This window comes from Cryptomeria japonica, chromosome 5, assembly GCF_030272615.1.
Source record: "Cryptomeria japonica chromosome 5, Sugi_1.0, whole genome shotgun sequence".
Classification (NCBI taxonomy): Eukaryota; Viridiplantae; Streptophyta; class Pinopsida; order Cupressales; family Cupressaceae; genus Cryptomeria; species Cryptomeria japonica.
In genome coordinates this window covers 783,709,127-783,781,215 of record NC_081409.1, presented here as the reverse complement: position 1 = coordinate 783,781,215, position 72,089 = coordinate 783,709,127, and the positions used below count along the sequence as shown (strand labels likewise).

The window sequence follows — 72,089 nt, the reverse complement described above, 5'->3', positions numbered from 1 at the left end:
TATGTAGTAGAGAGATAAGTGGCTCGGTTTAGCTATTCTTGAATGGATGAAAAATGAGGAAGGAATAATGTTTGAAGTGTCATTATGTCCATCCTGATATTGTGTTCTTCATTCCTCAGTTCCAATTGTTGAGCCATGAGCTGTTGTAGCTTAGTATAAAAATTCTTAAATGAATTGGGCTCAGGGGTCAACTTATTTGAGAGATCGGTGATCTCTTTCTCAATTGCTTCTGTTTTATTCTTAATGTCCTTAAGAAATAAAGAAAATGTGCAGAGTTTCTAAAATAATGAAAGAATGTGCTTGAGTTGAGGGGACAACTCAGCAATAAATTTGACAAGTTTTACCTTGCCAACAACAATGGATCTCTGTACTTCCTCTATCATTTTAGCAGTTAGCTCCTTGTCTTTTAGTTTGCTCATGTATTCGGATGCATCTACTCCAGATGTCTCAATCTGATTTAGGAGTTCATCCAATTGAATATGGATGGCTGCATCGGTTGATACTGTAGTTGAAGGTAGCATATCTGATAGTAAGGTCTTGACCTTCTGAAGTACTTTATTCTTCTTTTGTATTGCCAGTTGCTTCTCTTGTTCGGCCTTTGCTTTGCACAGTTCACCGAATTCATTGAGTGCTTGCCCTTTCAATGTGGAGATGTCTACATTTGGCAATACTATCGGTTTTGATAAATCAATTTTGAAACTATGCTTCTTCAACTTATTTTCTTTACCTTTCACCGGGTGAACCACTACAATATCTTGAGAGGCTTGAGGACCCTCAGTAGGTTGCTCGGTAGAGACAACACTTTTGTCGGTTTCTTTAGCCTTGGTAGTGTCCTTCGGTGTCTTGGTGCTTGGTGTCTCAGCTGTAACAGTTTCCATGCTAGAAGGTGCTTGAGAGGTTTGTTCTTGTGAAGTACCTTCTACTGTAGACTTTTGACCTTTGGTGCCTTCACCTGTAGCCTAAGGAGCTTCGGTTGTAGCAGGTTGATTGATCGGTAGGTAAGGCTGAACTTGTTCCAAAATAGATTCACTAGAGACAAGTTTTGCATAAGCATTGCCTTCTATCATTTCTTGTTCAGGTGCCTCTACATCCATGATATCTTCATCTATTTGAATGGTGACAGCAGGGTCTTGCTCGGTGACATCAGGCTCTTGGTCGGTGACATCGACTATTTCCACTGTAGATTGTTCACCAACATTCTTTCTTCAAAAGATAGTCTTCCATTGCTCATTTGTTTCCTTCTCCACTTCTATATACAGGCCATTCATCAATTTCAAGGCCTTTTGTTTTACTGTAAATTGAGTTTGGTTGTTTGTCATATGTTCTTTTATTTCATCAACCGACATATCAGGAAAGAGATGCACCAAACTTCTTTCTTTGATTTGTTTCTCCGAGTCTAGGGCATATTGCCATCTGGTTTCAATATGTGCATATAATTCCGTAGGAATAGAATTACATATTTCTAATGGGACAACTCGGAATTTGAGAAGTGTGCAAATGACAGCTTCTTCAATTTGCCTCTTTTCATTAGCAGATCTAGATTCATATTTGACAAATTTGAATCCACCATATTCCTTTAGATTATTACAAAAAATTTCTACACTATGTACATCTACCTTCTTGCTTTTCACAATCTGAAATTTATTTGCATCTTCAGATTCGGTATCACTCGACTCTTTTGGCAAAATGAGTCTCCGAGTAGATTTCTTGTAAGTTCTAGTTACCTTAGGAATGGCAACAGTCTTTTGTTTCTTACTCGGTAATGCAGCAGATGCCCTTGTGTTAGGTCTCTTTGATGGAGGGGTCGGTAGGGCCATTGAAGTGTCCTTTTTCTTTCTCTTCAACACTTTTCCCTTAGGCAATTCGGTGCTAAGTGTTATGGCTGCTTCTTGGGCTTCTGTCTCCTCTTCGGTGATGGCTAGAACTCCTTTGATAGGTGTGGAGGAAGACTCTTCTCCAAATTTCTCAGTTAATACCTTAATCATTTTTGTAGCTTTTCTTGTAGCCTTAGGTACTACAATGCTCATTTTTACTTTTTCCTTCATCTCTTCATAGGTTCCATACCTCAGCTCGGTAGTATGCCTTGGCAATGATAGATAGGCATCGATTTGTTGTTGTGTGATATCAAAATCAATCTCGTAACCCATAGGTGACAAAGATTGAGTCCTCGGTTCCACAACATTCACATAACAGTAATCGGTGTCGACCTCAAAACATATTTCATCTTTGTATTTTTCTACCAGCTATGGTGGAATCCGATACCTGTTATGCATTTTCTCTTGGAACTTGCTGAAGTAATCATCCATTATATCATTAAAGTTATCACCTAACTTCTTGATGAAGTCATTGATCTGATGGGTGATTGGTTGGTGTAGTTCCCAAACAACTTTACCGACTGTTGGAAAAAACTTCTCAAAATAGAAAAATATACATACAAGTAGTGATCCAAATTTTAGAGTATTTGTCGAGTTGTTCTTCTTCGGCTTCCTGATTTTGTGCAGATTTTCAAACAAGTTCTTCAACAATACTTCACACAAGTCAATTTTCATGCCTTTCTTAACAATTTTTTATGCTAAGTCCACTATTGCACAGGGTACACTGTTTTCCCTTGCCGATTGGAAGAAATAGTAACCAATTACTCTAATGGCAAATTTGAGTTCAGGATCAGTGACATTATTCAACTTTAGACCTTTGTAATCCGATTCAACTCCAGTCAAACTAATCAATTCCTTCTGTGATATCATTTTCTGTGCTCGGGCATGATCATAGATAGGATATCTGGTGATCAAATGAATGATTTCTTTAGTGATCTTAAACGGTTGCTCTTGTAGCCACATGAAATCATCATGCACTCAGCTTAGTACAAACTTGACCCACTGGGGTTTGAACACACGAGGATAAGTTAGGGCTTCAGTCAATCCCTTGATTTTGATATGCTCATACTTGCTATCCATTTTACCATCTGTGCACAATTCATCATATGCATCTTTGATCTCAACATGACCGAGTTCTTCAACCTGACATTTTGTGAAGAATCTCACATCCTCGACTAACAAGACTCGATCCAGGATGAGTGAAAAAGTAGTTTTGTCATCCAATGCAGATGCAATTTTGGGAGTCAAAGAGTATTTTAGTGAGGGCTTTTCTACATTTGTGACAACAATGGGGTCTTGGATCTTAGATGCCATTTTGATTTCAGATAAAAATTGACACAGGAACCTTAGGGTTTGAGAACTAAACAAATGGCAGACGCTTCACACTCAGCAGATAATAACAACTTAATGAGTTCGGTAAACCAGCTTAGCAATGCGATGAGATTCAATGTAAATACCTTAGATTTTGCTTTGAAGATGGTTTGATCGCCTTGATTCACTGTGCTCTGCTTCTAGAAAACTTGGTGAATGAAAATGACCACGAAAAACCTTTTAAGTACTCAAAAATACCTTGTCGGGCTCCGTGCAAGTTAGGTTAAAGACATTAAATGCTCTCGGTTTACTTAACTTTCTTTTCCTTTTTTTTGCGCTTTAACTGAGTAACTAGATTTCCTTCATATACCGACTTGACAGGCTTCCTGAATTCACCGACTTAATAGTTTTCTTGTAAAGTGCTCCAAAAGATTTTGATAGAATTTCAAACTTACTACTACATCTTACTATGCAGATTTTGAATTCAGTACATACTAAAATAGGAATTGTTTAAGATTTAACCTTGTGAGAATGCAGTCCCTTCATACCTTTGCCGATTAATTTGGAGTGGGAGCACCTAACTCGGTAGGTAAGGTGCTTTCTTTATTTGACACAATTTCCTTCTTTCTCCAAATCATCTTTAATTTCTCTTTTATTTCCTCAGTGTCTTCTCTAGGTTGATCTCTGCAATCTCCAGCCAAGTGTCCAACTTTGTGACAATGAAAACATGCCATACCAGGATTTCTCCATGATCTTTAGTTATTCATTCCAAACCTTATAAAGCAATTGGCACTTATATGTCCATACCTTCTACAACATTCACACCATATCCTTGTATTGTAATCCCATGGTACTGTAGAATATTGTCGGTAAGGATCTGTGTGAGTTCGGTAACCTCTGGTATTTGCTCGGTGTGCAGACCACATGTGGTTCTTTTGCTTAAACCAAAACTTCTCGGTATTATGTCCATATCTATTGTAGTTTTTACAAAACCCTTTGAATTTTGCCTTCTGATAATTGTTAACAGACTTTGTCCTACAATGATTAGATGTGTGACCATATTTATTGCAATTGTAACAATAACCATTGGTCTTAGTGGTATTCGGTTGCTTACCTTTTCTGATTTGACACATGTTGGCAGTATGAGCTTGATTTCCATAGTAGTAGCAAATAGGCTTCTTCCTTTTGATGTTATTCCTTCTTCCAGATTGTTTTGATGATTCTCCTCTCTCGGTAGTGCAAATTCCCTTCTCGGTAGAGTCTTTTCCTTTGTAACCGAGTCCTCCTTCTTTGTAGGGTCATCTTGTGTTCAGTTGCTCATCCAACATCTTTGATGCTTCATAACTCTTCTTCAGTGTTTCCTTGGATTTCTTCTCTCTTTCAAGTTCATTGCTCAACCTTGATACTTCAAGTTTCAATGCTTGATTCTGATCATTTTTCAGATTTGCTTCATGATGTGTATAACCTAGTTGATCTGTTAGATTTTGTTGAATACCAGTTAGCCTTATGATTTCATCATTCTTATCAGATACTAAGACTTCAAGTTGTTGTTTCTCTCTTTGCAGATCTCTTGCTTTATCCTCGGCTATCCTTAATGCATCTAGATTTTCAGTCATCTGTGTACTTAACTGTTCATGTTCTCTTTTCATTGCTTTTAGTTGATCAGCTAATGCTTTGTTCTTTTCTTTCAACATTCCAATCATTTCTTCAGTTTCTTTAGATATACTGTTCTCAAATAATGTCTCGATTTGTTCCACTAACTCTTGAGAATCCTGCAAGTCATTAGATAATCTTCTCCTTACTTTCAGAGATTTTTGCATTTGCCTTTGCATGTCTCCAATCACTTGATTTGCATTATCCAGCTCTTCTTGTAGAAACACAATCCTCCGAGATTGTTTATAGCCTTCCATTGATAAGATCTTTCTCTTTAGGTAGTTAAACCCTTTTCCAAGATTCAAGCTCTGATACCAATTGTTAGGCCCAATATGGAAAGCTAGTGTACTGAGAGGGGAGGGGTGAATCAGTACTTCAAATCCTTTTCTCAACAATATCTTTACTGTTATGCATAAATAGTGTAGACGTATAAAAATGACCATATTCCTAAATAAATATTTTATGTTCATTTCTCTATTTAATTAAATCCAATTTAATTAAACTATCCACATTCCTCTATTTAATTAAATAAATTATTCAATTTATTTAAATTAAATTCACTATACCCATTTAATGAATAAATCATTTTATTCAATTAAAACCCCCCTATCCACTTTTAATTAAATTCAAATTTAATTAAATAGTTATCCCAAATTGAATAAATCAAATTTATTTAATTACAACCAAATTGAATTAAATCATTTAATTTAATTCAATTAAATCCTATTATCCCTCCATCCACTTGTAAAATCCCAAACCCCTTTTTAATCCCTTCTAGAATCTTCTAAACACTTCTAATTAACCTAACCTTCCTCTAAATTTTGTCACATCCCTAAGCAAAGGGAAGTCACTTCTCAAATGGCTTAAAGTCTTTGATAACCATTAAAGGTTTTCAACCTTCAACCACCAAAACCCTTAAAGTCTTTGAAAACCATTGAAGGCTTCCAACCTTCAACCACTTAATCCCTAAAGTCTCCAATAACCATTAATGGTTAATTCAAACCCTCCCACATGGTTAAAACATTTGTTTTGACTCAACCTCTATCCAACCCAAGGGTCTCATCAGGCCATTAATGCTTTGACCATGATTATCTCTTAATCATTTGCACAAAGGTTTATCCTTGGATTAACTCTTAATCCAGTGGGTAATCTTAACTTAGACTTGACCCTTAGCCTTTAGATAACCATGAGGTCTTCTCAGGCCTTTAATGCCTCCAACCTCTTCTCTCAACCCAACCCTATGTTGACATTTGTCACCATTTTGGTGCCAATTGTGCACATGGATCCCCAACTTTCAAACTTGGCCCTTGATTAAACCTTTCAATCCTGACCATCCATTACCCTGTTTGTGCTATAAATAGAGCTCTCATTCCTCCATTTTTAACAATCATCTTTCAAATTTGAAGCATTACACTTATGCTCAAATTCTTTCAAGCTTTCTCATTTCATATATGCTCCTCATTTAGCCTCTTTTAAATCAGGAATTAGATTAAATATGCATGTTTAGAATAATTTCTTTATCATTTTAGCTCAATCATAGACTAAATATAGTATGCTAGGATAGTATTCATACTAACCTCGTCATCTTATCATCTAGTATATTGCATTTTAGAATCATACATAGCTTAATCTCCATTTCATACTAAAATCTATCAAAGCATCTCTCGTTCTCATATTTCCCATCCCTAAACCATTTTGCTCAGTGATCTGAGAGCAAAACATTGGTTTGAGGGACATTGTGAGATAGAGAACCATGGGACCCTCCTTGGGAAGCTGAGTAACACTACGTTACTCCATAGCTTGCATCAAGAAGTCCTGTGTGTGTGTGTGGACTAGTATTTAACCATATTTTTGCATATTAAGTTTTATTCGCCCACTTTTCCCGCATACAAATAGAATAGTGCAATAACATAAAACAAAACTATAATCAACAGATAACATTCATACATGATTCACTCCATAACACATATATTTTGATCACGCAGAAACTCTTGGTTAGAGAGAAAAAATGCGGTGGGGATGGCACCCACAACTTCACTACTGTAATAATAAAGAGTGCTCAGTTAGAGCTACATTTAGCTATTTCTGATAGCTTACCCTATTAGGAGTATTAAGATCAGTTAGATCTACCTTACTAAAGGATTTATACAACACTATATAAGTGTAGCACCTGGTTAAAGGATTTACAATTTATAGACTTGGTTAGAGTCTTTTACCCTATTAAAGGTTTCTTTTACAACTTCAAAATATTACAATATAATCATTACAAATATCTACAACTTTACATCTAAAATATTGTAGCAGATTCTATGTGCTCAAAATAAGATTACCTTGCCTATAGCATACCTCAGTAACTCATAAAGTAACTCGGTAAACCCTTCTGTTTACTCTGTTCCTCGACTGTTCTCTGATAACCTTCTCGGTGACCTCTGTGTCTCTATAACAGTCATAATACTCTGTGATTTCTCATGTATCACATAAGTCTTGATTCATACACATATGCACACACATTTATCACATTCACACCTCTTTCTAACCCTAAATTCATGCTGTATAAATAGACTTCTTATGTCGGTGATCTGATTCATTGCTTCAATCTTACAAACATGATTTCTTGAATAAATAACCATGCAAAATATTTCATTGGTTAGATGACCTCAAAATTATACAAAATCTGTATGTGCAATTTCCAATGTGATAACGGTTATGTGTGCCTCGATCTTGTAACACGTTTTCATATGTGTGTCCAGGTTCAATGAATCTGGTAACACGTTTCACTCGGTGTATTATCTTTACGGCTCGGTAGACATGAAATAACACTCGGTAGACAGCTCGGTGTATATTGGGCTTTGTGACTGTTTTCCTTCTGTAATCGACTAGGCTGTTCATACCGACTAAATATTTCGGTAGTGGTAACCGACTAGAGTATATAGAATGACTTTGTATATAAAACTAATGGCAATTTGATAAGTAGTAACAACATGTCTAGGCCTACTTTTGTTAAACGAAAAGTATCAAAATTTATCATCAAAAGTACACCAATGTAAAATGATAATTAATTGTCAATGAGGTTGTGCTCTAATGGAAAGCCCATAAGTTTCTCAAGATGGAGATCCATATTTAAATCCCCAAAGTGACATCTAATGTTGGAATTCTAAATGGTGGCTCTTGGACTTCCATTGTGGCTTCTAAGTTGATATGAGTTGAGTAAAGTGGATTCTAAGTTGAATAAGTGGCTTATTAGTTAAATATGTTGATTGGGGAGGAGGTCCAAAAAAAATATAATTAATTATAATAAATAGTTCATGTATTTGGGGTTGACCCCGCAATGCGATGGTGGTGGTTTGTGGCGTTTCAAGTGATCCCCAATGCCACATTGGAGCCCTAGTGGAAGCCATAGTAGATCAAAAGATTATTGCCATGGAGGTGGATACACCTGATGTCTATTGCAATCCAAGACCATGTAGACTAGAGTTATGTTGGTGTTCATCAAGGTGTGGTGCAAACAAACCAGATGAGTAAAGGGGTAAGTAGAAATAAGAGATTAGAAGGTAGAGTGATAAGGCAAGGAAGATGGAGAGATAAGGGGTTGTAGATGGAAATAGATTGATAAGGTGAGGACGATGGAGAGATAAGGGGTCGTGGATGGAAAGATAATAGGAGGAATGGAGAGATAAGGACACCAAAGAGATAAGGAGCTATATTTGGAGAGATAAGGTGACAAAGGAGGAGGTTCAAAGTGATAAGGTGTTGATTGGAGAGATAAGAAGTGGTTAGAATAGAGGAAAAAAGAGGTGTTAATGCCTCATTAATCAGATGTACTCGGAGATGGAGTCCCCCATTGTGACTCCACTAGTTCAAAGCTCTAGTCAAAAGCCAAACAAACAAACTTTCATCGATAGAAAAAACAAAGTTCATGTATTTATTTTATCATCCACTTCAAAATGCACATGAGCACACTAGTAGTGTACAAAAAACATTATTGTTATTGTTTATACTCTACTTAAATAATTAATTTCCTTGTTTTTGTTTTAAGTACACAAAAACAATGTACAATGTTATTTTAAAACCAAATTTTAATACTCAATATCTTTATTATTTATATATTATATGATATAAGTATAATAATATAATATTTAATAATAAATATAATGATAATGTTTAATATAATAATCATTGAAAAGAACAAGGGTAAGGTCCTATGGAGGGGGGCTTCCTAAAACGTTTGAGTGGGTGCTACGAAGATTTTTTAGGATTATTTTAAAGTTGGTGGCCCCATGATTTAGTAGTGTAGATCAACTTAAAAGTTTAAGCTCCAAAATTTAGGGAAGTTGGTAATCTCATGAAGAATGCTCTAAATAAAAAATTAATAAATAACCACCATTTTCCTTCTATTTCTTTTTTGGCAGGAATTTAAAATAGTAGCTAATTAACAAGTGGCAAAAAAAATTCCTAAGCTAGTGGAGCAATTTCTAGCCCCACCCTAATTGCACTTGAAATATGCAGTCCTAAAAAGTAGGGACTATTAATTTTTAGGAAAAGATTCGAAATAATCTTGTAGCATTTTTTTTTTGTTCATGGGACCTTCTGCTACATGAAAATAGATCCCCAAGTCCCCCTCATGGGACCTTACCCTAAGGAACTCGAACTTGCAAAGATGGATTAATGTGATTTGGGCAAAGACTAATGGAAGAATTATCATTAACACATGTTTTTAGAGAATCCAATAGATTAGTAGATTTCCTATCCAACCACAATATAAGTGGATAGGTCAAGTTCCAAATTGTGTCCTCGCCTTCAGTATGGGATAAACTTGAATCAATATTGGTGGAGGAACGTGAGATGGGAAATAAAGTCCTGAGAGAAGCTCAAATACATAAGGCAAAGGAGATTTGTACTTGAGAATTAGTTTTTCCTTAAAGCATGTTAGGATAAGATATTTCACCAGTCTAGAGATGCCAAGAGCAATCTACCCATCCTTCATTTTGAAGATACTTTCTCACAAATCAATGTACTTGACGTAGCTTGGTTGGTTAAGAGACAATGCCAATTCCAATAGAATAGAAGGGAATAGATGAAGTACTAAAGGATAATCAAATGGTTGGTGTGTGCTTTGATTATAGGCCCAAATCCCAACTGAATAAATGATCGACACCTTGGGATATGCTCGAGACATGACTATATTGCACGAAATCCATTTGAAATAAGATATTGAATGCACCTACTCTTCAGAAATACCACAAAGAAACATGTTTCATTCACCAAATGGTGAAATAGAATATTTGGAGTAGAATGCAACTATCTAGAGGAAAATATAAGAGACAAAGTTCAAGGCCATTCAAAGTGGACACAAAGGAAATGACAGACGTGATTATGAAAATTGTTGGAAGAACAAGATGGCAAAATGCTCATATTCATTTGGTCAACCTTAAGTCACACACACTAAGAAACATATTAAGTCTAGAGAATGTTAGTCAACTCCGAGTATTTAACACTTTTAAGCCTAGAAGTCAAAGCTTAGTGTGTGTGATTTAAGCCATCCTAATTCATGATGAAATGGTTTATCAAAATTTTCACCAACTTTAGAACCAAGAGTTCTAGATCAATGCTAGCAAGTAGACAGGTGAAGCATGCATAGAAGGAGTTTGTATTGGAAGAGATTTGGAGAGTGGATTTGGCCCCTTCATAATGGCCTAATTGTAGGAGTTTTTTATGCAAGTGTATTAAAGGCTAAAGGGATCAACCAAGAAGCAATTATGCTCTTTTGAGAAGGGATCCAAAATGAAAGAACATAGAGACTTGTTCCTTCTACATCAATAACTATGAAGATTTATTTCACTCCAGCTTATATGAGCTTGTACAAGCAGATGTAAATTTCACAAGTTTTAATATAATGGGAGTGTTCCCTTGGCAATTCTTTGATAAAATATATAATATAGAGTAGTAATAATTTAATTATAAAAATATAATCTGCAATCTACTTTATAAATCAATGGAATATTCCACAATACTGTGCAATGATGCTTTAGCAAATTAAGACTTCACAAAATTTCTAGGGCTTGTTTAATAAAAACTTCAACTCAAAAACCCTTATTTTCTATTCTACTCTAGCATGAAGTAAAATAGAAAATTGAAACTAATCCCTAATCAAAAGAAAATACTTTCAAAGTGTAAATCAATTTTGATTATTGTTCTAGGGCATTTATTAGATTAGTGACTTAATCCGAGGACACCAACAAACAAGGTGAGTTGAGGTGAGACTAGTCCCTAGGGGTAGGATTCATAGACCGCAAGTAGTCTCCCCTCTTAAATCCAGGAAGGGAGTTGAACTCGAGACCGATGGGGAGAAAACCCACCGTCCAAGCCAACTCACCCACCCGTTCGAGCTATTTTTATTTATATATTATACAATGTAATTATTAAGTATTATTTATTAGGTTATATGATATAAGTATAATATATGATATAATATAAATTGCCCCTAGTTTGAATGGTTTGTAAGTTTGTGCTAAAACTTTGGGTTCTTCCCATGTAGGTCCAAGCTTCAAATCTCATCAGTTGGGTTTACTTGGTTGTTGACCTAATCGAGCCAATTTTGCAACCTGAAGAGTTTATAGCGAGGCTCACCTTATCTTGAACTAAGCTCCAAGTCATCAGGATGCCTCTACTAATACCTTCATAATTTTTTTTTTAAATTATAATATATGACTTGATAATAGTCTACAAATGGTTTGTAAAGGAATTTAACACCAATAAAAGATTAGAGGGACAAACACCACTTTTAATTACATATTTACTTGAGCACCCTTAGTCATCTATCTAATGTTATTAATCAACAATTGTTATAATTTTGTTTCTCTAGTTTTATTTACCAAGTTACCATTGTTAGCCAGTTGTTAGATATATTTTTGTTTTCTAAAATAATATTGATTTTTCTCTACCACTATTTTGATAGTTGTTTCCCCCGCAATAGCATATGTTGGAATCACATTCCTCTTAATTCTACACAACCGTATATGGCTTTTTTATGTATTGCAAATAAAACATTCTCCTATTTCGCTAATACTTTGTTATGTAACTAGTGCAAGTTTTTTTGTGGGAAACACTCTATATACTACTATTATCGATTAGAAGACTACCAACATTTTATCCCTCCTCTATAATAGTTTCTTTTTCACAATTCTAAGTACTATTTTTCTAGATTATATAAGCTCAAATATATTTTCAAATTTTTTAGTTTACTCTTTTGTACATAATTGAACTTGTATGTTTTTTTGTATAGGAAATAAACATTATTTTGAGGAGTATTATTATAAAACACCGAAAAGTATAATTTCAATAACTCTCTTAATGTTCTCTAGTGAATCAATCATTTTTTCATTATTGAAGAAATCTTGTTTCATGAATAAATGATATTATAAGTTGCATAGAATAAAACCCTATGTTTACAATAGAAAACTTTATTTTCTACAACTAGTTTCTCTATTTAAAGTGGTTATGAAAAATGAATTGACATAATTATTGTTGGTTCTAACTAAATGAACACTAAAAAAATATAGGATGGTTAAGCTCCAAAAAAGAACATTTCAATGCTTTATAGCAAGTCAACATCATGCCAACACTTAGACCACTATTAGTAACATCTCAATATACTCTTCATAAAACTCAAGGGATTTCATGGTGTTCAACTACTGATATATCATCAACAATACCAATGAATGCATAAACAAAGTAATCCACTATGCCACAAGTATTTCTTTTGCATTGATTTGAGAGGTACTCCTTAACCTATCATAGATTGTTGGTCATTGTGAACCAAGAACCTTGGCAAAGATTCCTATGGTTCTCTAAACCCTTGAATCCTTTGACGTGCTCTCTTTTTAATAGTCTTTCCTTTTCCTATTCACGATCTTTAATGGATAGGGGACAATACCAATGAATGCATCAACAAAGTAATCTACACAAGTAACTCTTTTGCATGACCTAAGAGGTACTCCTTAACTTGTCAGGGATTTGGGGTTCATTATGAACTAGGAACCTCGTCAAAGATTCCTGAGGTTCCCAAAACCTTTGAAACCTCCAATGAGTTATCTTTGTAATAGTATTTCCTTTTCCTATTGGAGATCTTTAATGGATAGAGAACAATAACAATGAATGCATTAATGAAGTAATCTACATAGGTATTTCTTTTGCATTGATTTGAGAGGTACTCAACATGTCAAAGATCAACAGTTCATTGCGAACCAAGAACCTTATCGAAGATTCCTGAGGTTTCCAAAACCTTCAAGACCTCTAACAAGCTCTCTCTATAATGGTCTTTCTTTTTCTTGTCAAAGATCTTCAATGAACCTTGTTGCTGTTATTGATGGCCTGATGAGATCCCTAGTTTTGACAAAAGCTCCAATAAGCATGTATTATTATTAATATATTATATAGTATAATATTTAATAAGAATAAAAAATAAAAATTATACACACACACACACACACACACACACACACACACACATAAATAATGTTGTTTATTTTTATATGTTAAATTAAATTAAATTAGAATATCAATATAATATAATTATACATATATGATTTATATATTATATAATATTTATATAATGTATAATTTAATATACATAAGTTTTATATTATATAACACAATATATAATAATGTATATATGTATATATGTATGTATATATATACATATACATATGTATATATATACATACATATATACATACATATATATATACATGTATGTATACATGTATGTATACATATATACATGTATGTATACATATATACATACATATATATACATGTATATATATATGTATGTATATATGTATGTATATATATACATATACATATGTATATATATACATACATATATACATACATATATATATACATGTATGTATACATATATACATGTATGTATACATATATACATGTATGTATATATATGTATGTATATATGTACATATACATGTATGTATATATATACATACATGTATATGTACATACATATATATATATACATATGTATATGTACATATACATATACATATGCATGTATAATACATGTATATGTACATACATATATATATACATATGTATATGTATATGTACATATACATATACATTGCATATATACATGCATATATATATATATATATATACATACATGTATATGTACATATATACATACACATACATATACATATATATGCATATATATATATATATATACACATACATGTATATGTACATATATACATACACATACATATACATGTATGTATATGTATGTGTATGTATATATGTACATATACATGTATATATATATATGCATGTATATATGTACATATACATGTATGTATATATATATGCATGTACATACATATATATATACATATACATATGTATGCATATGTATATGTACATGTACAAATACATATGTATATGTATGTACATATACATGCATATATATATATATACATACATGTATATGTACATATATACATACATATATGTACATACATGTATATATACATGTATGTATATATGTACATATACATGTATGTATATATGTACATATGCATATGTATATGTATGTACATACACATATATATGTATATGTATATGTACATATACATATACATATGCATATATATATATATGTATGTACATATATATATATATATGTGTGTGTGTGTGTGTGTGTATGTACATCTATGTATATGTACATATATATATATATGTATATATATATGTACATATACATATACATATATATATATGTACATATACATATACATATGCATATATATATGTATGTACATATACATATGTATATACATGTACATGTATATACATATGTATATGTGTATGTACATATATGTACATACATATGTATATGTACATATATATATATATATGTACATATATATATATATATGTATGTACATATACATATGTATGTACATATATGTATATGTGTATATATATATATATGTATGTACATATACATATGTATGTACATATATGTACATACACATATACATATGTATATACATGTACATATGTATATATATGTGTATGTACATACACATATATATACATATATATGTACATACACATATATATACATATGTATATGTATATATATGTGTATGTACATACATATATATATACATATGTATATGTATATGTGTATGTACATATACATATACATATATACATACATGTACATGTACATATACATATACATATACATGTATGTATATATGTATGTATATATATATATATATATATGTATATATATACATACATGTATACATACATACATACATATATATATATACATATATATACATATATATATATATATACATATACATACATACATATATATATATTATATGTGTATATATGTATGCATATATACATATGTATATACACATACATGTATATATATATACATGTGTATATATATGTGTATATATATATACATGTATATATACACACACATATATATATATATATATAGACACACACATATATACACACATATATATACATGTGTATATATACACATGTACATATATATGTACATGTATATATACACATGTATATATGTGTGTACATGTATATATATATGTACATGTGTATATATATACACATGTACATACATATACACACACACACACATGCACGTACATGTATATATATACACATGTACATATATATATACACATGCATGTATATATATATATATATATATATATATATATATATATACGTACATGTGTATACGTACATGTGCATATATACACATGCACGTATATATATATATATATATATACATGTGTATACGTATACATATATATATATATATATATGTGTGTATACGTATACATATATATATATATATATATATATATGTATACATATATATATATGTATGTATACACATGCACGTATATATATATATATATATACGTGTGTGTATACGTATACATACATATACATATATATACATATGTATGTATACATATATATGTATACATATGTATGTATACATATATGTATACATATACATATATGTATACATGTACATGTGTGTATATATATATATACATATATATACATGTACATGTGTGTATATATATATATACATATATATACATATACATATGTATATGTATATGTATATGTATATGTATATGTATAATATATTATTATTACTATTATTTACAAATCATCATAACCTAATTTAATTGATGAAAAATTACAAAATCTGTAAAAGACATATGTTGATTGTTGTATTGTCCTTATTGCAGCGAATTATTCTTAATTAAATTTAATTGCAAGAGATCTTTAACATATCATTTATGATTACGTCTTATCGTATCAAATCATTTATCATTTTGTGTCTTTCATTGTAAAAATCAATTGACATTTTGTGTCTTTCAATGTAAAAATCAATTATCATTTTGTGTCTTATTCGTCAACATATAGTCAGCACATGGAATATCGTAAGACCTCGGTTTTTTTTAGAAATGTAAAGTGGACACTTAACTATCTACAACTAAGGTTTGAAGGCGTGGCTCATCATGCAACTCGTCAAAATAACACGTCTAGTGTGAAGTGTCCAAAAAATGACTTTTTAAAGATTTAACCAAAACTTAATCTAACAATCTCTAGTAGTTATATAAAAATATCATTTGTAACTAATATAATATCATATTTTTATGTAAAGGATCAAATACCTATTAGTAATTATAAATGTGTGTATCTCTAACTTTTATATCCAACACCAAAAAGCATCAATAGTTGAACACAAAAAAATATTTATTATTTAAAAAACAACATATTATTATATAAAATATAACTTATGACCAATTGTTGAACACTAAAACCTTTGGACAATCCCTCACGTTTCATGAAAAAACATTTTTTTGAGACTAGTCCCCTAGGGAGAGAATCCAGAGCCCGCAACCAGTCCTCCCTCTTAAATCCGAGAGAGAGTCGAACCCGAGATCGATGGGGAGCAAACCCACCGCCCAAGCCAACTCACCTACCCGTACGGGCTCAATGCATATACATTGTTACGACAATAGTTATACACTAAAAAATAATTTTTTTTCACCATAAATAAGTGAGTTATAGTGGATAGTCATGATATTTTATTTGAAACAAAAAATTATTTATTTCACTTGTTAATGAATGTATTTATGCCTTTTTTATATAATATTTTTTAGGTTTTCTTATTTTCAAGTATTGATCAATTTTGACCAACGTTTGGTTATTTTTTTTTTTTACTGTGGATTATTTATTTACAATATATAGTATAAATATGTGACAAGATATTATAAGCACAAGTGGGTGCACAATTATTGGACTTGTACAAGTAACCCCTCTCCTCTATTAGCATGCTTTTTGCTAAAGTGTCCAAAAAGACCCAAAACAAAAGTGAGATAGATATTTGTGCACTAAGTCATGTTTTATTAATGCAATGATATGACATTATATGATTTGTTTTTGATAAAAAAAACAGCCAAAAAGACTGACATTATATGATTTGTTATATTTAGATACAAGTAATACATTTCATTGGATTCTAGATAATTATGACATATGCTAACAATTTTAAAATCATAACTGTTAATACAATATTATAAAAAAAACATTAAACATTAAATCAACAAATACCCTTTCAACTAGAAGTTTCTCTATTTAATTAACATGATTCAAAATATTCCACTTCCTCCTTTTAATCAGCTAATGTCTAATTCACATGATTTGCAATTGTGTTTGATATCCATCAAATCATATGAAAGCAACGGAAATCAGAAAAGCTGTTGAATCACGCCATTGGCGATTCGTCTGAAGAAAGCATTTAAGTGGGTATAGCTACAGTGTTTGATGAGGGACTATCATTGAAACGATCTTATCTTATATTTTACATAATAATCTCGTCCAGAAGGTTTTGAAATTCAAAGGCTCTGATCTGACGAGAGAATTAGTTGTGGAGCTGTTTTTAGCAATGTCGAAGGGCGTATTTAGGGTTATGTCTCATCGTCGGCAGCAGTTAGTCTGAGATCTACACTATTCGAACAATTTCTTGTAAATTCAATCTTCTTCCAATTCCCTCTTGCATTCTCTGATTCTGTTAAAGAAATTACCCACCAGAAAAAAGACAAATATTTTCTTCAATTGGTATAATACATGCTCAGGAAACATATGCATGGTTAGTATTTAGGATTGAATTCTTATTTGGGTACTCTGCAATTCCCCTGCCCGACATCGGCTGCTCCATCTTTGAGTTACAAAAATTCAATTTACCCCTCTTTTACTGTCCAAATGCAGCAAACAAATCACAGTTGATTCTTTTGCATTTACATCTACATTGATTTATGGTCTCAGTTATTTTTGTAGGCGGGAGAGTTCATCAACAAGTCGAGCCGTCTGCAGTGAATGGGATTGCTTAGATATTGTTCAATTCAAGTTTTTTTTTAACACAAGATATTTATCAATTTCGAAAGATTATCAAAGCATACGGGATTGTTTAGAGTATTGAAGAAGAATGCTGATGTTGCAATCTACACTCACAACATGTTTGCAACATTAGAAAGTAAAAAGAAGAAGAGCAGCCGTAAGATAAAGGACAATACCAAAGAGGTTAACAAGGACTCAAAGTTATGAACAAAGGTTACTGTATCTGTCATATCTGGGGCTGATTGTGACAACGACGATGATGATTACTGCGCCACTGACCTACCCCCTGCTTGGGGTAAAGATAAGTCCCATAAGGAGGTAATTTTCTCCTATTTTCGTTTCTTTTTATATAGAAAATCAAGATTTGTTACTTTTCTTTCATAGCTAACTTGTAGCATCAGTCACAGTAATTAAGGGTTTGAATTGTTTTTATCTTTCTACTTGGTGAATTGCAACTCACTACCACTAGGTGTTTTTTTAACTCCATTTATCCAAGAAATCAGAATACATTTATTTTTATCTAAGAATTTATCTCTTATTCCTAAGTTACCGGTCCTGGTTTGGGTTCCTGTTTGGGGGTCCGGTTCACAGGTCCAGTCAATTTTTTTTGGTGGTTGGGTTCTTTCATACAAAACATAATAAAAATTAGAAATTTATACATATTTGCGGCAGTCATTAAGTTTAGAATACAACACATAACATCTTATATTATATAATAAACAAAACCATCATAAAATAAAAAAATATTACAATTTCAATTAGTCAAACTCGAATGTCATTATATATATTATATATTAAATTTAAAAAAATATAATATCAAGTGTCAACAATTAGCCATCATTGTCAAGCATCATCATATGGGTTTTCAAAAATATTCATCACCATCTGTATTGGATGGTGTAGGTACTGATAGATAAGAAGAATCACAAACAGTACCACTCGCATTGGCACTCTTATGCTTGTTAGCTGACGCGTCTTCAACATCAAATGCAACAAGGTGGGAAGTGGAAGCATCCAAGTCAATATATTTTGGCTCAATATGACACTTTCTTGTGTCCCCTTCCTTGTAGCCACTTTCTTTGTGTGAAAGGAGTCACAAGTTTGAATGCACATACACTAAGTCCTATGTCTTTTTTGAGTGTAGTAGATTGTGTTTTACTAAATCGATGAAGGAGTATGTTCTCCAATTTCTCTTGAATGTAGATGAACTAGCGACCTATTAAACAAAATTAGAAAGTTAGGGGATAGAATTAAAAAATTTAGATTATAAAAAATAAATGAAGCTTAAAACATAAAATATTTTTTTTAGAACTTGTGATAAAATTTTGATCGCAAGAGATTGTAGGTGTGTAAATGATTGTACATGGAAGTACTTGTAATGTCCTCTTTTTGGGATTACCTTGATACTTGCCCTAGAATCACAATTCAATTAAAATAAGGAATGCAATGTCCATAGAATGTCGTTGTCAAAATAAACCCTGGTGTACATCTTGCAATCATATTAAACAATAGGATGTATGTAATTCATAAAACCAATTATTTCTACAAGGGTTAGGAATCAAGCATATGAGTAAAAATATGTGTATATTAATAATCACCCTAATTCATTAGATAAGTCATGTCACATCTATATTCATTTTTGTATTCAACCATAATAGGATTTGGATGAGGGAGCATGATAGGTTGGCCCAAAGCAATCCTCACATTAAGCCCAAGAGCGGACTTTATACCCTCTTGGCCCACATGTGACAAACACATCACTCATCCATCATGAGGTTGTCTACCTAGTGGAAATGCTTGTCCTGCCTTCCCTATTCATGTCACCTTATTTACCCGCTTATGATTATGACTTCTCCATCAATCAATCATAGTAGAGGTTGGAGAGGAAATCACAATAAGGTGCCTGGAAACCCCTCTATCTAAGCCCAAGAGTTGACTTTATACACCCTTCGCCCACATATGGCAGACACATAGTCATCCATCATGGGGTAGCCTACTCAGATGGTGATCTCGTATCAGTTCTCCCTCTCTTGCATTTCCTTCTCTTCTCTACATGATTGCTTGATGGGTTATAAATAGATTAATAATATAGAGTATGCATTTCATATTATCACACAAACAATTATATGAGTCTGTTGATTTTAGTGATCAGAATTAACATGGCTCAGAAATAAACAAATACACATACACAAGAACACCAAGATGTTATTTTTACTCTTTCAGAGAAAGATTTAGAGATTTCTAGATTTAGGCATGACATAGAAATGAACAAAGAAATAAGAACAACACATGGTTACCCTGGGAAAACCTCCTAGGAGGAAAAACCCAGCCAGAAAGGATCCTTAGATTTGATTATGGATTATATTCATATAACAGTTACAACACTTATCTTAGGTCCTTGAAGATGTCTGAAGTGTTTGCTCTTAGGGCTGATGGAATCAACTACAGGTCTGCACTTTCATGTATATCAGGTCTGCTCCTTCAACACACCAATCAGCACTCAGACTCAAGCCCTAGATCTGCACTCTTGATGTGTCTTAGATCTGCACTGATTCAGTAACCCTGGCACTTTAATTCTGGAACAGCTCAGCCTTCTTTATGACAGCAAGAACTTGATGTTTGCTTCTTTAATTGGAAGGGATGATTCGCATAAATTCCTTCACCAGCTTTTGCATTAATCAGATTGTATACTTCGCATCATTAGGCATGTGTGAACTCGGATGTATACTTCGCATCCTTAGGCATGTGTGAACTTCGCATCATTAGCAGATATGTATTTTGCTTGAAGGATGTGTATTCATTGTATTTTGAATGAGGCAGATATGTCTTATATATATGTGATGCAAAATCCTTTTTATGTCGACCTAATATAAATTAAATTACTTTTAATTTAATTTGAATCTCTTTAATCCGAAATGCCTTGATAGATAGGGTCGGCCCTATTTAAGCAAGCAAGTTATTATGCATGTAGCGTGGGGTTTCATTATGTAGCGTGGAGTGAAGTGAGGTATAGGGCCCAGCCCTACACGTTGGAGAAAGGGGCTGGCCCCCTTGGGCGGATTCCAATGTTGCCCAAGGCAATTGGAATCCGCTATTCCCTAATTATAATCAACACAAGATACCTTGGGAAAACCTCCCTCTTGGAGGAAAAACCCAGCAACAATAATCCAGATCAAAGTATTTATAATCAGCAGAATACAATTACAAGTTTGCTCACTTAGAGTAGCATAGATTCAATTTATCTGATTTGGACTATAGGCGATCATTTAGGAGCAGAATTCGATCAATATGAATGCCCAACACATAGACAATCTTCAAGGTAACACCTTCTCCTAGTACTGGAGTATTCGCATATGAGACAAGGCAGATCGCAGGACATCAAACAACAGTTTGCTAACTTCAAGGAGATTCCCCAATGATGATTAATTGAAGTCGCTGAAGAAGAAGTTCATTAATGCAGATTGCTGATTAGTAGAGACAAATTCGCTGATGATAATAAAATGGCATAAGGCATCAACTTGCCTTGCATATATACATGGCGTCAATCTTTAGAAGTCGGCCTAGATGAGTTTGCTGCCAAAAATAATAATATAATTATTATTCACAAGTTACATATGCATCATCGCTCAAATAGGGCCTGCCCTTAAGGTTCACAAGTTACATTGATATCTATTTGGGCCCAACCCAATTACAAGCTATCCAAATTGGAGCTCAGCCCTAAACATTAATTAATTATATCAATCCAATTAATTTTAAGGCCAAGGGCTACATTAAAATTAATTAAGCTAGGGATTTGACCTAGCTACATTTTAACACTCCCTCTTAGCTAGGGAGGATCCCTTGAATAATCAAGTTACACCTTGTCCATGCTTCATGGACTCTTTCCATGATATCCATCATGCATTCCCACAGAGGATGGTTCCAAGATACATCATGGATTCCTCCCATGATATTCACCATGCATGCCCACAGAGGATGAATTCGATATACATCATGGACTCCTTCCATGATATTCATCATGCATACTCGTAGAGGATGAATCCTAAGTACATCATGGACTCTTTCATGATACACATCATGCACACCTGCAGAGGATGGATCCACCTTGCATTGCCCGTAGAGGGTGGAAGAGGTCTTACACCTTTATACTTCTCTATAGAGAAGTATAAACTGTCACCTTGCACTTTGTAGAGGGTGTAAGAGGTATTACACCTCAAAGAAACTACCACCTTGCACTCCGCAGAGGGTGGTCCCACCTTGCACTCCGCAAAGGGTGGAAGATACACACAATGTGATCATAGGAGCTGAAAACTCCCTCTTGGCCAAAGTATATTTCAGAGAAACAAGGAACACATGTTAGTTCTATCATAGAATCATAATCAAGAACATCCTTGCAATAATCATATAACAATTATAAATTCAGAACTGATTTGAATTCAAATGGTTAGCCTACTTCTCAAATCCAACACTAGAGATATCAATTTGATTGTAAATCAGTTTTCAACATCAATGGTTAGAAAACAGCAACATGTTTAAGCTTTACTAAATATAATCAACAACAATGCATTCACTGAGGATTATGGGGAATATGTAACTCCCTCTTAATCCTTATCTAAGTAATAAGTTCACATGATTCAAAAAAACTAGTTGATTTACTCCTATCATAGTTTTAAGAATCTATCAACTATATCCTTAATTGAAAGTGTGAGTTGAAAGCTTGTATAGGCTTTCATATCTAATCTCGATGGCACGGGCTGATTTGATGTTGGACTCCTTAGGCCATGCAAGAACTCTTCCTTCAGAAAATACAACCTGATAACCTTTATCTTCTAGAGCAAATATAGAGATTAGATTCCTTTTTATTCCAGGTACAAACAAAACATTACTGAGATGAAGGGAAATACCAAAATCTAATTTTAAGGAAGTAGAGCCAAAACCTCTTACTGCATAACGAGCATTGTCACCAATAGTCACATGAAGGTTGGACTCCTTCTCCACCAAATCTAAGAGATGCTCCTGATAGCTTGTGATGTGTCTAGATGTACCACTGTCAATCAGCCAAGTGTTACTGTCTGACTGGACATTGCTTGACAAGGCTGAGACAAAGAGGAAGTCTTCATTATTCTGTTGTTCCGAGACTTCATTTAGGTTCGCTTCTCCTTGCTCAAGCTGAGATTGACAGTCCTTTGCAAAGTGACCAAAATTGTTACGTTGGAAGCATTGGATGTGAGACAAGTCCTTTGGTTTCTTCCTTGAATCAGGAGCAGAGGGTTTGAAATCTCTATTTCTCTTGAAGTTATTCTTCTTCCAATGGCCACCTTCCTTCTTAGCTATGAGGACATGATGATCACTGTCATGAGGACTTCTAATTTTTTCTTTTGCAGCCAAGCAAGATTCCTCTTGAATGCAATCTCCTCTCAATTGATCAAATTGAGGAAGCTCCACTCTTGCATTGATTCCTTGAATAAAGGGCTCCCATGTAGAAGGAAGACCATTTAGAGCCGTCATAGTTAAGTCGCTGTCTTCAACACTCTTCCCAATGGTAGAAAGCTGATCCCTTAGCTCAGAGATCCTCATGAAGTAAGTAGCTACAAGTTCTCCTTTCTCCAATCTGATGTGAGAGAGCTGATTCCTTAAGGCAAGTATGTAGCTAGTGTTGTTGACTTCGTACATCTTCTCCAATGTGTTGAACATCCCTCTTGCAGTCTTCTTCTTGGAGATGGATGACACAATGTGATCTTTGATGGAATCAATAATCATCCTTTGTGCTTGGTAGTCCTTCTTCTTCGATTCTTCCTTCTCCTTTTCGTCTTGAGGTTCAGCAGCATCCTTGCGGACGTATTCAGCAAGGTCATTTAAGGCCATCATTATTCTGACCTTCCATGAAGTGTAATTGGCAGAACAGACTGAAAAATGACTGTAATTGATGAATCTGATCACAACTATTACAAACCAAGCTCTGATACCATGTTGATTTTAGTGATCAGAATTAACATGGCTCAAAAATAAACAAATGCACATACACAAGAACACCAAGATACCTTGGGAAAACCTTCCTCTTGGAGGAAAAACCCAACAACAATAATCCAGATAAAAGTATTTATAATCAGCAGAATACAATTACAAGTTCGCTCACTTAGAGTAGCATAGATTCAATTTATCTGATCCGGACCATAGGCAATCATTTAGGAGCAGAATTCGATCAATATGAATGCCCAACACATAGACAATCTTCAAGGTAACACCTTTGCCCAGTTTTGGAGTATTCGCATGTGAGACAAGGCAGATCACAGGACATCAAACAGCAGTTTGCTAACTTCAAGGAGATTCCCCAATGATGATTAATTGAAGTCGCTGAAGAAGAAGTTCGTTAATGCAGATTGCTGATTAGTAGAGACAAATTCGCTGATGATAATAAAATGGCATAAGGCATCAACTTGCCTTGCATATATACATGGCGTCAATCTTTAGAACCCCAAGGTCGGCCTAGATGAGTTTGCTGCCAAAAATAATAATAATATAATTATTATTCACAAGTTACATATGCATCATCGCTCAAATAGGGTTTGCCCTTAAGGTTCACAAGTTACATTGATATCTATTTTGGCCCAGCCCAATTACAAGCTATCCAATACAATTAATTTTAAGGCCAAGGGCCACATTAAAATTAATTAAGCTAGGGATTCGACCTAGCTACATTTCAACAGAGTTGAGTATCAATTCTACTATTTCGTTTCATACCACTATAGTTGTAGAATTTAAGATTATTGCAGGGTATACGATTTCAGTCTGCTGTTGTAAATCAGGCAGATCTGATCTGATATGAGTTATCCTCTTGGATGCCGACTTCTTGATCTTTTGGATAAGTGCTGATGCTGATTGGTTTGATCTTCCTCTTTCTGATTTGATCTTCCTTGATGCCCTCCTCCAATGAAGTCTTCTACATTTTATACCTTAATGTCTCTTTGAAGAGAGACAACCTTTGGAAGATTCTGTCCTTTAAGAATGGTCATAATCCTTCTTAATGATGCCTCTTCAAAACCAATCTCTTAATACTATCTCTTCAAACTCAAAACCAATCACTGCCTTGTTTATATAGTGATACCTGCTTCAGGTGCCTTAGAATATTTTAATCGCTGGTGTAGATCATGATATGAGTGATTGTTGGTACTGTTTATATTAGTTGCCTTCTAAGATAATAGAATCGCTGCTTATAATATATTGCTGCTCCTTAACAATAATCGTTCTCATTTGAGTGATCATTACTGTATCAACCTTATTCAATCGCTACATTAATCAACTTGCTACCTTTATTTAAGGTGATCACTGCCCTTGGAGGTCCTAATCGCACCTTTCAACCTCTTAAATACACGTCCTTTGTCATTATTCACAAGGGAGTTGGCCTTGAAGTAATATATATAAATTTAATTTAGTTCAAATAGGTTGGCCATAATACAGATTAGTCTGATTTTATTTATATTTATTTTGAGTCGGCCCTTTTTGGGATTTCGCTGCTTAGGAATTATTAGTATTTATCCTAGTCGGCCCTCTATGTTATTAATTCCTCAGTTTTCTATTAATATGGTTACTATCTGGTTTAGAGGCATGACAGTCCGCCCTTCCCAAAATTGCTTGTCCTCAAGCAATGCCAGTTTTATCCAAATCTTTTCAATGTGAATGTCCCTAAACTAATCCTTGGATATTCGTCATCCTTAGATCCTTCATGGGATATAATTAGCTTCTGCTGTGCGATTTTGATGTTAACTCAACTTGCAAATTTAAACCAAGATATGTTTTTGTCTTTACTCCTAGGTGGGGTGTCTGAATAATTCTTGATAAGGTGAACAAGAGTTGAGTATTTGCAAGGTCTGTGATTCAAGATAAGTTTTTGATTATCTGGTAATAGTGTAGGAATGTTCGATCAAATTTCAACTTTTGCATCTATCAAGAATTTGTTTTGATTTATTTCTTGAGGCAAAGGTAAGAAGAGGAAATTTCCGTATATTAAGACGAGTATTAGAAGTATCATGCACATCTATGTAATGTTCTATGAAGAGGTTTTCCCTTCATTTGTCATAGGAACCTTAGGGGTCCTCTGAAGAGATTTCAAGTTGACATATCACTGATGATATCAATTTTTATTGGTTGGATAACTTATTTCAAGATCTTGAGGATATAAGGATGGAGCAACTACTAAATTTACTTACTCCTTAACACCGAAAGCTCCTTGTTAATTTTAAGGTTCTTCCACATCACGCCGCCTTCTTTTGCTTGGATTTTTCTTACCTTTTTCCCATGTTTCCTTGTTGGATATTGCCTCTATATTACATTCTTGGTGTCCCTTTCCACATATCTGTCCTTGCCCCCATTTTTCCTTACACTTGAGGCACAAATTTTTCTTTTTAAGGTCTTCTTGTTGCCTTTTAAGGTCTCCTTGTTTACAAACACACCCATACTCCCATTTTTCCTTGCAATAGAAACATATTCTTCTTTCCAAAGTTCTTTGTGGTCATTGCTAGGAAGAAATTCCCTTTTATGCCAATTTTCCTTATAGGGGGGTTTTGAGGTTAGACTTTTTGTGTAGGGCTTGTGTTTCTCATGGAACGGTTCATCTTTTGATGTCCTATTTTTAGAGTAGCTTTTATCCCTTGTTTTAGTGATATCAAGTTGTAGGGCTTTTAAGATTGCATCTTGGAGAGTGGTAGGATCCCGAAAAAATTCCGGTAGTCCCTTCTTGCTTTAATTGAGTTAATTCTTTGAAATACCTCTCCAGTTGCTTTTGGTCGAATCATTCAATGAGCTTGCCGGTGAAGTCATCATAAGATGTTATGTTTTGATGGCCTTGTGTAATCAAGCCATGGTGCCACTAGTCGTTTGCAACCCCTTCTAAATGTAAGATGGCGAATTTGATGGCATCTTCTTCCATCATAGGGTTAAGAGATACGTATGTATCCATTTTTTGGACCCATGAATGAGCTGTGACCTTCTCTGCCCATCAAAATTTGGAAGGGTTATTTTGCCTACTTTATGATGTAAGATTTTGCTGGGTTGACCCCTTTCCCTTCTAGGGTTAATTCTTGATCCTGCCTCACCAAATTCTCTAAATGGAATGTTTCTCCTAGTTTCAGGGTCAAGTCTTGAGTATGATTCAACATGTTCCTCTAAAGTATGATTTGGTTCATTAATTTCTTCTTCTCCAGCTGGCCCTTCTCTAGGTATAAAGGGGGGTCTAGTTATTATTGGAGTTGACCTTAGTGGAGTTCTATTATGTTCCAAATGATTAGAGTTGGCATCCCTCTTGTTGGTTTGGTCGGGTCTCATAATTTGGATGGCTTGGAGAAGTAGTTGTGTCGTTCTCTCATTTTGCTCCTTGAGGGCTTGAGTTGTTTGTTCCTTGTGCTCCATGAAGACCCTAAATTTGTTTCCCATTTGTTCACCCATTGTATTGTTTTGAGTGGAGTTATGGGTAGATACAAGTTTCTTCTTTTCTCTCTCCAAAACTCTTTGAGCTCGTTGGCTAAGTTGCATCAACTATCTTTCATCCCTCAGGTTGGCAGGAATGATGCTTTGGTACCAATTGTAATGTCCCCTATTTGGAATTGCCTTGAATCTTGCCCTAGAATCACAATTTAATTAAAATAAGGAATGCAATATCCATATAATGTTGTTGTCAAAATAAACCTTGGTGTAGATCCCGCAATCATATCAAACAATATTGGATATATGTAATAAAACCAATTATTTCTACAAGGGTTAGGAACCAAACATACGAGTACAAATGTGTATATTAATAATCACCATAATTTATTAGATAAGTCATGTCACATCTATATTCATTTTTGTATTCAACCATAATAGGGTTTGGATGAGGGAGCATGATAGGTTGGCTCAAAACAATCCTCACACTAAGCCCAAGAGTAGACTTTGTACCCTTTTGGCCCACATGTAGTAGACGCGTCAGTCATCCATCATGGGGTGGCCTACCTAGTGGAAATGCTCATCTCTCCCTTCCCTATTCGTGTCACCTTATTCATCCGCTTATGATTATTACGTCTCCATCAATCATTCATCATAGAGGTTGGACAGGAAATCACAATAGGGTGCCCGAAAATTCCCCTATCTAAGCCCAAGAGTGGACTTTAGACCTCCTTGGCCCACATATGGCAGACATGTTAGTCCTTCATCATGGGGTGGCCTACTTAGATGGTGAGCTCATATCAGTTCTCCCTCTATTGCATTTGCTTCTCTTCTCTACATGATTGCTTGATGGGTTGTAAATAGATTAATAATATCGAGTATGCATCTCATATTATCACATAAACAATTATACGAGTTGAGAATTGATTCTACTATTTCGTTTCATACCACTATAGTTGTAGAAATTAAGATTATTGCAGAGTATATGATTTCAGTCTGCTGTTGTAAATCAGGCAGATCTGATCTGATACGAGTTATCCTCTTGGATGCTGACTTCTTGATCTTTTGGACAAGTGCTGATGCTGATTGGTTTGATCTTCCTCTTTCTGATTCGATCTTCCTTGCTTCCCTCCTCTAATGAAGTCTTCTACATTTGATACCTTTATGTCTCTATGAAGAGAGACAACCTTTGGAAGATGCCGTCCTTTAGAATGGTCATAATCCTTCTTAATGATGCCTCTTCAAAACCAATTGCTGCCTTGTGTATTTATTAATCCCTGCTTAGGTTCTTTTGAATATTTTAATTGCTGGCTTAGATCATAATATAAGCGATCATCACTACTTTTTATATAGAATCACTGCTTATAATATATTGCTGCTCATTAACAATAATCGCTGTCATTTAAGTGATCATTACTGTTCATTATCAACCTTATTCAATCGCTGCATTAGTTATGCCTTTATTTAAGATGATCGCTGCCCTTGGAGGTCATTGCACCTTTTGACCTCCTAAATACACGCCCTTTGTCATTATTCACAAGGGAGTCGACCTTGTAAGTAATATATATAAATTTAATTTAGTTCAAACAGGTTGGCCATAATATGGATTAGTCTGATTTTATTCATATTTATTTTGAATCGGCCCTTTGTGGGAGTTCGCTGCTTAGGAATTATTAGTATTTATTATAGTCGACCCTCTATGTTATTAATACCTCAATTTGCGATTAGTAGTGGTTGCAATCTGGTTTAGGGGCATGATAGTACCACCAACCATGAGCATCAATCTTATTCTTGTCATGAAGAGCATCAATACTAAAGTTGTTGGAGGCTAGAGTATACAAAATGTATGAACTCAATTCTCATTGCATCTTGCATGTTAGGATCAATGAAGAGTCTACAAAGTCCCTTGATTGACTTCGACATCTCTATAAGGGACAATTTTTGTTGACACAGAATGGAGCTCAACACTGTAATATTTAGGGGACACTACAATAACACTAAGTTACCAAATTGCCAAAAAACTAGGTTGATTTCAGGTATGAAACATCCCAAATTTGGAGTTTGCATAGAATTGGCATGAAATCGGGCAAAATTCAGAATTTTTGTCTTGTCCTCAAAAAAACCCTAAACTGCATTTTTTATTCTTGACTTGAAAATTAAATGCCCTAAATGGAAGGAAAAATGCAAATGTCTTTGGCTACAGTTGTTTAATATTTGTTGAAAAACATAATTTTAGTTTTTATGTTTCTTATTTTAATCGGTCACCGCCTAGCATGGTATGGGTCTTTCATCTTTGACATTCTCATTTGGAGGGGAGGCCATGGGATTGTGGCAAAGCGTTGAGTAATGATTTCAAAGTACGTGTTGGGCAGTGACAGGGATAAACAATGGATGGGCATTCTTTGCCCCCATTTTTTTGGTTTGTGAGGGAAACCTTTTTTTACACCAGTTTCTTATAATTTAAAATAATACAGTGTTACCCGGAAACGTGTTTCCGGCCTTTAAGGCACCCGTTTCGGAAACAGAAACCGTTCCAGGGACTTGGGGACGGCCGAAAACGTTTCCAAGCCGTCCCCGATCCCTGAAAATTTTCGGAAACCATCCCGGAAACTAGGAAACGGTCAACTATTTTTCCGGGGACCGTTGACTGTCCTCGGGACAGCAAGGGATGCCCAAGCCGTCCCAGGGACAGGTAGCCGTTTCTGGTGCTAAGGGCAATTAAAAAACATTTTTTTTTATAAAAAAATTAAAAAATATTATTTTGCATTTTTGAAAGCAATTAATTTTTTTTTTAGAAAATCCGGATCCCTGATCACAGCGAGTAAAGTTTTTCTGATTTTTTAAAATTAATCATTTGTAAATTATTATAATATTTATGGCATATAATAAAAAAAAACAATAATTCATTATCACAGATTGGCAGCACCCATACAGTCCATGCAAAACTTGTAAATCATATAACCACATTTTCTACTTCATCCATCTGTATAGCATATGTTATCAGTGTATCTAGCTTTTCTAATATTAATAATTGGCACTCAAATTGGCCACCTCTTGGTCATTTCTGGGTTATATGTACTTTACTTTTTTTTTTCTTGTCAAATTTTTAAATATATTCAGAGAGCCTAAAAACGTATAAATTTATCATCTTCCATCATTTTAGTCTATTCATGCTTCTAGTTAATTTTTAATTTGCTCACTTACTTTGACCTGTTAGCAAAAAGCCTGAACTTTGCATCATAGGCTCTCAGGAAACGATCAAAACCAACTATCAATATGGTTAACCTGTGTTTGAGGGGAGGATTTTTCACCATAGTTCAGGATTTCATAAAACTTCAGAAAGGTTCAGACATAGGTTTGAGGCTCAGACTTATCTTGGACACTTTGGCAACATTTTTGACTTGGACATGGACTTGGCAAATACTCAACACAACTGGGTAAACTTTAAGACCATAAATTTTGAAAAATCTGAAATTAAACTTTGAAGAAGCTCCCATTAAACCTCAGCATACACATTTATTTTAAGTGGAGACTACTTTACATGAACTATATATATATATATATATATATATATATATATATATATATATATATATATATATATATATATATATATATATATATATATATATATATATATATAGCTGTATCCTGTTCTGGGGAAAAAAAAAACGTCCCGGAAACCCGTTTCCTTGTCCCCCCATCCCAGAAACTTGGGGTAACATAGAAATAATATAATAATAATTATTATAAAATAGTTTAAGATTTAAACTAGTATATGTTATATTAGTATATTGTTCATTGAATTAAATAATATAATTATAAATCAATAACAGTATAAAATTAAAAAATTATAATATACAACATTATTGAATATCAATATTGTTGGCATTCTACACTCTAATGAGAAATGATGGTGTTGTCATTGATGGCAACCTTCTGGCAACCACCCGGCATTCATCTAGTAAAGCCACCGACAGGCACTGACACCAGCATAGACATCTACATACACCGACAGACACTTCACCGACAACGGCTACAATGCATACCGACACTCCAGCCGACAGGGAATAAACTTTTGTAAAGCCGACATGGCATATTGTAAAAGACTCGTATATATGTATGAGATCTTATAGGTCATTTTAAGAAGTGAAAAAAAAAAAGAAATATGGTAGAAGGATAGCATGAATGAATGATATTTTTGTATAAGGAGATATAAGTTGACAGCGAAGGTTTTGGTTATAGAATGAGCTTAAACCGGTACTGAACCTGACATAGTTGATGCTGATTTGAAGCAGTACATTGTATTGGATTTTGATAATCCATTTGTAAGTCAGTGAGACTTCTATCTTGTAAATTGAGCAGTGAGCTCTAGGCAGTTGGCCTTCCTGCATGTGCAGACCCCTCCTTGTAAGTAATATTTATTCATTAGCCAGTGAATGAATATTGTGGGTCACAAATCCCATCGAGGTTTTTCCCACACCGGGTTTCCTCGTTAAACATCTTGTGTTATGGTGTGTTTTCTATGCTGTCTTTATTGTTCCTGTTTACTGCATTAATTCTTATTTACCGGTACATTGTTTTGGAATGCAAAATACTTAATAAGGTTAAATATTCTATTAACGAGTTAGATACTGATTCACCCCCCCTCTCAGTATCTTTGGGACTATCATTAATCCTAACAAATATATTATTTTTAAATATTATATAATTTTTTTAAATGTATATTTATGATTTTTATATGCTTTTTGTATAGACATACCGAGCCCCCCCCACAAAAGTTTTGCCATATCGGTGTATTGTACCCACGTATCCATACTTGATTCGACAACTTAGCAATACCATCGATCAATGGCCAATTTCTCGCATCTTTCCGTCCATCGAAAGTGATGGACACCCTTGCTTTGGCCTTCGAATCCTTATGGGCTTAAAGGATTCCTCTACAAATTTCACTTCTTTTCCAAATAAGGTGCTATATACTTTCTCAAAACTCAGGGCCTTGTACCTGTTGTGACGTTTTCACACATCGCCCCATTGCAAATGGGGACCCATGTTTTTTGCTCGTTTTGCTCGTTTTCGCTTTGCTTTTTCTAGGGTTTTGTTAGTTAGTTGGTCGTCTGGGTTTAGGGTCAAACCTTAGGGTTTTAAATTTTGTCTTTTCAGGCCAAAATCCAGTCGGTTTTGGGAGCTTTTGAGTTTCCTTTTCTAGAATGCAAATTTTGAATGAAATGAATTCGCCAAAATGGTCTAATTTTCAATTGGAATGTTCATGCAGAGCTTAAACTTGTCTAAATGATGACCGTCAATGTGAATTTTTGTCTGATTGAATATTTTGACCAAATTTTGACTTTTTTGAAGTTTGATCCTGGGCATTGGAATTGATTTGTTTTCGCCTCGTGAAGTGTTAAAATGTGAAAAATCTTGTTATTTTGGCCTGTAGGAGCAAAATCGCTCCTGTCCCTCAGTGAAGGACGGGAGCTCATTTCCAAATATCTCATTGTCCTTGCAGAGTCCAGACAAATTTTACGTTTGAAGTGATGGAGAACGGCGAGATCTTTCCATTGAATATAAATTGAAGATTTTCATGAGCACAGAAATGCCTCAAGGAGGAAAATCGCTCCTGTCCCTCAGTGAAGGACCGGAGCTACAATTCAAATTTCGTCTTGTCCTTGCAAGATTTTGAAAGTTTAATGATTTGAGGACGTCCGAAGGAAGATACTTTGCCAAATGAATATAATTTGATATGCAAAAACGAAGGAGAATGACCTATATTGACCATATCGCTCCTGTCCCTCTCCAAGGGACCAGGGCGAGGTACCTTGTAGCTCTCGTCCCTCTCCCAGGGACCAGAGCGATTTCCTTCATTATGCAAAATCCAGACAAAGGTCAAGGCAAGTTTACGTTCAAAAACAAGGAAAAACATGAGATAAATGCGTTGAATATAAATTGAAGATTTTTGGGACGTCCATAACAGTGCTAATTGCCTAAATCGCTCCTGTCCCTCAGTGGAGGACCGGAGCTACAAATCCAATTTTGCTTTGTCCTTGCAGGATTTTAAACGTCTTGACGATGTGAAAAGGTCCAGAGAGGTGCATTTTATCAAATGAATATAACTTGAAGCGTCGCCCAGGGGATCACATAGGATAGCAAGTCCGGCTTGAGTGAGGTCCTGATCCTGAAATTTGGCTAAGTCTGGAATGCCCTGATCCTGAATTTGACTAAGTCTGGAAACTGAAAAAACCTCCAAAAACTAGATTTTGCAATATAACTCCTGGAGGTCTGAAACCACTCTCAAACATCCTGAAAGTATATATGGAATATAACTTAAAGTATAAGAAAGAAGAAACATAGAAGGAAATGTCACTTATACTTAAATGTTATATTCCATTAAAATTGTCCTGATTGAGAGTGCGAAAAGTCAAATTTCGCTCGTGTCCTTCTCCAAGGGTCCAGAGCGAAAAGCGCTCCTGTCCCTCTCCAAGGGACCAAGGCGAATCGCTCGTGTCCCTCACCAAGGGACCAGAGCGAAAATGCTTAGTTAGGCCATTCCTGACCTTGTTTGGACGAATCGAGACATCAAAGGCATGGTGAAGGACGAAATGAGCATGATAGAGCAACCAGACTTGATCAAAAACAATGAGATGATGAAGTTTTGCCTAGAGGGTCAAATCGCTCCTGTCCCTCTCCAAGGGACCAGGGCGATATGATGATTATATTGCCGTCCCTCCAAGATCAGGACACTCCAAGGCAAAGAACAAGGTACCAAGGACGTTTCGAAGCATCTCCATCAAGCACAAAGTTACAAAGGTCGTCACATTGAAAGATTTGCACTAAGACTCCCAGTTCGCTCCTGTCCCTCAGGAAGGGACCAGAGCGAAATTTGTATAAAGGTTCTAAATTTTGAAAGTTTATCACGCATCAAGTGATTGAGGAGGATCAAGGGACCACGTTTTACCCAATGAAGGCAATGGCAAGTTGAAAAAGGCAAAGACAAGCTCAAAATCTTGAAATTCGCTCCTGTCCCTCAGGAAGGGACCAGAGCGATGTTGAATATATTTGCTAATTCATGCAAAAAATCACGTGAGGTCAAGGTTTTCCAAGGTCGCAAGAGGTCCAAGGCGTCTTTTGAAAGTGATATATCAAAGTTTGGAACGTCCAAATGCTATCAATTAAGCTAAGGAACCCATATCGCTCCTGTCCTTTGGACAAGGACCAAGGCGATTTCATTAAAACACTCATGTTCCTTTAAATGCATGTCAAGGCAAGTTCACGCAAGATCAAGGGCGTCCTTTGGAAGGCAATGAACGAAGAACGAAGATCAAAAGTTTGCAAATTTGAGCCAGGACACTAGGATCGCTCCTGTCCCTCAGGAAGGGACCAGGGCGATATTTGCCAAAGCACTCATTTTCCTTCGAAGATCATGGCAAAACAAACTTGCAAAAGGTTCAAAACGTTGTTTAAAGGATAATGGATGAGGAATTGACATCAAGAATGAAGAATCTCACGTAAAAGAATGGAGATCGCTCCTGTCCCTCTCCAAGGGACCAGGGCGATAATGGTCATGAGATGCACTTGTTCGCACAAGAAAGACATTCAAGCTTGAAGGACCCAACAAACATCGCAAAATCAACGTGGAGATGAGAACTTTGAACGTCAAAATGCAAGAATTATGATCAAATTGATGGATCGCTCCTGTCCCCCAGTCAGGGACCAGGGCGATGAGGTACGTATCTTCTCACTTTTTCATTTTGGCGCTTAAAACACATTTTTTAATTTATTTAAATGCTAACAAAATCGATATTTTATTAAAAATAGCATTTAAGTATTGCGCTTAATGTTAATTAATTATTTTGCCTTGTAAAAATCGAATTTGTCAATTTAAATGATAAAGGCATTTAATTAATTATTTATTAATTAATAAAAATCAAGAGGAGCGCTTAGATAGGGAGGTCGGCCTTTATTATTTAATTAAAAATCGTTTAAAATTGCTTTATTTCACAAAAGTCGGCCTTAGGGTGAATGATGAGAGGCGCTTATATAAGGGAGGTGAAAGATTTTTATTTTCACATTATCATTTTTATCATCTCAAGTGCGATTTAAGGAAGACAAAGGGAGAAGTGCGAAGTTGTGTTCAAGGAGGTACGAATTTATATCCAAAGGAAGGCGTTAGTACTATCCAAGGAAGTACGAACTTGTCCAAGGCATTGGAGATCACGTCAAAGACATATCAAAGATGGCGAAATTGCTAACTTGAAGAGGGAATCACGTCCAAGACTTGAAGGGTGGCGAAGTTGATAAGAGGAACGTTCTTTTGAAGATCACATCAAGACCATCTTATTTCAAATTTTGCCTAGGCGATTTTATTCATTTTGCATTTTAGAGTTAGCTCTCAAGTAAGGTATGGCAAGATCTCTTGTTTTAATTTCGAATTTTGATTGTCATTGCCTTAATTTTGAATTTTGAAATTTTGTTTTTCCTTAGCTCAATCGTTTTTTTTAGGAAATGATTAATAAAGGACTTATCATTAAGTTTCCTAAAAAATTGCTCTCTAATTTATGTTATGTATTGCAAAATCATGGTACTAATTTTGAAATGTTGTGTAGGCATCAAATGGAGGTCTCTTCAAGGAAAATCAAGCCGGATCCAGGACGGTCTTCGCCGGGACGGTCTTAGCCAGGACATGGACGACCTTCTTTGGACTAACATCATCAAGGGCAATCCAGCGTTCCAAGGCGAGGTACATCATCTTCCTGCACATCAAGGACGCAAGGAGTTAGAACAAGGGCTCGTTGAAGAAGCAAAATAGATCCAGAGGAATTAATTAAAGCAAGTTTCTCAACAATATCAAGATGAATATCCACCAAGTTCCAAGTGTCAAATGAGGTGGCGTCCTAGTCATCATTTCTCCAATCAGTGAAGTCCATCTCAGCATGTCCAGATTCAATGTACTTAACTCATGGAAGGTGGCACAAACTCCGATGTACCTACCCCGGCTATCCATTGGTCGATTTTTCTAAAAGGGACATGTGTCCAAGCAATACAATTATTTCATTGGTCAAGCATTAAATGTTATGTAATGGTTGTAACAAACCCTAATTAGGGTTTTCATTGTAAAATCTTGGCCATTGATCTTGAATTGATCTAAGCCATCAAATTGTATTGTGGGCACTATATAAGCCCAGGCATTTCATTTTGTAAGAGGGAATTTTTTAGAAGATTAGAGAGAGTTGTAAATAGTTGGAAGAGTTAGAATATAGTTGATAGAATAGCAATTAGAGTAGAATAGGAGGACAAGGCAAGAAATTGTTGCCATTGATTGTAAACAAACTCCATTTTCATTGAAGTAATGGTGAAATATGTCGTTTTCTTGCAATTTGCATGGTTTCTTGTTGAAGTCTTCAATCTTAGATGGTAGATAATTAGATGAATGGAGGAAATGTGATTGATTGATGGTGGAATTCGTACATCCATACTACTAGCAGTTTGTTGATTGCAGACTTGCCTTGCGTAGTCAACTGGAATCATTCAGCTTAAGCTCAATTTCAATTTGTCGCCTCTTCATTGATATGCATCAACTTGGATGGTATCTATGCCTGCGGTGATGATTTGAACATCATAAAGCTCCCTTAGAAGATCGCACTAGTCTTGTGTAGATGTTCCATTGATGTCAAAGCAAGATCTAGTTAGAGTTTTGTCAAAAATCAAATCATTGCTCCTACATTCTTAGTATTAGGATTAGATCCTCTCTTCGCCCTTCCTTTTTCATTTTTTCAAATCTAAGTTAGTAAGAGCCTGTGTCCAGCAAAGCAGATCGGAAGTTCAATGTAAGTCCCCTTGTGATTCCAGCAAATCACATCATACCACTGGAGCTTGTCCACACGTGGAGACCCCACTAAAAGAACCTTGGAGTCTACCTAACTGATCCTTTACGCGAATCTTCAGCAGTTAGAGACTATTTTCTCAAGAGAGGATAAGATGCCTTTAGGTATTTTATTCTGTGTATGATTGTGTACAAAATACACGTCAACAGTACCCTTCTGGAGCCTCATTAATTTCTTTAACCATTTGTTGCCAATATGGTGAGCGAATAACATTGAAAGCCAATCCATTCACGTAGAGACATCTTGTTATGTGTTGATGTGCAATCTTTAGAGACTTGTTTTTGAAAGGCTATTTCCAACGGTTCCTTTGATCTCTTATGCATAAAGGCCACACGTTGTTCTTTAAGTGTAGCCAAAAATGTGTGGCTCTCTATAGGATGAAGATTATAACTTTGGTGGTGGGGGCTTCATTCCTTGAGATCCTTTCTTTAACAAAGGGTGATTTGATTTGTGGCTTGCTACTTGATTTGGATTTTTTCTCATTAATAAATTCTGTGAATTGTGCTTCTGGAATAGGTACACTATTTTTGCCTAGGCAAGCGTTGATGCCTAGTCTAGAGATATGGCACAAATGGCTTTTCATCCAACTGTATGAGTTTGAATACCTAACATGTAATGTCCCCACTTTGAGATACAATTTAATGATAAATGATAATAATAAAATTAAAATTAAAATATAAAAGAATACAATTAAATATAATTAAATTGTAATTAAGTTACTGAATGGTCAAAGACATGAAATGAAAAGTTGTGACTCCCTCAAACATGAGATATAAAAGGGAGGAGAGAACCTCATTTGAGGGGATAATTTGGGGAATCAGAAGTGCAGATCTGATATAAATAAGAAGTGCAGATCTGAATGTGAAAGGTTGTGTTCCAGGTAATGAAGAGTTGCACTCTTTCAAAGGGTGCTAATGGTGGAAAGGGTGTGTCTCTTGCCGAAGGGGCATACATGATGAAGAGGTGTGACCTCTCCCTCACATTGGAGGATATAAAAAGGAGAAAGTCTCATTTGACGAGGACATCCAAGGGATATCAGTTTGAAGAATAATTTATTATTCTTAAAGGGCAGCAATGAAGAGTGATGACTCATTTCTTATGAAGAGGTGTGACTTCCCACAAATGAAGATATAATGAAGAGATTAACTCAATTGAGAAGGGGGAATTGGAGGAACCATCCATAAGATCAAAGAAGACAAGAAAGTCAATGGGTCAATATCTAATATCAGAATTAATAAGGGTGAAAATTAGCAGACTTTGATATTTACAAGGGCAAGATTCAGGGCAATCCCAAAAGTGGACATTACATAACATTACAAACACTGCAAATTCAAATATGACCCCCACCACCTAGAAGCTGTTGTACCATATACATATTTCCAAAGGGGAGCATTTGGGTTTGTTTTGAAGTGGGGTTGGCTCATAGAGCTAGAACTGGTTGCCATTCTAATACCTTTGAGAACAAATTCAATAAACAACACATTCGTAGAATTGAAACAGATGAAAACAAAAAATATATTTACAACTTAATTCATTTTAAAAAATTAAGCATGTTTTATGGATTCATAGAAGAGTGAAAACGAAACAAAAACTTAAAGCAAAACAAGAGAGTTCATTTGTTTAAAAAATTAAAAAAAATAAAAATCTAAAACTTGAAAAACTATCTCTTTTGCTAAAATCTTCCTCTATGATCTCGGCGACAAATAGACTCTTGCAAATGCATAGGAATAAAAATCCAACCACTTTGAAACGTTAACCAAGCAATCTTCAATTCTATTCATTCAATGGCAAACAAGAATGAAAGTTTAGCAAGGATGAATGATAATTTTTGTTTTTCATTCACAATAAGAGAAATGACTTTGTTTTTGCCTTTAAAAATTATAGTGTACTAGAATCCACATTGTAGGGTTTCGTGGGGTATTTTTGGGTCTTTGATCAATTATAAAGTCAAAATATAAGATTTTTTTTGTAAGTAGTAGTAAATTTTCTGCTTGGGCATGAAAAGCCTCTAAATTCTTTGCAGGTTTGCTTGGGTTCATCCTGGATGGACCCATAGGCTGGGGATGGAACTCTAGATGGCCCCCAGGTTGGACCAGAGCCAAATTGATAGGCCCTAGGGCTCAAACTAGTAACCCAGCCTTATTCTTAAGAGGAGATTTGAATCCACTAACCATCAGTGGGAATTGTAAATACAAAAACAATCTTATAGTGCCTTTAGGTTATTGCAGTCTTTAAATATTTTAAGAATTTGATACCCTTTGCCATTTGCTCTATTATGAGAAAATTCGTCATTGTTTCAGTGTAAGGCAAATATATGACAATGTATTCATGAGCCATTTCCCTGACTTTTTTCATTATAATGAACATGTATATATAGTTTGAGTTGAGCACTTTGTCTATTATAAAAACTGCCAGGGATACACAAGGACATGTCCTAACTTCCATAGGGATGTCCTCTGGCCATCTTATGTGCACGGAGAAATCAGGGACGCCAACTGATTAGGCTGGGTGTTCAGGGATGATTGCTGAGATGTGTGGCAACTTCTATGACATCCTTTGACCATCTTGGGGATAGCCAGGAATCCCCTGTTTTTCTTTGAAAAACCAGTCAGCTTTCCCAGAAAAACAGAAAGCAAAGGTGTTGGGTTCTACAATCTCTTCCAGAACCTTTATGACACCCTAAACGCTTAGTCCTACAATAAAACCAGTCAGTTTTTTGAAGAAACAAAAAAAGGGGTGGGAGTCTGTTGTGACGTATTCACACATCGCCCCATTACAAATGGGGACCCCTGCTTTTTACTTTCTAGGGTTTGTTTTTCTGGGTTTCTAGAGTTTTGTCTATTAGCCTTTGCTTTTCGAGTGTCGCCAGGGGGATCACTAGGATGGCAGGCTCTGCTTGAGCCGAGGTGAGTCTTTGGGGCCCCAGAATTAGGGTTTCTTTGAAAGTCTTCCTTAGGGCCTGGTTTTGCTCTTGTTGCTAATTGTGTCTTGCTTGGCGAGTGAGTATCATTCTTGAAGGTCTGAGCTAGGTCAAGTTGGTGAGTGATGAAGTCTGGAATGTCATCCTGATCTTCAAATGCCCTGAAATTTGGCTAAGTCTGGAATGTCCTAATCCTGAAATTTGGCTAAGTCTGGAATGTCCTGATCCTGAAATTTGACTAAGTCTGGAAAACTGAAGAATCCTCCAAAAACTAGATTTTGCAATATAACTCCTGGAGGTTTGAAACCACTCTCAAACATCCTGACAATATATATGGAATATAACTTAAAGTATAAGTGACATTTCCTTCTTATACTTAAATGTTATATTCCATAAAATGATCCTGATGGAGAGACCAAAATGTCAAATTTCGCTCCTGACCCTTCCAAAGGGTCCAGAGCGAAATTCTCCATAAGACATTCTACTTTGACCAAAACCTAGAACTAACGCATTCCCAGGTTTGAATGAAGGTAAAAACACTAGTTTGAATGAAGAAATGTGAAAATGAAGTCAGGATCTTGGCCAAGATTAGGAATTTCGCTCTTGACGCTTCCAAAGGGTTCAGAGCGAAAATCCTTGTGCACCTCAATTTATCACTTGTCAAGACCAATTTCATAGTTCCTTAGGCATGTTTGGGGGTGTCTTGACATGTTCTAACCTTAGGAGGTGAGTACAGGTGGATGAGGTGAAGATCTTAGCCAAGAATGTGAATTTCACTCTTGACCCATCCAAAGGGTCCAGAGCGAAATTCCTAAAAACCTTTATTTTCTTTGCAAGATCAAGTCAAACTTGGGTTTCTATAACTTGGATGTGAGAGGAGAAGTGTTTTCTTGCCTTTTAAGGTGGATTCAAAGTTGAAATGATGGAGGAGTGAGCCTAAAACAAGATTTTCGCTCCTAACCCTTCCAAATGGTCCAGAGCGAATTTTCTCTAAATCACCTTTTTTCCCAATTTTGTGCCAAGCCAAGTGCTGACTAAGGCGAGTTTTGATGGGAGAGGTCCTCAGGAATGACTTTGACTTAGCAATGATTATCAAATTTGAAGGAATTGAGCCAAAAAGTGATTTTCGCTCCTGACCCTTCCAAAGGGTCCAAAGCTCCTGACCCTTCCAAAGGGTCCAGAGCGAAAATCTTAAAGCCACCTATTTTCCTTGCAAGTCTAGTCAAACGTTAGGTTTTCATGGCTTGGATGGGTGAGAGGAGACATGTTCTTGCCTTTTGAAGTTAATTGGTGTTGAAAAATGATGGAAATTAGCCCAAACCAAGATTTTCGCTCCTGACCCTTCCAAAGGGTCCAGAGCGAAAATTCTAAAACCCATCATTTTCTCCAAAATTTGTGCCAAGCCAAGCCTAGACCTAGGTAAGATAAGCCCTTAAGATTGCCCTTGAATGGATTTTGGCCACCAAAAATGTAGATTTTGAGCTAAGACAAGGATTTCGCTCCTGACCCTTCCAAAGGGTCTAGAGTGAAATCCTAGAGAGGTCCTGTCCCTGACCATGATTTTGAGCGAATTTTCCCTTTTAGGCCTTCCGAGGATCAAGCAAATGTTGTCAAGTTGAGAGATAGATCCAATTGAGGGATTCAAGGGGAGACAAAGTGAGAAGAAAGGAATTGAGTAAGGGAAGACAAGCTAGGAATGAATTTCGCTCCTGACCCTTCCAAAGGGTCCAAAGCGAAATTCTTCAAATCAACTATTTTTTCCCTTGTATGAGGCCAAGGCTTTGATTGTTAGGGCGTGGTTGAGGATGGAAGGATGTTATTTAGCCTTGCAAGATAGATTGGAATGAAGAAGATGAAGGATCAAGCTTAAAACTTGAATTTCGCTCCTAACCCTTCCAAAGGGTCCAGGGCGAAATTCACAAAATGTCCTTTTTCCTTCAAGATTGAGCTAAGCCAAGATGGTGAGCAAGGCAAATTGGACCTAAAGATGGCCATAGGCATGTGTTTCAATAGGTTTTGAGTCCAAGAGGTAAGGATTTTGAGCTAAAGAGTGGATTTCGCTCCTGACCCTTCCAAAGGGTCCAGAGCGAAATTCTCAAAATCACCTAGTTTGCCCATGAGGAAGGTCAAGTTGTGGATTCCTAGCCTTTGGTGAGGAGAAGGAAAGCTAGTGTGTGCTTTCCTTGGAAGGCATTTTGGAGTAGAGACATGATGGAATTTGTCCAAAGATGCAAAATTCGCTCCTGACCCTTCTAGAGGGTCTAGGGCGAAATCCTTTGAAACTACTATTTTTCACCTTGTTTGGGGTCAGGCGAGGAGCTAATTGTGAGGTAATGTTGAAAAGAGGTCTAAATTGGCTAGGAATGCAAAATTCGTGCCTGACCCTTCCAGAGGGTCTAGGGCGAAATTCTTATGGAGCCTGTCCCTGGGGAGAATCTTGAGCAAGCTTCATTTTAATATCTTCTTGTTGATGATCTAAGGTAGAAAATGCTATGTTGAAATAAATTTATTATGTGTCCTTGATCATCTTTTGGTTTGTCTTGCAATTAAAAGAAGACCAGGCCAAGACAAGGACGACCTTCTCCAGTCCAGCATCAACAAGGACGGCCTTCTCCAGTCCAGCATCAACAAGGACGACCTTCTCCAGTCCAACATCAACAAGGATGGCCTTCTCCAGTCCAACATCAATAAGGACGGCCTTCTCCGGTCCAGCGTCATCAGGGACGACCTCTTCCAGTCCAGCATTTGAAGGAAAGGTACACCATCCATCCTGCACATCAAAGACAAAGGAGGTTAAAGCAAGGGTTCGTTGAAGAAGCAGACAGTTTCAGAAGAGTTAATTAAAGTTAGCTTCTCAGCATCATCAAATTGAGCATCTACCAAGTTACAAGTGTCAGACAAGGTGGCATCCCAGTCATCACTCCTCCAGTCGGATTGGTCCACCTCAGCGTGTCTAGATTCAATGTACCTGACTCATTGGAGATGGCACAAACTTTGATGTACCTACCCCGGTTATCCATTGGTCGAATATTCCAGAGAAAACATGTGTCCAAATAATGCAATTATTTCATTGGTCAGAATTGAGTTGGTTGTAACAAACCCTAATTAGGGTTTTCATTGTAAAATCTCGGCCATTGATCTAAAATTGATCTGAGCCATTGAATTGTATTGAGAGCGCTATATAAGCCCTGGCTCCTCATTTGTAAAGGCTAAGAGTTAGTCATTAATAGTTAGAAGGTGAATAGTTAGGTCATAGAGGTTAGAATAGCTAATGATTAATAGCAAATAGAATAGCAGTTAGAGTAGAATAGGAGGACAAGGCAAGAAATTGTTGCCATTGATTGTAAATAAACTCCATTTTCATTGAAGTTATGGTGAAGTGTGTCGTTTCTTGCAATATGCAGGGTTTCTTGTTGAATCTTCAATTCTAGATGGTAGATGATTAGATTGAATGAAGAAAATTGTTGAATGCACCTATGTGGAATCCGTCTAATCCAAACCACTAGCCTCTTGCTGATGGTAAGTGCACCTTGCATGGTCAACTAGAATAAAATGAGCTTAATCTTAAGTCGTTACACGTCTGTTGTTCATGCATTATCTTGAATGGTGATCAGTGTCTGATGGTGTACGATTTGAACGTATTGGAAGCACCCCTTAGAAGATCGCATTGAGCTGATGTCGAATTGTTCAAGCCTGATGGTGAGACCCAGCCTAGTAGGACTCCGCCTAGTCATTCATCCATCTTCTCGCATTCTAGGTGGTAGAGTAGACTTCCTGAACCCTGCATCTTTTGCCATTTGTTTGTCTTCCAGTTAGTAAATAGGACTTGTGATTCCAACAAATCAAACGTTCAGGTCATCGAGTGTAAGTCCCCTTGTGATTCCAGCAAAATCACATCATACCACAAAGAGCTTATCCACGAGTAGACATCCTACATAACAGGAACCTTGAAGCTTCTTTGATTGATCCTTTTGCGATATCTTCAGCATTCGGGAGCTTTATTCAAGAGAGGATAAGGTAGCTTTAGGTATTTTATTCTGTGTTTGGTCGTGTACAAAATACACATCAACAGAGTCCTACAATTTCTCCCATGTCCTTTATGACACTCTAAAGATACTCTATGTAACTCAATCACCCACTTGCATTGCCACTCACACTTATGAGAATCATTTTTACACTTGCAGCTGTGAATTTGAAGGGGAAGCAAAGAAGAGGAAGGGACTATGCATGGTTCATAATTAATCACCCTCGAATCTTCATACTATTCATACAAGTGAAACTCATGGCTTGAAGGAATAATTCAAAACATTGCCTGCTTGATGCAAAATATGATAATTTTCTACAAAATCTACAAGTATCCCCAAAGGCACTCCAGGGAAGTTGGATACAACAGTTTCCTCGACATGTTTTGATGCTGTCCAAATAGTGTGCCTTTGGTATTATGTGCTCACACCTCTTATTCTCATTGTGTTATAAACTCGGAAACATGTTGATCTTATGTTAATCAAAAGAATGGTGTGGATTGTTGTGTAGTGTTCTGTTGTTTAGTTGTATGAAGTAACATATTGGGCACATAATATGTTCAATACTTCTAGTTCTATTTCTTCTGCCAAAATTGGGACTATTGTAGTTAATTAGTATACCTTCATTCATGTTCTCAACCATTCTCTATAAACATACTATGTTCTTTTTGAGCTTGACATTGTTTTTATCTACTTTATCCAAATGTAATAATTTGGTAACAATTAAAGCTTATATATTTGAATCTCTCTATTTAAATAATTTATACACTGCAGTCCCCTGCTATTCCTCAAAACTGACCACCTCGATGTCGCTATTATACTGTGGAATGTGACTCTTAACCCATCTTATATTTGAGGCTGGTTGGAGCTTTTGTCAAAACTACTCTATATTCAGTATTTAATTATTCAAATTCTCTTTGGTCCTTAGTCTCAGTATGTCATTTAATTTTTCATGGTTATTTATTTGAAGCTTTCAGTGATGCATCTGTCAGGAGTAAGTGGTCCCTGTAAATGAGAATGCTGTAGATTGACATCTTTCTGTTGTGTTTCAGTGAGAAAAACACTTGTGCTGCCTTTCGAGGATTGCGGTCTATTGAGCAGTTCACTTTGCAAAATACTTTTTTAAAATCATCTGTTGTTCTGAAGAAGAATGCATCATTTCTAAAATGTAGATGTGTGATGGGAAGTGGATCTTTGCAAAACACTGGAGGGGTTGACGAGGCAGGTATTCAAATGGGAAATTTGGTCATGCCTAGTGGTGTTAGTGTGATTGGTCTAGGGAAAGCTTTTGTTACATCAACTAAGTTCGACACTGACACAATTGCATTCGATACAGTGGATGCAGAAATCACCCAGCCTACAGATCAAATTTTTGTTAGTGAAGATGATGGTGATCTTGACTGCCCGTCAAAGGGATTTTGCTCCATCCCTGAGGCAATTGAAGCTGTTAGACAAGGGAAGGTCAGTTTCCCAACCCTCATTATACAGGGCTTTATATTGTGAACCCTAACTTCAAATTGTCCCTATTGGTATTTTTCTTCTGCAGGTTTAAGAAAACTATTATTACACTTGTGTCATAGGATAATTTTTAATAATTCAATTTGATTATTGGATTGATCATAATATCAGCTCTTCTATGCATCTGATGATTGCATTACCTTGATTTTTAGAAGATGTTGAGAACTTGAGAGTGTAGTAAAAATTGCAATCTTTGTTTCTCCAGTTTAGATCTCAATTCAGTACTTGCAATGTTCTTTATATAGATAAGAAAAGGAAAAAATTCTATCTGAAATTGGATTGTACCTACATGAACTGAAACTTGGATCCCATTAATTTTATAATTTTTATTTAGTCAAACATCAGATTGTATAGCCATTTCCAAGATTGCTATAACTCATAATTTCTTCTTGATATATGCTTCTGCAGCTTGTTATTGCAGTGGATGATGAAGACAGGGAGAATGAAGGTGATCTTATTATGGCAGCATCCGCAGCAACCCCTGAAGCGTTGGCCTTCATTGTGAAGCATGGAACTGGAATTGTTTGTGTTGCAATGAAGGAAGAAGATCTAAACAGGATCGGCCTGCCCCTAATGGTACCAGAAAAAGAAAACGACGAGAAACTTCTAACTGCATTTACATTAACTGTGGTATGTAGTGTAATTTCTTGTGTCTCTTTTTTTATAAAAATTGCTCTTTCCTTGATTTTCTTTCTTCCAATGCAAATTTGAAGGATTATTAATGTAAACCTTATCTGAATATCAGGATGCAAAAGTAGGCACATCCACAGGTGTATCAGCAGCAGATAGGGCAAATACAATACAGGCACTTGCATCTGCAGATTCAAAACCTAGTGATTTTAGGAGGCCTGGTCATATATTCCCTCTAAAATACAGAGAAGGTGGAGTACTAAAGAGAGCTGGTCATACTGAAGCTTCTGTGGATCTTGCAATACTAGCAGGATTGCGTCCGGCTGCAGTGCTTTGTGAAATTGTTGATGATGATGGTTCAATGGCACGCTTACCAAGGTTACAAGAGTTTGCCAAGGAGCATCATCTACCCCTCATAACTATTGCAGACCTTGTTAGGTACTAACACTCCTCTTTGCTTGTTTGCTTTAGTGACAATGGTCACTGATTCCCTTGTTAGCATGTTTTGGTTTACATCCCTGTCATAATGGTAATAGTTTAATGGGTGGATTTCCTGCTAACAAGTTTCAGTTTATAATATTCTTTTGCGAATGTTGCTAAAGAGAAGGTGATAAAGCTTAACTATATGATAAGTTGGTCAGGTTTTTAGTTCAATTAAAGGAAAGAATAATTTCACTGTAAAAATATTAGCAAGAGAACCTCGTTGATGGAAATTTACTTTACAAATTAATTTGAATCCAGTGAATTTCTGTAAGTCTACTTCATAAGTATTAAGGCATGTATACTTCCTAGCAATTTTGTGAATACTTGAAGTTTTTTACATGAAACAATGTTTACTTTCTCTTTATTGTCTCACTGGATAAAATAGCTTATGTTGCAGATACAAGAGGAAACAGGATGTTTTGGTTTACATCCTTGCATTAATGGTAATAGTTTAATAGGTGGATTTTTGGCCAACAAGTTTCAGTTTATAATATTCTTTTGCCAGCAACGTTGTTGCTAAAGAGAGGGTGATAAAGCTTAACTATATGATAAATTGGTCGGCTTTTTAGTTTGACTAAAGGAAAAAATAATTTCAGTGTAAAAATATTAGCAAGAGAACCTCGTGGATGGAAATTTTGACTTTACAAATTAATTTGAATCCATTAAATTTCTGTAAGTCTACTTCATAAGGCATGGATACTTCCTAACAATTTTGTGAATACTTGAAGTTCTTGACATGAAATAATGTTTGCTTTCTCTTTATTGTCTCGCTGGATAAAATTGCTTATATTGCAGATACAAGAGGAAACGGGATAAGTTGGTTGAACGAAGTGCTATTGCTAGGCTGCCTACAATGTGGGGACCATTTCAGGTGTACTGTTACCGTTCAAAGTTGGATGGTATTGAGCATGTTGCCATGGTTAAGGTGAGAGCCTGCATATATTCAATTATGATTTGAAATACCCTTTGCCATGTTTTAGTAATGTGTATGGCAAGTTGAAAATTTTCTATAATAGATGTTATGCACTTTTTTCTGGTTGATCAATTATTGTTAACAGTAGGTTCCAGTCTTTTAAATCACATTAACAAGAAAATCAACCTCAACGGCCAAGAGTGAATTTATTGACACTCAAGAGACTGAGATCTTTCAAATAGATACATATAATAATACAAATGTTTATTTTTCTTGTCTATTTTCCAGCTGCTGCTAAATACACCGCACTTAAAAACTAAAATATAAGCTTTATTAATAATCTTGATGGATCCACATACCCTGTTCGGCTGTTCCTATGCTCCAAGTTTGGTACAACCTTGGAATATGTTGCCAAAAGCTTGATGAGTTTAGCTCTAAATTTTAAAGCTTTTTGCAATGTTTGATTTTAAGCCCTGGCATTTCCAATCCATCTCTTGCAGATCCATCTACAAGGGAGAAATGTTTCAGTGCTTGCCCCATGAGAATCCATGTCAAGATTTTCAATATGGTATATGTGTTTTTCAGTCCATGGAAATGTTTTGAGTGCGCTTGGATTCAACTGCTTAATTATTTTTGCATCAATGTTTTTGGATCCATCATAGGATGAGGAGAAATCGTGATCACTAAGTGTAATCTGAAACATTGATGGAAAAAAGCTTACACAGTTCAATCCAAAAGCACTCCAAATCATTTCTGATCATATAAACCAATGTTTGTCCAAGTTTTGGGAATGAGATTCAAGGACAAATTATTTTTCTGAATGTTGGGGATGACAGCGGGATGGCTATTAAGATAATTTATAAAAGTTAATTTTTGAATTCTACGTACACAATAAATTAAAATTACTAAAAATAATAAAGACACACTAAAGAAGCTGAAATTTAAAAAACTCGAACATTTAAACACGATCTCATACAATGTCAGGCTGGAATGAATTTAATCACGATGTCATCAAATTTAACTTGCTTGGTTTAAGTATTGAAGATATTGTATAAAAAAAGTGAGTTTGAATTATTCAGCGTGTTGCCTCTGGAAAGTAAAGGATAAGAATCTCTTCTTGACACGTGAGCAGCTTCCCATGCTTTAGTAGTTTAATGTTGACTTAAACTTCATTTAGAGCAAGGCTCTTTGTGGGAATTCCAATAAATCTTTGACCGCCATACGATGAGATTACAAGTTTCTTTTCATTCAGTAGGTTCCCATCTTTCATTAATGGTATGTTAGAAATTAGGATCTTATGTTACTAATCATTATAAACAAAATATAAATTAATTAAAACGAGAATCAGACAAACATAGATTCAACACATTACACAAGATACACATGGGGAAAACCCTTTCAGGTGAAAAACCCCCATAAAGAATCGTTTTATTAAAACTTAAAACACTTATAAAATATAGTCTATTAAAACCTGACTGAACCTAGGGATGTTTCTCCTTACTTCCACATGGTCAATAATACCTTCTCTGCATAGTGATATACCTCACTATAAAACTCCAAATTCATTCATTCTCAAATGAGAGAGAACCTCCTTAAATATAGGAGGAAGGGTGGCAAAATATCTTAAGGGGTATTAGTCACACCTATTCAATAATCCCATTCATAAATAATCAATAATCTAATGGTTTTTAGATTATAATTATTTTAAATGGGATATGTTTAATAAAGCACATAATATATAATATTTTATAACCTTATCTTAGAACAATATATAAATGTTATAAGGGTATGACCCCTAATAACATTATGTTCTAACAGAAGGCATATTAACACATTAAATTCTATATGAGTGCTATAGGCTTATCACAATGTGCACCAGATGTAATATTTATGCATACAAGGGAAGGTTTCTGAAAATACTGCACAAACTTATACACTCCTTGTTTCCTTAACGGTCAAGCATGAACAAGGAAAAATAAAATAGAAGGGAATTACACATCAAATGATTTTCATTTTTATAAATGAGTGGGCTGGGAGGAGTTTCTTTGACTGACCAGTGTTTACTTTGGGAAAATAGATTCATCAAACATTTCTACCAAAATGTCTCGACAACAACTCTTCTAGTGGTTTAAAAGCATAACATTGCCTAATAGTGACTATTATTATCTTACAATAACATTAACCTGTAAATGTAATCTGAATACAAAGTTCTATTTAGTAATCACTTTCCTAAAATTGCAAATCCCACTTGCTTCCTAGAAAGATTTCTCACCCTTCTTGAAGATGTACTAACTGGAACACCAAATCTTGTAGTAAATGTATAGGCAAAGATTTTCTACCATCCTTGAAGGTGTACTTCTCTTTAGGAATAAACAATATGTTACGACAACCCAAAAGGATCCAAATTCACACATAATTTTTTTTTTTTCCAATGCATGAAACATGTTAACAAGTATCCTACAATTAGTGCGGCAATAATTTAACAAGATAATAACTCATAATGTAAATTACATCATAAATGATATAGAAGCTAAACAACTAGCAATACCTGGAAGCATACCTTAAGAGCTGTATGTGTTAATTTTGTAACGTTGGTCGTACTATTTCATGCTTCCGATATATATATATATATATTAATTTGATCACATATACTAATATGTTAATGCTAACTAATGATAAATAAAACCAAAGTTAACTTATTGTGTTTGACCAACGGTTACACTGTTCATGGTATTGGGTGGTAAAGCGATTCTCAAACAAGTCGCACTCCTTCCGATCGGGTAAGTAAACGGTGACTAGTTTATATACTGTGGTGAGAGGTACGTAGGGAAGAGATGTGTCTTCCCACGTGGGAAGACATATCTTTTCACTACGTAACCCCTCATCCACTTATATAGCATGCTTACATTGAGGAGGATGAGCACACTGAAATTGGTAAGTGTGGTGCATCTTTAAAACACGCTATAGCAGATAAAATACAACTTTCAGATCATATCTCCATCTCTTCTATTTTGATCACAAAATTTTGAAAGAACTTAACATTGTATCAGAGTGAAGTTAAGGAAGATCATATTAAAATTCTGTAACGATCTCATAAACTTTCACCAAGCTCTTACTAAGATCACATTCCCATAATCCTAATCGCAACAAGAGTTAGGTTTGAAGATAGATTAGATGGAGCATCAAATTTTGTATCTTGGAAATTCAGGATCATGCTTGTTTTGAAAGAAAATAAAATAGACTCCCATGTCAAAAGTGAAATTCCTGAACCCTCTGATGATACAGAGAAAATTTAGTGGAGCAAGGACAATGAGAAGGCCCTTAAGATAATTGTGGATTCAGTAAGAGACCACATTGTATCAGTTATTTCTAAATATGAGACGACCTTTTAGATGTTCAAAGCACTAGCTGACATTTATGAAATCAACAACACCAGCAGAGCTCTCACCCTAAAGAATCAACTACACCATATAAAGATGAATAAAGGAGAAACAGTTACATCCTATTTCTTGAGGATCACTGAGCTTAGGGATCAACTATTCACTATTGGACATCTAGTAGACAACAAAGAACTTGCTATGATGGCCCTAAATGGACTTCCTACCTCATGGGAATCGTTCATTCAAGGAATCAGTGCTCGTTCTAAATTTCCTAAGTTTGATAGATATAAAACCGATTGCATTCAAGAGGAATCTCCGCTTGTCACAAGAGGAATAAAACAGAACAATGGTAATGAAGACATTCAAGTTCTAAACTCTAATTCCCACAAGAAAGGAAAGAAGAAGAACTTTAAGAGAAAGAGGGACAACAACTCAAATGGGAAGAGGTCTTCAAAGAAGAAGAGAGACATTTCTGAAGTACTATGTTTTAGATGTGACCAATATGGGCACTATGCAATGAAGTGTCCAGACAGGATCAAACAACAAGCTTCAATGGCAGAAATTAAGAAAGGGAGTAATTCCGAGAAGCTAGTCTTCTACTCAACCCTCTCTAGTCAAGTCACCTCTAGTTTCAACACATGGGTGATTGACAGCGGAGCATCTCGACACATCGCTGGATTTCGTGAGCACCTAGATACACTTGTGGAAAGTTCAAATGAAGAAGTGACAATTGGTGATGACTCAAATTATCCAGTTATGGGAATAGGAACCTGCAATATCAACCTAAAGTCAGGCATATCCCTACAGCTGACTGGAGTTCTATTTGTACCTACTATAAATAGAAACCTTGTCTTAGTTTCTGCACTTGAAGATAAGGGTTACAGATTAACCTTTATGGAAGGAAAGGTACTTGCTTGGCCAAAGAACTCCACCATCAAGAAAGCCCACACCATTGGAGTAAGACAAGGGAGCCTCTACAAACTTTGCATCACTCCACCTCTAGCCTTGATTCATGAGACTCCAGATTTGAATGAACTTTGGCACAAAAGATTAGGGCACCTTCATTTCCATGCCCTACCTAAGATAGAGAAGATGGTGATTGGCTTACCCAAGCTAAGTCAAAAATTTGAAGGAGCTTGCAAAGGGTGTGCCTTGGGAAAGAATACTAAAGGGTCTTTTAATTCTAAGAATAGTAAATCAAAAAATGTATTAGAATTAGTTCATTCTGATTTATGTGGACCCATGTCTGTACCCTCATTAGGGGGATTTTTATATTATGTAATATTTGTAGATGATTATTCTAGGAAGACCTGGATATATTTTCTGAGGTACAAAGAGTCTGAAGAAATCCTTTCTAAATTTAAGGAATTCAAAGCTCTTGCAGAAAATATGACAGGTAAGAAAATCATAACCTTAAGAACAGACAATGGGGGGGGATACACTTCTGATATGTTTAAAGATTATTGTATAAATGCTGGGATTAAGAGGGAGTTAACTGTACTTTATAACCCACAACAAAATGGGGTAGCTGAAAGAAAGAATAGGACTATAGTAGAAGCTGCTAGGGCTATGTTGTTTGACCAAAATATAGAAACCTCATTTTGGCCTGAAGCATCTAGGACAGCTGTGTACATTCAAAATTGATGTCCTCATTCTCTTCTTGACAATAAAACCCCTGAAGAAGCCTTTACTGGCAACAAACCTGACATAAGTCATTTCTGGATCTTTGGGTGTCCAGTCTATATTCATGTCCCCAAAGAAAAGAGGTCAAAGTTAGAACCTTCTGGAAAGAAAGGAGTATTTGTTGGGTACAGTGAAACCTCTAAAGCCTACAAAATATACATACCTGGTCAAAGACAAATTGAACTAAGCAGAGATGTCATCTTTGAGGAAGACATAGCATTCAGGAGGTCCAAAAGCTCTAATGAATTAGAACACCAAGATCCTCCTACAAGCTTGGATGAGGATTCCACCCCAGAGATTCAGAGGGAGACCCCTGAAGATGCTGAGCATGAAGTTCAAGGCTTACCTTTAGAAGAAAATTATCCTGAAACTAGGAAGAGACCACTTTGGGCTAAAAAGATTCTTCAAGAAGCTGAAAATTATGTTGCTCCAAAGGGGACCTTCAGAGAAAGTAAGAGACCTAACCTATTTTCCAGTTATACTGCCTCGATGAGTGAGATTATTGATGCAAAACCTTCCTGTGTTGGAGATGCGCTCAAGCATCAAGTTTGGAAAGATGCTATGTTAGAAGAGTATCAGTCAATTCTGAAAAATGATGTCTGGGATATTGTGCCTATGCCTAAAGACAAATCTGTGGTATCTTCTAAATGGCTCTTCAAATTCAAACATGCATCCGATGGCAGCATTGAGAAGCACAAAGAAAGGTTTGTTGCCAGAGGTTTCTCACAAAAAGAAGGTATTGACTATGAAGAGACATTTGCTCCTGTTGCTAGATACACTTCTGTTCAAGCAGTTTTGGCTATTGCAGCATCTAAAGGATGGAAAGTCCATCAAATGGATGTCAAGACTGTTTTTCTGAATGGTAAGATTGAAGAAGAAGTTTATTTGGAGCAACCTGAAGGTTTTGTGATTCATAAGGCTGAATCACATGTTTGCAGATTAAAGAAAGCTCTTTATGGACTGAAACAGGCCCCCAGAGCATGGTATGAAAGAATTGAGCACTATCTCTTGGAATTAGGATTTTTCAAGAATTAAGCAGATCCAAATCTCTACTACAAGGTAATCAATGGTGAATTATTAATTCTTATTCTTTATGTTGATGATTTACTAATCATAGGAGAGGATAATTGTATTTCTCGATGTAAGAAAGAATTAGCCTCCGAGTTTGATATGAAAGATTTAGGAATTCTTCACTACTTCCTTGGATTGGAAGTTTGGCAGCAGGCAAATGGTATAATCCTTAATCAAGGAAAATACACCATTGATATACTCAGGAGATTTAGAATGTTGGATTGTAGATCCATGACCACACCTATGGAGACAAATTTGCACAAGCTAAAGGAAACAATTGTAGAATCAGAGTTTGCAAATCCTACACGTTACAGACAGATTATTGGATCTCTGATGTATTTGGTAAACACAAAACTTGATATATGTTATGCTGTAAATGAACTAAGTCAGTTCATGTGTGACCCCAGGGAAATACATCTTGTTGTTGCAAAGCATATTCTGAGATATCTTCGAGGAACTATTGGTTTAGGTTTGAAATATAAACATGTAGACCTTGACCTACATGGATTCACTGATTCTGATTGGGCTAGAAGCATAGTTGACAGGAAAAGCACATCAGGATGTTGCTTCAGTTTAGGATCAGGAATGATCTCATGGTTATGTAGAAAACAGTCTTCAATTGCTCAGAGTTCTACAGAAGTTGAATACATTGCAGCCTCCATGGGAGCAAGAGAAGCTGTATGGCTCTAGAAATTGCTTGTAGGACTGTTTGGTCAGCCCTTAAATCCTACTGTCATCTACTGTGACAATCAGAGTTGCATCAAGCTTTCAATGAATCCAGTATTTCATGATAGGTCTAAACGCATTGAGATTCCTTATCACTATGTTTGAGATATGGTGGAAAGGAATGTGATCCGACTGAATTATATTAGTACAGGTGATCAGATTGCAGACATTCTTACCAAGCCTCTCTCCAGGATCAAGATTGAACACTTTAGAGATAAACTTGGTGTTGTGACGTTTTCACACATCGCCCCATTGCAAATGGGGACCCATGTTTTTTTTGCTTTTTAGGGTTTGTTCTTTAGGTTTTTTAGGGTTTTGTTAGCTAGCCTTTGCATTTTGAACGTCGCCCAAGGGATCACATGGATAAGTAAGTCCGGCTTGAGTGAGGTCCTGATCCTGAAATTTGGCTAAGTCTGGAATGTCCTGATCCTGAAATTTGACTAAGTCTGGAAACTGAAAAACCTCAAAAAACTAGATTTTGCAATATAACTCCTGGAGGTCTGAAACCACTCTCAAACATCCTGAAAGTATATATGGAATATAACTTAAAGTATAAGAAAGAATAAATATAAGAAAGAAGAAACATAGAGGGGAAATGTCACTAATGTTATATTCCATAAAAATTATCCTGATAGAGAGTGCGAAAAGTCAAATTTCGCTCGTGTCCTTCTCCAAGGGTCCAGAGCGAAAAGCGCTCCTGTCCCTCTCCAAGGGACCAAGGCGAATCGCTCGTGTCCCTCACCAAGGGTCCAGAGCGAAAATGCTTAGTTGAGCCATTCCTGACCTTGTTTGGACGAATCGAGACATCAAAGGCATGGTGAAGGACGAAATGAGCATGATAGAGCATCCAGACTTGATCAAAAACAACGAAATGATGAAGTTTTTGCCTAGAGGGTCAAATTCGCTCCTGTCCCTCACTGAAGGACCAGAGCGAAATTCTTCATAAGGTACGATCTGGGCAAAGATCAAGCAAGTTTTATGTTTGAAGGCAAGAAAGGAGATGAATTGAACCCATTGAAGACAAATTGAAGATTATCAAACGTCAACAAGGGACCCAAATGCCCAAGTTCGCTCCTGTCCCTCTCCAAGGGACCAGAGCGATTTTTGTCTTAGACAAATTTCTTGCCAAGCTACAATGAATTCCAAGGCATGGATGAATGAAAGGGGACATTACGAGACCGTTGAAGATAAATTTGGAAGCTGACGAAGTGTGATGGAGACTACAAATACAAATTCGCTCCTGTCCCTCTCCAAGGGACCAGGGCGATATAATGATTATATTGCCTTTTCCTCCAAGTTCAATCACTCCAAGTCAAGGTGAAGGGTGGCGTGGACGTTTTAAGGCATCTCATTGAAGAACAAAGCATCAAAAATTGCCAAAGATGAAGGATTTGCACCAAGACATCTAATTCGCTCCTGTCCCTCAGGCAGGGACCAGAGCGAAATTCCTATAAAGGCCAGGATTTTGAAAGTTTATCAAGTGTTAAGTGATTAAGGAGAATCAAGGGACTTCATTCTACGCGATGAAAGTGATGGCAAGTTAGAGAACGCAAGCATAAGCTCAAAGTGTTGAAGTTCGCTCCTGTCCCTCTCCAAGGGACCAGAGCGATGTTTATTATATTGGCCAATTCATGCAAAAATCACGTGGGGTCAAGGTTTTGCAAGGTCGTAAGAGGTCCAAGGCATGATTAGAGGGTGATATACAAGGACTTCAAACGTAAAATGATCATCAAAGTGAACACAGAGGCTATATCGCTCCTGTCCCTCTTCAAGGGACCAGGGCGATTTGCTTAGGATCCTTCATTTTTCTTCAAATTCATGCCAAGTCAAGGTTTTTTGGGATTACACAAGGTCTAAGGTGTCATTTGAAGGTGATTTACAAAAGTTCCAAACGTCAAAATGCTATCAATTAAGCCAAGAAGCCTATATCGCTCCTGTCCTTTGGACAAGGACCAAAGCGATTTCTATTAAAACACTCATGCTCCTTCAAAATCAAGACAATGCAAGGGTGGGCAAGATTGAGGACGCCATTTGAAAGATAATGAACGAGGAACAAAGGTTGAAAGGTGGCAAATTCTAGCTAGAACACATGGATCGCTCCTGTCCCTCTCCAAGGGACCAGGGCGATATCACATCTTAAAGACATTCCTTCGCACAAACAAGTCAATCAAACTTGAAGGACCCAGCTAAAATGCCGATTTGAACGTAAGGATCAAGATTTTGGACGTCGAAAATGCAAGGATCAAGACCAAATTGATGGATCGCTCCTGTCCCTCAGTCAGGGACCAGGGCGATGAGGTACGTATTATTTCATTTCCAAAAATTTGGCGCTCAAACACATTTCTTTAAATTTATTTTAAATGCTAAAATCGATGGATTGCAAATTTAATTAAAAATGGCATTTAAAATTTGCGCTTGATATTTATTAATTATTTTTGCCTTTATAAAAATCAAAATTTATTAATTTAAATAATAAAGGCATTTAATAATTAATTATTAATTAATAAAAAATCAAATGGGGCGCTTGATTTAAAATTTGTTTTATTTTACAAGGGTCGGCCTTTTAAGTTTATTTTAAATTTGTCTTATTTACCAAAGTCGGCCTAAGATCAATATGAAGGTAAGCGCCTATAAAGGGAAGGTGGTTTATTCATTTCAAATCATCATTTAACATCCTTCATTAGCATGCGATTTGGAGAAGACAAGGAGGTGCGAAATTGTCATTCAAGAGGAGGGCGCAGACATCATCAAAGGAGTGTGAGCTTAGTTTCAAGTTAGGCGAACTTGCCAAAAGTATTGAAGAACACATCAAGGACTCCAAGGGTGGCGAATTGATAAAGAGGACGTTCATTATCCTTCAAGATCAAGTCAAAGGCTTCTAATTTTGATTTTGCCTAGGCAAATTCCTTGTTTTGCATTCTAGAGTTAGCTCTCAAGTGAGGTATGGCGATATGGATTTATTGTTTTGATTTTGAACGTTGATCGTCATAGCTTAAATTTTGAATTTTGAAATTTTGAATTTCAATAAGCTCAGTCGTTTTTAGGAAATGATTAATAAAGGACTTATCATTAAGTTTCCTAAAATTTGCTCTCTAATTTATGTTATGTATTGCAAAATCATGGTACTAATTTTGAAATGTTGTGTAGGCATCAAATGGAGGTCTCTTCAAGGAAAATCAAGCCGGATCCAGGACGGTCTTCGCCAGGACTGTCTTCGCCAGGACGATCAAGTAAGGACAAGGGCGACCTTTTTTAATCCAGCGTTCCAAGGCGAGGTACATCATCGTCTTGCACATCAAGGACAAAAGGAGTTAGAACAAGAGTTAATTAAAGATAGCCTCTCAACGACATCAAATTGAATATCTAGCAAGCTACAAGTGTTAGATGAGGTGGCATCCCAGTCATCACTCCTCCAGTCAGTGTGGTCCACCTCAGCATGTCCAGATTCAATGTACCTAACTCATGGAAGGTGGCACAAACTCCGATGTACCTACCCCGGCTATCCATTGGTCGATTTTTCTAGAGAGGACATGTGTCCAAGCAATACAATTATTTCATTGGTCAAGCATTAAATGTTATGTAATGGTTGTAACAAACCCTAATTAGGGTTTTCATTGTAAAATCTTGGCCATTGATCTTGAATTGATCTAAGTCATCAAATTGTATTGTGGGTACTATATAAGCCCAGGCATTTCATTTGTAATTTTTTTTTTTAATTAGCAATTGTTGGAGATAGTATGTAAATAGTTAGAATAGTTAGAGAATAGTTGGAAGCAATTAGAGTAGAATAGGAGGACAAGGCAAGAAATTGTTGCCATTGATTGTAAACAAACTCCATTTTCATTGAAGTAATGGTGAAGTGTGTCGTTTCTTGCAATTTGCATGGTTTCTTGTTGAGTCTTCAATCTTAGATGGTAGATGATTAGATGAATGGAGGAAATGTGATTGATTGATGGTGGAATTTGTATATCCATACTACTAGCAGTTTGTTGATTGCAGACTCGCCTTGTGTAGTCAACTGGAATCATTTAGCTTAAGCTCAATTTCGATTTGTCGCTTCTTCATTGATATGCATCAACTTGGATGGTGTCTATGCCTGCGGTGATGATTTGAACATCATAAAGCTTCCCTAGAAGATCGCACTAGCCTTGTGTAGATGTTCCATTGATGTCAAAACAAGATCTAGTTAGAGTTTCATCAAAAATCAAATCATTACTCCTACATTCTTAGTATTAGGATTAGATCTTCTCTTCGCCCTTATCCTTTTTTCCATTTTTCAATTCTAAGTTAGTCAGAGCCTGTGTCCCAGCAAAGCAGATCGGAAGTTCAAACACCAAATGTAAGTCCCCTTGTGATTCCAGCAAATCACATCACACCACGGCGAGCTTATCCACATGTAGAGACCCTACTAAAAGGAACCTTGGAGTCTACCTAACTGATCCTTTACGCGAATCTTCAGCAGTTAGAGACTATTTTCTCAAGAGAGGATAAGATGCCTATTGGTATTTTATTCTGTGTATGATGGTGTACAAAATACACGTCAACACTTGGTATGGTTGAAAATGTTATTTAATTTTGAGATAGAGTCTCATTTATTCTGATATACTAATATATTTAAAGATGTTTAGTGTGTAAACTCTTTTATTTGTCATGTGTGTGATTCCATGACTGCATGGGCCTTTTGTGAACATTATTAAAGGGTGATGACTTTTCAATAATGAACACTTGTTTCAAATTGATATTGTAAGGTGACGATTTTACAATTATCAATTTAACTATCTTGATGGATATCATGTGACTTGATATCTATGGACATGTCATGATAGTATATATATCTCTGAGACATTAGGGTAGATATCTGTTGGTTGATATCATTAAATAAACCATAATTATGAGAGAGATCTTCATGGTGAATATTATGAACATAATATTCGTGGACATGCCATGAAATCATTATCAGTATGGTAGGCATCATGTGACTCGATGCCAGTGCACATACCTTACTTGATAACTATGAGTTATGGTGAGTATCATGAGACTTGATATTCATTGTTGAACCATATCTCTGAATATCACTATGGTGTGATATCTCCTCTCTTCATAATCAATGGATGAATTGTGATGTTTTCTCTAACATGAATGTGTCCTCCCTAGTTAAGAGGGAGTGTTAATTTTGTAACGTCGGTCGTACTATTTCATGCTTCCGATAAATATATATTAATTTGATTACATATACTAATATATTAACATTAACTAATGATAAATAAAACCAAAGTTAACTTATCGCGTTTGACCAACGGTTACACCGTTCATGGTATTGGGTGGTAAAGCGATTCTCAAACAAGTCGCACTCCTTCCGATCGAGTAAGTAAACGGTGACTAGTATATATACTGTGGTGAGAGGTACGTAGGGAAGAGATGTGTCTTCCCACGTCGGTTACACCATTCATGGTATTGGGTGGTAAAGCGATTCTCAAACAAGTCGCACTCCTTTCGATCGGGTAAGTAAACGGTGACTAGTTTATATACTGTGGTGAGAGGTACATAGAGAAGAGATGTGTCTTCCCATGTGGGAAGACATATCTCTTCAGTACGTAACCCCTCATCCACTTATATAACATGCTTACATTGAGGAGGATGAACACACCGAAATTGATAAGTGTGGTGCATCTTTAAAACATGCTATAGCAGATAAAATACAACTTTCAGATCATATCTCCATCTCTTCTATTTTGATCACAGAATTTTGAAAGAACTTAACAGTATGAGTGTCCCCTCCTGGATCGATATATATATATATATATATATATATACGGAGAGAAAGAGAGAGACCCTAAATGAAGATCCAAGTCCATCAGAGGGGACCGGCCAAATCCGTCTCTTCTTGGATGAATTTAGTCAACCAAGCCATATATATGCATATAGATATTCTGTATATACTTCCTACCAGGGATTATCATAATCCCTCCATTAGGCTAAGGGAGTTTCCTCCCTATAACCTCCATCATTAAATCACATTTACATTTTATAATTTATTACTACTTCCTATTCCATAATCCACATTTACATATTCCTAACTTAACATATATTCCATAACATATGTTCAGAAGGTGTCCATTATAGAACATTCACATTTATTAACGTATATTCCTATCTATTCATTGATATGTATTCATTAACGCATGTTTGTACATATTCATTAAAATATGGTTTACACTTATTCCTTAATATCTAAAAACCATTCCTTAATGTCTACATTAAGAAATTCATTATCATATGTATTAAATATTCATTATTAACATTCATTAATATATATATTAAAATATTCATTATTAATATTCATTAATATATGTATTAAAATATTCATTATTAATATTCATTATTCATTAATATATGTGTTAAAATATTTATTAACTATAATCATTGTGACATCCTTACCTGTGTGCACCCGCAATAGTAGATTCCGGTCTGCAGTTCCTTGTTGCTGTTTCACAGTGTTCCTTACTCCTTGCATAAAAACATCATCAGACTTCATATATTAATCATACGTATTAAACACATCACCATGCAAACCCCCAAGAAAAAGGATGTTACTGCCTGTAACTTAATAATAGATCATATCTGATCTGATAATCTCTCCTATTCCCTGCCGTATATCCCTTATCTCCTATTCTTAGATATCCTTCCAACCGGACTGCCAAAGGCAATGATCGCTCCAGAGAACAGATCCGTTAGGATACAAATAAAAGACAAGACCCCATCCCTCCCATTTCTGATTGAGTGTGGATTAATTAAATATCTCATAAAGTAGATCGGTGGCATTACTTCACTTGGAATAGACATATCCTTTCTTTGTTCGTGGCTTGATCAGGATTAAATTGGGAAAATATTGAAATCTAATTTTTTTCAAAATTTTCTATGTTTTAGTAAAATGCAATTTTGAGGGTCTTCGATGTTTCCGAAATTTGGTTCTAGATTATTTGAATACCTTTCCAACGCATCAAACGGTTTGTAATTCGGAGCTAGGATGAGAAAGTTATGCCTTCTCAAAGTGGACTAAAATTTTATATTTAGTTTTTTTGATAATTTTGATAGTTTTAGTAGTTTAATTGTAATAAACATTATGGTGACTCTTCGTTTCAATTCCAAGGGATTTGTGTGACCCTTGGGATACATTCGACTTGTATAAACTCCAATTTTGAATAGAATGGAGACAGTTTTTGGTTTGCAATCTTCTTGTTGTCAATTTTTGTGTTGAAATCTACAATACCGCAGGTATCACACCAGGTATTGTAATCTGGTTTTCATAAATCAGATCAGTGGTATCAGAGCGGGAACGCTCCTTTATGCCAATTTACACAAGGTCTTCCTACCAAAGATTAGGATTGGATACACAAGATTTGTCAAAATACCCACCTTTGAGACGCACACAATCGAAGATGTCAGACAATGATGTTAAGAAGTTGGTCGAGGAAGCTTTAAATAAGCAACGAGAGGAGATGATGAGTCAATTTTCAAACCTCCTACAGAAGCAAAAACCCTCTGAATCTGAAACACCATTTCGTGGAAATACCCCTTTCAAAGTGCAGGTCAATTTCGACATCCCAAATTTTGAAGGAAAGGTCGATGCTGAAGCTGTTGATAACTTGTTATCAAAGTTGGATAGGTACTTTTCTGTAAATAATTTCTCAGATGCTGAAAAGATAACATTTGCTCTCCTCAAAGCTGAAACCCATGTGAAATTAGCAGGGGAAACCAAAGTAGCAAACAAAGAACAAGAATCAGTTGCTGAAGGTGATTTTATACTATCTCTTGATAAGAAGCCCACATGGGGAGAATTTGTGGAATATATAAAAGAAGCTTACCTCCCGGAGGATGTATATGAACAAAAATACATAGAATGGCAGCTTCTTCGCCAAAGGAGGGATCAGTCTGTGCAAGATTACACCAATACATTCCATTCACTTTCAGCAAAACTCGGTATTAATGATTCAGAGAAGCATAGAATTTTAAAATATCGGAGTGGACTTCACAGGTATATTCAAACAGAGATGGATTTTTTAAATATTGAGACATTGGCAACTGCCTATAAATATGCTACAAAAATTGAAGAAAAATCCAAGCAAAGATGGAAGAGGGACTACTTTGCAAACAACAAGCCAAGGGCTGAAGGTGGCAATAAATTTGCAGGGAAACAGGTAACCAAGGAACCTCATTCAAATTCACCCAAGAACACATGGTGGTCTACTAAAAAGACAGACACAGGCATGTGGTGTGAGCTGCATAGGTCCCCAACCCATAATACAAAGGATTGTCGAAGTATTAAAAATTTGATGACAGAAATACGAGGGGAGGAAGCTGAACCTGAATCGCCACCAATAGATAATTCTAAGAAAGAGGAGAATGATTCCATCATAGAAGCAAACCCATATGCCGTAGTTGGAACTGCTAAAGTATTTCCCCGTGAAGATGAAGAGAGACTTTTTCATTCACAGATGTGGGTTGATGGAAAGCCTCTACATTTTATTGTTGACAGTGGGAGTCAAAAGAATTTGATCTCTAGGGAGACAGTCAAAAGATTAAATTTGAAAGTGACAAGACACCCACAACCATACTCTATGGGATGGGTGAATGAGGGACAAGATATTCAAATCAATCAACAATGTCGTTTGCCATATTCAATCAAGCCTTTCAAGGATGAAGTGATATGTGATGTAGCACCATTGGATGTATGCGATGTCTTGCTGGGGCAGCCATACATGTATCAGAGGCATGGGGTGTATGAGTCAAGGCCACGTAGTGTTACAATCAAGCTTGGTGAGAAGAGGTACCGAATACCAGAGGTATGTCCAACAAAAACTGCATCTTTAATTAGTGCTAAACAATGTAAACGGTTGATTGCTCAAACTGGAGCTTTTATTGTACTCATGATTCGCCCTGAACAAACAAAGTCAGTTGTTCTTAATACACATGCTAAGGTAACAGAGAATCAACAAAATCAAATAGATAAAATTTTGAAAGAATATCACAATGTGTTTACACCACCAGTGGGAGTACCAACACACTGTCAAGTCAAGCACTCTATTGATTTAATTCCAGGCACACCGCTACCACATGAGCCAATATATAGGAGGTCAGTTTTGGAAAATAATGAGATTAAGAGACAAATTCAGGAGTTGATTCAGAAAGGACACATTCGTCCAAGTGCTTCACCTTGTGGAAGTCCAATTGTCCTTGCTAAAAAGAAAGATGGGACATGGAGGCTTTGTATTGATTATAGAGCATTAAACAAAATCTCTGTTAAAAATAGATATCCAATCCCTCGAATTGATGATTTGTTGGACCAACTTAGGGGGGCTAAATTCTTTACAAAAGTTGACTTGAAGTCTGGATACCACCAAGTACCAATTGATCTAGCAGATGTGTGGAAGACTGCATTTAAATCTAAGGAAGGTTTGTTTGAATGGTTGGTCATGCCTTTTGGCCTAACAAATGCCCCAGCCACATTTATGAGATTGATGAATGATGTGCTTAGACCATTCATTGATTCCTTTGTAGTTGTTTATTTGGATGACATACTCATCTTTAGCAGAACTTGGTCTGAGCATTTGCAGCATGTTGAACAAGTTCTTTCAACTCTGCAAAAACACAAACTTTATGCCAACATTGAGAAGTGTTCTTTTGGTATGCAGAGTATTCAATACTTAGGGTATATCATTGACGTTGAGGGTGTTCATGTTGATCCAGCAAAGATTCAAATAATTCAAGATTGGCCATCTCCTAAAAATTTAACAGAACTTCGCAGCTTCTTGGGCTTAGCCAACTTCTATCGTAGATTTGTGTTTGGTTTCTCACACATATCATGGCCTCTTAATCAATCACTCAGGGGTGGAGCACAAGCAAAATTTCAATGGACAGAGGCACAACAACAAGCATTTGAGGAGTTAAAGAAAAGACTATGTTCAGCACCAGTATTGGTCCTTCCAGATCTACACCAAGCATTTGAGATAGAAACAGATGCATCAGATTATGCTCTTGGTGCGGTACTCACACAAAATGGGCATCCTGTTGCCTATCACAGTGAAACTTTTTCTGATACAGTACGTAAGTATCCCACCTATGATAAGGAGTTGTATGCCATTGTTCAGGCTTGCAAACAATGGAAACACTATATACTGGGAAAAGAAACTGTTATACATACAGACCATAAACCACTCCAATTCTTGCAAACACAAGGAAAGCTACAGAATGATAGACATCAACGGTGGTCAGTCTATTTACAACAATTTCACCTCAACATTCGTCATAAAAAAGGAAGCAGTAACAAGGTGGCAGATTGTTTGAGTAGGCCTCCAATTGCAGGTTTGACAATAGTGTTGGATTCATGCGGTCATCAATCATCCACTTGGGAACAACTATATAGTACTGACCTTGATTTTGCTAACATCTATAGTAATTTGGTAGAAGGAAAATCTGTCTCTGATTTTCACTTGCAGGATGGGTTTCTTTGCCATAATGGTCACATATGTGTACCCACCGAAGAACGGAAGAAAATGATATGGGAAGCTCACTACAGTCGTGTTGCAGGACATTTTGGTATTGGTAAGACTACTGCTATCCTTCAAAAGTATTTCTATTGGCCAAAAATGAAGCAAGATGTCATTTCACATATACAAGCTTGTGCAGCTTGTGCGATTGCAAAACCAGCAAACTGTAAGTTGGGTCTATACTTACCATTACCTATTCCTGATAAGCCATGGCAATCTATTTCAATGGATTTTATGTCTGGGCTTCCAACTACCAGGCGGGGGCATGATTGTGTATATGTTGTGGTAGATAGGTTTTCTAAAATGGCTATCATGGTGGCATGTAAAAAGATGATTTCTGGAGAAGATACTGCCAAGCTATTTTTTGAACATGTGTGGGTTCATTTTGGTTTGCCAAAAACCATTATTTCTGATAGGGATAGCAGGTTCATCAGCAAATTTTGGTCTGCACTATGGGCTAAAATGGACACGAAACTGACAAAGTCCACAGCATTTCATCCTCAAACAGATGGGCAGACAGAAGTGGTGAATCGAATGATTATTCATATATTACGGATGTATCATTCAAAACATCCTCGCACGTTGGATGAAAGCTTACCCTATGTGCAACACAGCTACAACCGTGCACTCCATAGTACTACAGGGCACAGTCCATTTGAGGTTTCTCTTGGGTACCAGCCATTGGCACCTATGGATGTAGCAATACCATCTCTACAGTCTAGTAGTCCATTGAATGGTGACAAGGAGGTAGATAAAGCAGAAAAATTCATTGATAACATTAGACACCTACAACAACAAGTTTATGAGATATTGGAGCAGAGTAATCAGAAATATAAGGAAAGACATGATAAACATAGAACTCCCCATCAGTTTCAGGTTGGTGACAAGGTATGGTTACATTTTCAGAAAGAGCGTCTGCATGGACCAAATAGGAAGCTTCGACCTCTTCGTTATGGACCATACACTATTGTGAAACAAGTTGGTGAGAATGCTTTTGAACTTAATTTGCCATCCTTTTTGGGACTGCATCCAGTTTTCAATGTGGAGTTGTTGAGACCCTATTTTCCTCCTTTATTGGATATCTCCCAAGCTACTGAATACATTCAAGCTGCAGAATTAAACCCCTCTACTACTGCTCCAGTCCAGTGTGACCATGTTACTGAAGCCATTTTAAAGACTTTGAGAAATCAGAAAATCCCTTTGTATTGGGTGGTTCGAGCTGGTCAGCATTCTCATCAAGGCAAGTGGCTTACTAAGGAACAAATTGAAGAACAATTTCCTCATCTGTTGCAGCAGATTAGTGCAATGGGGCCCATTGCCTCTTAAGGGGGGAGGAATGATCAGGATTAAATTGGGAAAATATTGAAATCTAATTTTTTCAAAATTTTCTATGTTTTAGTAAAATGCAATTTTGAGGGTCTTCGATGTTTCCGAAATTTGGTTCTAGATTATTTGAATACCTTTCCAACGCATCAAACGGTTTGTAATTCGGAGCTAGGATGAGAAAGTTATGCCTTCTCAAAGTGGACTAAAATTTTATATTTAGTTTTTTGATAATTTTGATAGTTTTAGTAGTTTAATTGTAATAAACATTATGGTGACTCTTTGTTTCAATTCCAAGGGATTTGTGTGACCCTTGGGATACATTCGACTTGTATAAACTCCAATTTTGAATAGAATGGAGACAGTTTTTGGTTTGCAATCTTCTTGTTGTCAATTTTTGTGTTGAAATCTACAATACCGCAGGTATCACACCAGGTATTGTAATCTGGTTTTCATAAATCAGATCATGGCTCCTCATGAATGTTAATTGCATTCCTTTATGTGTTTCTAAGCCATTAATCGGATGAGGATTTGTTAAGACCTTAACTCTAAAATTCCATCGGATCCTCCTTAGTCTTAAATTAATTTAAATTGATCATTAAATTAATTTAGTGGATTAATATTTAGGTGTAGGGGTATTACAGATATTATTGTTTCATTAATGATTGTTTTATTATTAATATCATTAATTTATTAATATGTAATATTCCTTTATAATATTTTCAAATGATTATAATATAATATTAATTTATTTGATTTGAATATTTAGTATTTTATTTAAATAAATATTAATTAAATAATAATATTTAATAAATAAATAAACAGTTAATAATTCCAAATAATCATTCATTGGTAATTATTATATTAATTAATAATAATAATTTCTTCATTTAGGGTCTCTCTCTTTCTCTCCGTATATATATATATATATATATATATATATATATATCGATCCAGGAGGGGACATGACATTAAGCTAACAGTCAAATCCTCACAAATCATCACAGGTTTAAGGAGTGTCACTAGTTATTAGAGACCCTAATCTTGTCCAATCTTTCATAGACTTGCTAACCCCTCAATGCATTATTCTTCTGAGAACATTAGCTCATCCAAGGATGTTGGTCAATGTATCAGCCTTCCTGAAGCAAATGATGGAAAGAGAGGAGATCAGAGCATGAAAAGAGATTGAAAGCTTTTGCAAGAATCACTTGTAGTTTCCAAGTTGGGATGTACCTAGATTTCAAAGCATTTGATGATCAATAAGTCTTCTTCCAAAATTAAAGATTTGAAGTTGAAGCAAAGTTTAATTGCAGCCCCTGGACAGAACCAGTAGCTTAGGCCATGGTCTTTGTCCCATTTATCAATCATGACAGAGTAAGAGCCTAAATAGATCAGTTAGCCTTGCTTAGTATACCAGCAGCTCCCACTCTGCACTGGACGCCTTTGGAGGCCCAGCTGAAGTTTCATGTTATCCCTTTCTAATCGCCATATTACATTCACACAGTTGGCTTTAATTGAGTTAGCTCCGTTAGCAGTGTATCTGTAATATGAAATCACCTGTTTTAAGAACTGCAACCTTATCACATCTGCTGGACTAGACCAATAGATTCAGCCTTGTTGTTTGAGCCCTTCTCAAATATTATATTATAAGCTCCGAAAAGAGATATTAGATGTTCCTTTGCCGGCATTTAGCTCTTTTTCTGCCCAGGTCACCTTTGGAGCCCCTGTTAGAGGTGACTGCAGTTTTATATCTGCAATCGTACCATATAAGGGGCCTTTTTTCCCACCTGGCTCTTAATCAGTCTACCTCTGAGATAGCCACTTCTAATTTATCTAAGAAGTGGCAGAGCGTAGTCTCTTTTCCATAGGAAACCTTGCCATTTCTCTCCTTTGGGATTTCTTAGGATTTTTAGAGAAGGAGCTGTCTCCCAGATGGGTGACCCCCTTAAATTGTTTGAGTATTGGCAGTGAAAACAGTCCCCAAATAATTTGGGCAGATTCAAACCATACTTGTCTTCTATAAAAACCATGTGAATACTTCATAAACAAGTTCACAGTTTAGACAGAGGAGTTGGTAGTAGACTTGCCATATCTTGAGGAGTCATGTGAAGGCACATGCCTTGGAATGCTTCCTTTCACCCATACAAGGATGATGACCACTCAGAGATAAAAGACTAAAGAGGAAATTCAGACAGCAAGCAGATAATCAGAAGTAACTGAATAAGACCTTGTTTATGACTTTTTCATCTTACGATGTCCCAACAAGTAGCACAAGGATAATGATAAATGGTGGGAACATGACAATGCTTCTGCTCGATTGCTATCCAGATGGAAAGCATAAATATCATCCTAACTGAACATCTGGCCTCTTAAGTCATATTGTCATGAGCCAATAATCACATACTCTGCAATCCCAGGCACGTTATTGTTGAAGTGGAATTCTTATTGAAAGTTATGACTTTTCCACCTTAGGATGTCCCAACCAGTAGCACAAGGATAATGATAAAATGTAGGAACATGACAATGCTTCTTCTCTATTACCATCCAGATGGAGAGCATAAATGTCATCCTAACTGACCATCCGGACTCTTAAGTCATATTGCCACGAGCCAATAATCACATACTCTGCAACCCCAGGCACATTATTGTTGAAGTGGAATTCTTGTTGAGAGTTATGACTCCACTCACAATAATTTCCTGGTAATTTAGAAACAGTACAAAAATGGATCATTTGTTCATGGATTTGTTCATTTGTTTGTCTAATAGGTGATTGTTGCATAAATGCTGTGTTGTACTCTTTCCATATGAAGCATACTAAATATGTATTCTAGAGATTCTTGTTCAATATATGTGACTGATATTTTTTAGTGTCTGGTTATTGCTCTCATCAATTGAATTTGATATACAGGGCGACATTGGTGATGGACTAGATGTACTGGTGAGGGTTCATTCTGAGTGTCTTACTGGGGATATCTTTGGATCAGCAAGGTGTGATTGTGGAAACCAACTTGCACAAGCCATGCAACAAATTGAGCAAGCTGGCAGAGGAGTTTTAATTTACTTGCGTGGCCATGAAGGCCGTGGTATTGGTCTGGGACACAAACTTCGAGCTTATAATCTTCAAGATGAAGGACATGATACTGTTGAAGCTAATGTGGAACTTGGACTGCCTGTTGACTCTCGTGAATATGGCATTGGAGCACAGGTAAAGTCTTTTAGTTGAATTGTTGAGAGAAGGAATTTGTTCTCTGAGTATTATATATTATTGTTAAAGATCCATGATTGATGATACTACATAAATAATCATGGGGAGTTCTTTCATTGTTCAAAATGGTCGACTGTATGCTATAGAATTAGGTTCCAAAAAGTCCACCCTGTTATATGTGCCTTAGGTTTGGTAATCCTGAATGCCTGTCTAGTAGATGTACTTGTGATTACTGTCATGTTACTACCTCCGTGATGACCATGATGTTACTATCTCTATCTTTACCATGATGTCACTACCCACTTATCAATGATAGATGCGGATGGTATGTTCCTTGGTATTTTTACTTGAATAGTTTTCCTCAGAGTAGCCGATATTTTGGCATTGATGTGTTTGGCCCACAGTTACTGACACTAGTTCAAAACACCTTTTGACTTTTAAACAATTGTCATGGTATACATTTTAAATAATTTTATCAGAAATTTTAAAATCATATCCCCCTTTTGGTCCCAGATCCTGAGGGAGATAGGAGTTCGGACTATGAGGGTGATGACAAACAATCCTGCCAAGTATGTTGGTCTCGGAGGTTATGGGCTGAAAATAGTGGGACGGGTTGCTGTTAATCCAAAAGTAACACATGAGAACAAGAGATACTTGGAGACAAAGCGTTCTAAAATGGGCCACATTTATGGGACAGATGTATCAGTGCCTTTATCTTCACTCATTCAAAGCAATGTAATTGACAAAACTACCTCCAAATCTTCATGATTTTAACTAAAGATCAGATTTGGAGTTTGTCAAGAACAACAAAGAAATTTCTTATTTTAGTTCTTTCAGATTAGAAGTGTAATAGAGGATAAGGAGGGTTGCCAATTAAATCTTGAATGAAAAGAAATAGAAGAGTAAATGCTAGGTGTTATTGCTTTGTATTTGATTAAACGTATGATAAGATGAAAAATAATCTGAATATTCTAGATCAATCAAAGCTGGAACTGGAACTGAAACAACTATTAAATGTTCAAAATAGACAAGAATTTGAAATGTGAGGAGATAGATGAACCTATGACTGAAACTCTCTTCTGATACTTGGGACAGAAGTGCTCCAGCAAAAATTACAGTCAGATCTGGACTTGAAGAATGACTCTTAAATACTATATCATTTTTGCATTTGTGAAATTGATCTTGTCGGTCCCTTACACTAGAGACAATGAATGAAGACTTATAACCTATTTTTCTCAAATTTTCATTTAGGTAAATGGGTTGGTAAAAAAAAAGATTTAAGTTGTCGAAAAATGATTTTATATTATATTTTAAAAATATTATTTATATTTATTTATTTTAAAATATTATTACAAGTGAATTAAAAAGTGTTGTTAGGTCCAAGGTTCAAAAAGTGTGCTAAGGAATAAATATAATATAATATAATATCATTTCCCTTAAAAAATATAAGGATGTTTGTTTTAAAAAAAAGGTCTTGTTCATTTTATTAATTTCATCTCTTGGGAATGAATTTGTGTTCTTACTTCACTTGAGGATGAGAATCTTTTGGAAAGATGGTTTTAGGGATGAAAAAAACTCTTAGTCATTAAAGTAATTCTACACAGGGATTGCCATTATAGTTCATTGTTGATGATATCTAGTATTCAAATGCTTGAGTTGTAGTGTAAAAGTTTCAAAATGAAAGACTTGATCATTGTAATTTTTTTGTTTTGTTTTGTTTGAGGGAGCTTTACTTAAAAGAAAATATTTAATAATATTGTGGAGATTTTGTTGTCGTCAATATTACAAGTTTTCACTATACTATTTATTTGCACGAATTTTATTTTCATAAAAGTTAAAAAGAATCATAACTTACAAAGTCCTAAATAAAGGACCATATGTTTTCTAGCTAGCTGTATTTTGAAGGACATTGTTTTTTGGTGGGGCAAAGAAGAAAATATTATGTAAAAGAGAAACTAATTCAAATTACTATAAAATGATTTTTAGATAGACATAGTTATCAATAAATTTAAAAGGAAAATTCAAGGAGGTTTTC

General features: G+C 35.7%; 1 protein-coding gene across 3 annotated transcripts; it reads left to right on the top strand.

Moving 5' to 3' along the window:
• The first annotated feature begins 17,636 nt into the window (after nucleotides 1–17,636).
• Nucleotides 17,637–71,230, top strand: LOC131049172 (bifunctional riboflavin biosynthesis protein RIBA 1, chloroplastic). 3 transcript variants are annotated; one of them, XM_057983205.2, is made up of 9 exons: nucleotides 17,637–17,963; nucleotides 18,276–18,653; nucleotides 45,628–45,800; nucleotides 45,912–46,036; nucleotides 46,502–46,723; nucleotides 46,839–47,161; nucleotides 48,002–48,131; nucleotides 69,758–70,054; nucleotides 70,568–71,230. In XM_057983205.2, exons 2-9 carry the CDS (start codon nucleotides 18,592–18,594, stop codon nucleotides 70,820–70,822), a joined length of 1,587 nt encoding a protein of 528 aa, XP_057839188.2. In that variant the 5' UTR covers nucleotides 17,637–17,963; nucleotides 18,276–18,591; the 3' UTR covers nucleotides 70,823–71,230. The 3 variants fall into 3 exon arrangements, with proteins under 3 accessions (XP_057839188.2, XP_057839191.2, XP_057839190.2); XM_057983208.2 differs by having other exon boundaries at nucleotides 18,264–18,653; XM_057983207.2 differs by having other exon boundaries at nucleotides 17,637–18,087.
• The last annotated feature ends 859 nt before the right edge of the window (nucleotides 71,231–72,089 follow it).

What these genes read in the sequence shown, in the direction of transcription:
- LOC131049172 (XM_057983205.2), top strand. Translation starts at nt 18,592, where the DNA reads ATGATGATTACTGCGCCACTGACCTACCCCCTGCTTGGGGTAAAGATA. An exon ending in TGGAGGGGTTGACGAGGCAG is followed by an intron (nt 45,801 to 45,911) that starts GTATTCAAATGG and finishes CATTCGATACAG; the next exon opens with TGGATGCAGAAATCACCCAG. An exon ending in ACTATTGCAGACCTTGTTAG is followed by an intron (nt 47,162 to 48,001) that starts GTACTAACACTC and finishes CTTATATTGCAG; the next exon opens with ATACAAGAGGAAACGGGATA.